This window comes from Euphorbia lathyris, chromosome 9 (genome assembly GCF_963576675.1).
Source record: "Euphorbia lathyris chromosome 9, ddEupLath1.1, whole genome shotgun sequence".
NCBI lineage: Eukaryota > Viridiplantae > Streptophyta > Magnoliopsida > Malpighiales > Euphorbiaceae > Euphorbia > Euphorbia lathyris.
In genome coordinates, this window is record NC_088918.1 from 18,806,819 (window position 1) to 18,878,516 (window position 71,698).

The following is a 71,698-nucleotide window of genomic DNA, read 5'->3' on the forward strand; positions in this document are numbered from 1 at the left end:
ATTTGTGGTACGTGGTTGAACCATTTCCGAGAAGAAGTCTCCGAAAAGGAAAACGACTCGGCTCTGATACCAACTGATGTAGATTGAAGCCAGATGAGAGTTTTAATCGTAAACTCACAAAGATTACTATCTTCTTAAGCTAAAATTGAAGGTTGGAGTTAACCCAAACAAGGATGAACCTTGGCTCCAATGGAGGCTATGGTGTTTGATTTCATAAAAGTTGAAGAACAATACAAAAAGAGGAGTTTATATACTCCAACAAGATTAAAGGGAAAAGACTAAAAGCCCTCAAATAGGGTTTCTAACAAAACATAGTGGGTAGGGGCAAAATAGGGGTAGTATTAGGGAAACAAGATATGGGGGCAACACAGTAAAGTGGTGTGATGTTGGAATGGTCCCCAACAATAAGAACTTGGAGAAGAAGTAGTCTCCAGGTGGGCACGCTCCGTGTGGTCTTCTTCACGCGCCGCGTGTTTGAGCTTCTGAACTTGGAGGCTCTGGCTGGTGAGTTTCACGCGTGGCGTCCCTAGGAGTACGCCCCGCGTATGTGATCTCCTGGACAGACCTCCCTCCGAATGTTGGCTCCACGCTTCGCGCATAAGGAAGCACGCCCCACGTACATGAGCTACTGGACTTTCCTTCGGAAACAGAGCTCTCCACGCTCCGCGCCTTAGGAGGCACGCCCCACGTGCATGAGCTACTGGACTTTCCTCCGGAAACAAAGCTCCCCATGCCCCGCGCACGAGGAGGCACGCCCCGCGTACTCCGCTGGCTGCCTTTACTCTCGCCTTCCTCGAATGACTCTCCCCAGGTCTCGTCTCTTCGCTCCGGACTCATGCTAGAGGAAGGGATGCCCTCATCATTCTCTCATTCTTTGAAAGAGTCGGACTCCACCTCGGGTGTCTTGGTTGGTAACGTCCCATCCGGTTTCCACAAGCTTAGATCCTGCACATTAAAAGAAGAAGACATCTTCCCAAGCCAATTAGGAAGGGTTAGTTGGTATGCGTTGGCACTAATCTTTTTGGTAATCCGGTAGGGGCCATACTTCTTCGGCCTCAACTTGCTACTGTGGCATGCATGAGCTGCTCTTTTCCCAAGTACATCATCACTTCATCCCCAACCTCAAACTGCATGTCTGATGCTCATCAACTTTGGCCTTGATCTTGTTATTTTTCTCCTCAAGCTATGTCGGACTTCTTGGTGCATTTGATGGTAATCGTTGGCCAAATTGTGCGCTGCTATACTCTTTTTCTCTCCCTTTGGGACCTCCCCTAAGTCAAGTGAATGGTTGGGCGCCTTGGTATACACGACCTCGAAAGAGGTCTTTTTGGTAGTAGAACTCACGGCGGAGTTGTAAGAAAACTCGGCTTGGGCGATGATATAATCCCACATCTTGGGCGTGTCCCGGCACTTGCTTCTCAATAGATTCTCCAAGGTCCGATTTACCGCTTCAGTTTGCCCATCCGTTTGTGGGTGAGCCGTGGTACTAAACTTCAAAGTGGTTCCAAGAATAGCCCACAGATTTCGCCAAAAGTGGCTAACGAACTTCTTGTCCCGATCTGACACTATGCTCTTTGGAACCCCATATAACCTCACCACTTCACGGAAGAAAAGCTTAGCAATGGCGGTGGCATCATTAGTCTTCCGACACGGAATGAAATGGGCCATTTTTTAGAATCTGTCCACCACCATGAAAATAGAGTCCATACCACGTTGAGTCCTCGGTAGCCCCAACACCTAATCCATTGAGAGATCCTCCTAAATGATTTTCGGAATCGGTAGGTGCATACGTAATCCGGCATTAGTAGCATATCCCTTGGATGATTGGCAATTCTCACATCGGTCCACAATATACGCCACATCTCTCCTCATCCTAGGCCAAAAGTAACGGGAGCTAACCGCTTCGAAGGTCTTATCCCTACCAAAGTGGCCTCCTAACACCCCTCCATGTAGTTCTCGGATCACTCTTTCTCGTATGGACGTACTCGGAAGGCACAATTGGCTACCCCTCATGAGAAACCCATCAACCAACTGATACTCCCCTCCTTTGGTGCCGCTTCTACACTTCTCCCACTCATTTCCAAAGTCCAGATCATCATAGTACTCCCCCTTGATGTGCTCAAAATCTATTAACTCCAAAGCTACTGTTTTGAGGAGTGCTACCCGTCGGATCAAAGCATCCGCCACTTTGTTTTGCTGACCCACTTTGTGGAGAAGCTTGTAGGGGAACTTGTCCATAAAAGTGGACCATCTAGCATGCATAGAACTTCGGAGTTGCTTTTGACTCCCCAAGTACTTGAGGGCTTGATGGTCGGTGTACAACATGAACTCCTTCCTAATGAGATAGTGCTCCCACGTCTTGAGAGCTCGTACTACCGCATAAAACTCCTTATCATAAGTATCCCACTTTTGTCGTGAACCACATAACTTCTCACTAAAGTAAGCAATAGGCCGCCTCTCTTGCATCAACAGTCCCCCAACTCCTACTCCACTTGCATCACATTCAACTTCGAAAAGCTTGTCAAAATTTGGAAATGCTAAAGCCGGAGTAGTGCTTAGTTTCTCTTTAATCAATGCAAAACTGCTCTCTTGCTCATCTTCCCACTCGAAGCCTCTTCCCTTCTTCAAACACTCAGTCATGGGAGCAACAATAGCGCTGAAATTCTGGATGAATCGCCTATAAAAAGTGGCTAGCCCATGAAAGCTCCTAATGTCCCCAACGGTCTTCGGAGTCGGCCACTCCCGAATAGCTCTAACCTTCTCTTCATCAACCCGGATTCCGTTCCCACTCACCACATACCCGAGGAACACCAAACTCTCCATCACGAAATCACACTTCTTAGTGTTGGCAAATAGTTGATTTTCCCGGAGTAATATAAGACGGACCTCAAGTGCTCTATATGTTCTTCCAATGTCTTGCTATGGATGAGGATATCATCAAAGTAGACCACCACATATTTCCCAATCACCGGTCGTAAAACTTGGTTCCTCAACCTCATAAAGATACTCGGTGCATTAGTCATCTCGAACGGCATCACTAGCCATTCATATAACCCATCACGCGTCTTAAACGCCGCTTCCACTCATCTTCCGCCTTAATTCAGATTTGGTGGTATCCACTCCTCAAGCTAATATTCAAAAAGACTTTAGACCCACTCAATTGGTCAAACATGTCATCAAGTCGGGGAATCGGGAACTTGTACCGTATGGTGATCTATTTGATGGCTCGACTATCCACACACATCCTCCACGAACCATCTTTCTTTGGTGTTAACAATGCCGGAACTGCATATGGGCTCATACTCTCTCTAACATAACCCATTCTTATTAACTCCTCCACCTTCTCCTTCACCACTTCACTCTCCTTGGGACTCATCCAGTAATGAGGGAGACTATGCAAGCTAGCTCCCGCATGAGATCAATATGGTGTTGGAGTCCCGTAAAGGTGGTAGCCCATATGGTAACTCTTGCAGAAATACGTCACGAAACTCATTAAGCAATCTCCCCACATCTTCCGGAACCTCTCCATCTTCACTTCCTACCCCATCCAACGGTGTGCTAGATTTCACCATCACTACATAGACCGTTTGACTTTCCTCACACTTGTTAATAAACGCCTTGTGAGTTGGGCAAACGATCAAGGTAGACTTCCCTTTGGTTTTAGCCTCTCCTACAAGAGGTGTGAGCACATACCGAACCCTATCTTTCACAAACTGATAGGTGTTCTTCCTTCCGGCATGGGTAGCATCTCTATAAAATTACCAAGGACATCCCAAGAGTAGGTGGCAAGCATCCATCTCCATAATATCATAATAGACCTCATCTCGGTACTCGCCAATCTCAAGGGGTACCCTACACCTTTGGGTGACCTTCATCTCTCCCATATTCTTGATCCACCCCACATTATACGGACTAGGGTGCGCCTCAATAGTCAATCCGAACCTCTTGGCCGTGGTGTCGCTAATAATGTTCTATTGACTCCCGCTATCAATGATCACATTGCATTTCACCCCTTGCACTAGACATCGGGTTCGGAACAATTAGTGTCGTTGATCCGATTCTACCTTACTTGAGACCAAAAGTCTCCTCACTACATGTATCGATCGGCCACCATTATACTTTCCATCATCCTCATCATCTACCGGATCACAACACACATCCCCTTCATCCTCATACTCATCCTCGTCATCATACCGCTCAACCACGTTGGCGCTTCTTCTTTTGGGGCACTCATTAGAATGGTGACCCGACTCATTGCATCAGAAACATTTGAATGGAGCCGGTCTTGCATAGGGGTTATTGCACCTAGGGGGTTGTGCCGCCTTAAAAGGCCTTACATCCCCACTAGGTGCCTTTCCCGCACTAGGCGCCTTGGGATCACTCGAGCTAGCAATTCGCTTGCCTTTGTCAACTCCCTTGGGAGCTCCTCTCCCTCAATACATATTCTCAACCCCGGCCCTTCTGTAGCCATCACGTCCCCTCAAACTCAATTGAGACTCGGTCTTCAATGCTAGGTTACGGGTGTCTTGAACCCGAATCACCATTTGTGTTCCAATCTGGTCTTGAATGTTGTACCTTAACCCTTCAAGATACCTTGAAGTTTTTGGCTTTCAGTTTTCGATAAGTTAGCCCTTGCCGAAAGCCGCAAGAACTCTGAGGTGTACTCATGCACACTCCTCGATCCTTGAGAGCAATTCCATTATGAATTATAGATGTATTGCTCGTAGTCGGGTGGTAGAAACCTGTCCCTCAACATCGAATCCATTCTAAGCCAAGATCTAATCGGCTCCCTTCCTCCTCGTCTTCTCCCATCTTTCACGTTATCCCACCAAACCAAAGCTCCTCCCTTCAACCGATAAGCCACTAAATGGACTTTCCGATCCTCCGGTATACCCGCATAGTCAAAGAACCTTTCCACCTCAAGCAACCAATCGAGAAACCCTTTTATGTCGAGTTCTCCCCCGAAAGACGGTAAGTCCACTTTCAACTTGAAGGCATCATCCCTCTTAAAGTTTCCTCCATACCCCATTCTCACATTCGGCTCGCCTCTATATCCGCCTCTTTCATTACCCTGACCCCCATACGGGTCATTCAAATCTAAATTCTCCCTTTCATAACCACCTACAACATCATTATGTACAATATCCACATTCTCGGCACGCACATGCGCGAGACCAACAACATCATTTACGTTTATATCATGCCTAGGTCTATCATTTATAGCATTGTCATCAATTCTAATCCCCATATTCCTAGCAATCCTAGGCATTTCAAAGTCATCAAACAAATCCCCATCACTATCACTATCGGCATTTCTAATGATAACATGATTAGTACGTCTTACCTCATGAACCCGAGGGTCCATTGGTTGGGGTGCATAATTTCTTCTTGGTGGTGGTGTCGGTTGTCGGTCATGTTGGGGGCGGACTTGCTCTTCTTATCGCCGGTGAGGTTCTCCGGTTAGGAGACCTTGAGTGTTTCGGCCTTCGAGCTTTAGTCCTTCACTGGCAAGAAAGATATCTCGGGTACTCGTGTGGTGCTTTTCTTCTAACACCCGTAAGGATTCCGCCAACTGCCTCACGTTGCCTTCTAGCGCATCGACTCGTTGTTCAATGTATCCGGTGGCTTCGTTTGTGGTACGTGGTTGAACCATTTCCGAGAAGAAGTCTCCGAAAAGGAAAACGACTCGACTCTGATACCAACTGATGTAGATTGAAGCCAGGTGAGAGTTTTAATCGTAAACTCACAAAGATTACTATCTTCTTAAGCTAAAATTGAAGGTTGGAGTTAACCCAAACAAGGATGAACCTTGGCTCCAATGGAGGCTATGGTGTTTGATTTCATAAAAGTTGAAGAACAATACAAAAAGAGGAGTTTATGTACTCCAACAAGATTAAAGGGAAAAGACTCAAAGCCCTCAAATAGGGTTTCTAACAAAACATAGTGGGTAGGGGCAAAATAGGAAAGAAGGGTAGTATTAGGGAAACAAGATATGGGGGCAACACAGTAAAGTGGTGTGATGTTGGAATGGTCCCCAACAATAAGAACTTGGAGAAGAAGTAGTCTCCAAGTGGGCACGCTCCGTGTGGTCTTCTTCACGCGCCGCGTGTTTGAGCTTCTGAACTTGGAGGCTCTGGCTGGTGAGTTTCACGCGTGGCGTCCCTAGGAGTACGTCCCGCGTATGTGACCTCCTGGACAGACCTCCCTCCGAATGTTGGCTCCACGCTTCGCGCATAAGGAAGCACGCCCCACGTACATGAGCTACTGGACTTTCCTTCGGAAACAGAGCTCCCCATGCCCCGCGTACTCCGCTGGCTGCCTTTGCTCTCGCCTTCCTCGAATGACTCTCCCCAGGTCTCGTCTCTTCGCTCCGGACTCATGCTAGAGGAAGGGATGCCCTCATCAGTAAACCCTGGGGTTTTTTTTTGTAATAATATTATTGAAATAGGAATAACATTAAAGACAAAATGTATTTTGTGGAAATAAAAGGATAATTTTGTCAATATTAAATAAATGCAAATAGCTATTCATGAAAAGTTCTAGAGACAAGTTTTTTTTTTTTTTGTGAAAAGCTCCAAAATGTTGTTCTTTCTATAAAAAAAATGTTTAAACGTTGTTGTTATATAAACCTAACGAAACACTATATTTCATAGGGTTTGTAGTCAAACACTAAATGTTGCTTCGAAAACCAAACACAAACGCCCCCTTATTTAAGTGAAACGAAGACCATAATTATGGCTGTTAGTTTTTTTTGTAATTATAATGGTTACATGAAAATGTTAAGGTTGTGTATATTTATTTTTTTAAAATGTTAGTTTGATTTTTATATTTAGAATAAGTTCTCAAAAATATTTAAGACGAATCTAATTACGGGATTATGTCCGTAAATGGGATAAATTTTATGTATTTTTTTTAATTTACCTAAAAATAAAAGTTTTAAGACTTAATATAGTGAGATGAGATGAAAAATCAATTACTTATTTCACCAAAATCACAATCAGAGCCTTATGATGTGTGTTTTTTTTCCTCAAATTCAATTAGGGTTTTAATATAGGTAAAAATGATATGGAAAAAACCACTAAATTTAATATTGATGGGTGTTAATCAGCCAAGTTAGTTCATAAATTATTCGAGTTCGGTTCAGTAAAAGTTCAGTTAAAACGAAGGCGTTTTAAACTTTTTGGGGACCTGTGCTAAATTTATTTTTATCAAACTCTCGATATTTAATAGAATTTTGTGTTAAGAAAATATAAAAAGAAATGAATGAATAATAAGATTGTGAATTTTGAATGGTTGAAAATTTAAATCGTACATGCACTCAATGCAGTGAAAAAGAGTAAGTAGATCTTATTACATTATATTATTATTATTTTTCAATTTAACTTAATATCTATATTTGACTAAACACGTCCTAAATTTTGGAGCTCTTACAATTTTGAAGTCCTGTGCGGAAGGGCTCATTGCACATGCTCATCTACCCCTATTAACTAGGCTTGATATATTAACGAACTAAGTTTGAACTTCCTTAAACTCGAGTCAAAATGCTAATAAAGTAGTACATTCAAGTACAAAGTTTAACTCAATATTTTTTTTCAAATCATTCTCGAGCATGTCTCGAGTCAAACCTATCATATGTTTGGTTTTTTTGAGCGGGAAACAAATCCAAATTTTCGAACTTAAGCCAAGTTAGATCTCATCCATATTCGAACTCAAGTCTACTTAGGCTCGGTTAGGCTCGGGTTAGGTTAACACCCTAGCTCAGCCTAGAGGATAAAAAAGCTGAGGGTAAATTACACCAATGGCCACTTAACTTTACCTATTTTCACATTATGACCACTGAACTTCATTTCTTCCCGGTATGACCACTGAACTTTACACTCTCAACCACTAGGCTAAGAGATTCACCACAAAAAAGTAGTATTTTTCCAAAAGCAAACAGCAGGTAAAACAAATGGGCTCAGAGTTTAGCTAACAGCTATTAGTTGATTATCTTTTTATTTATCTGATTTGACTAGCTGTTTATATAAATCTGTTTAGTCAAATTTACGAAATTGTTAATAGTTGTGTAAATAAAGATATTGATATTTTATAGCTATTATTTTCTTTTTTAATAATTTCTATTCTTAGTCACCTTCTAAAAAATGTCATAGATACCTCCTATAACTTAGGTTTTTATAATATATAAAAATATATTTAAATAATAAAATTAATTTAGATTACTAACACCACCGGTGATTCTAAGTGGATCAAGAGCTTTAGACTTAGATTACTAATAGTTTATTGGATATTGCATAATATGTTTTCTAATATATACCACTTAATTTATAATTTAACGTTTTACTAAAACAAAAATCTAATATTTTTATATTGTTTTTAGTATTTTCAATAATATTCATTAGTTTGATGGTTAATTTTAATCAATATAATTTTGAATAGGATTATAATTTCTAAAAACATAATAGTAAATTTAGATTTATTAATTGACATTTACCACTAAAATATAGCGACATGAATATATTTATCATATTATTATCAGTTTGTTTTTAAAGAAATAAAGCAACATTTATTTAGGTGAAAGATAATAAGTAGAGGGAAAAAAATAACAAGGGATAGATGTTGGTACACTTGTGCTTAGTTGCTTTTGCAATAAAGCAGAAGGTAGACCAACAATAATGACCACTCTTATTAGAATCTTAGCGATCATTTAGAGATTGGTTGAGTTTAAGAAAATAAAAATATCCCTTAACTATTTTACCAAAAGTTGGCAGATCATAATATTCTAAGGGCGTTAATAATATATATATATATATATATATATATATATATATATATATATATATATATATGAATAAACCTCAAAATACCATTTGTTCAATTTTAAAAATACTAGTTAAGATTTTTATACTTTCCTCTATTTTATTTTTTATAATAGTAATTCAATTCACAAGTCAAAATTTACAAAATGAGAATTTTGATACACGAATCGGGATTTAACAATTATCACAATGACCGATATCGCCAAACAACTCGGGAGAATTCGTCGATCTTTAAGCACTATATGCTTTAGCTGGTAACATTTAAATGTTTGTTACATCTCTATTTTTTGTTTGGCTACTACAATATATGTTTTGAGGAAAATTTCCTAATCATTGGATGATTAAACTTCTTAGTTGAATATATTATAGCTAGTTAGATCTTCAAGCTTGTGATACACTGAATTCTGAAACGAGATTTTGTTTTGCATAAAGGTTCGGTTAAGATGATGAAATGTTTGAGATTCGATAAGAAAAGAGACCGGAAAGATAAAATATTCTTGAGGAACGGAAGCATGTTGTTAGAACAGATGATTACCTTCTGTAATGGCAAGTGTAGCATTCCAATCAAAAGCTTCTCAGAAAAAGAGCTCCAAAAAGCAACAAACAACTTCAAAGAAAGACAATTGTTACCAGGGTTGTGGTGTAGATACTACAAGTGAATAGAATGGCCATTATATAGGCAAAGAAAAGGGAAAACAATAGGAAAAACTAGCCTGCATTGCATCCTATATTACCTAGTATGAACCTTTATTAAATTCTCAATTCTAACATGATACACTGAATTCTGAAACCGGATTTTGTTTTGCATAAAGGTTCGGTTAAGATGATGAAATGTTTGAGATTGGACAAGAAAAGAGACCTGAAAGATGAAAAAGGTACAATATTCTTGAGGAACGGAAGCATATTGTTAGAAAAGATGATTACCTTCTGTAATGGCAAGTGTAGCATTCCAATCAAAAGCTTCTCAGCAAAAGAGCTCGATAAAGCAACAAACAACTTCGACGCAAAACAAATGGTAAAGATGGATGCATACTTTGTATTGTACAAGGGTTTTCTCCAAGATCGTCCAGTAATTATAAAGAAGTTTACTACCAACCATACCCTAAGTGGGGGTGAACATTCAATCAATGAAATTGTTTATGCATCCGGTATGAGTGTTCACAGAAATGTCTTGAAATTGTTGGGTTGCTGCTTAGAGACTGACTGTTCTACTCTAGTCTTCGAAAACGCAGAGGGAAAAACACTTGCTGATCTAATTATAGATCGGAAAGACGGACATTTTCAGCCTGTACCATGGAATGTGAGGTTGAAGATTGCTGTAGATTTAGCTAATATGGTAGTATATCTGCACACTGCATTTCCCAGGCCTATTGTTCATAGAAATATCAATGCCTGGATCATTTTTCTGGATGGAAATTCTGCAGCCAAACTGTCTGATTTTTCGCTGTGTATGTCTATTCCTGAAGGCGAGACTTATGTGGAGGATGTTGTGGCAGGGACTGCAGGATTTATTGCGCCTGAATCATTGGCTACAGGTTACTACAACGAGAAGAGCGATGTTTATAGCTTCGGAGTGTTACTACTTGTGCTTTTGACCGGGCAAAATTCATTCGATATATCTCGCACTGAATCCGGGGATTAGTTTCTTGGGGATCATATGAAGAAGTATCTTGGAATGAATAGATTCAAGGATATGTTTGATCCTTTTATTTTGGCAGAGGTTACAGAAGAGCAGCAGTTGGAAAGTGTTGGAGCTCTTGCAATTAGTTGCGTTGATCATTCTCTAGAAAAAAGGCCAATAATGATTGAAGTGGCAAAAGAACTTATTTCTATTTATCGATCTGCAATTGATCCTTATTAGCTTTATTAGCTTTATGTTGATTGTGTTTTCTATGTCACACCATATATATATATGATTGAATTTGGCTTAATGCATATCTACACCCTTAAACTTGATAGGAGGTTCGAATGAGCCAAGTTTAGGTGTGGGATAGGTTTTTAAAGGCAACTATAAGTGTGTGATAGGTTATTTAAAAAGTTCAGCGTCCAATAGACAAAACTTGCCAGTTTAAATGTGTAAATATACATTAAGCCATTGAATTTTCTTAACATTGCTGCTCTTAACTTTCTTAACGTATACTAGTCTGGCTTGGTTCATGTGTTTTCAGTTGTCCGAACTTGTGTTTGGTTCTCTCAAGCTCGAACTAAATCCAAATTTTTGAGCTCAAGTCGAACTTGATCTCATCCATTTTTTAGCAGAGCTGAGTCTATTTAGGCTCGGTCTCAGTTCAGCTGGTTGACATGTTCGCTCAGATAAATTTGCTCATTTTGACCATCACCATTGAACAAATTTTGCCCTTTATGGGCTTGGAAAGCAACTGCCAACAAAACGACACCGTATAAGGGTTAGAAATATGAGGTCTCAAATGGAAGTCAGAAAGTCAATTTCTGTTTGTGAAATACATGGGGAGACTTTGTCTATTCCTACACTGCATCCAAATACTCTTTTGTAAGTGAATTCCTTCCTCTCTCTCTTTTTTTTTTCTTTTTTATATATTTTTCTGCTGTTTGATTTTCATGATTTTCTATTTTATGGAATTTTCTAAGTTTCATCATATTCTCATTTATAGCTTATAGATTTGTGTGGATTAACAAAGTTTGATGAAAGGTTAATTAACGAACTCTAAATAAAATTTGGAAAATGACTCACGAGAAAGGTTGTTTGATGAATTTTTCAATGATGAAAAACTCAAAAGTTTGTTTCTGAAATTGATTGAGATCAATAAAAAGTTCCCAAATATGATTTGGAATAGGTGTGTAAACTAAGAATTACTCGAAAATGAGGTTTCGGTGATCTTGGTTTCACGGAAAATGCTTGAAGCTTTGAAGAACTTAACAATGGTGAAATTTGATTTAGACTAAGAAAGCTTGAACCGAGGATTGAGTGATGTTTTTACTGACTTTGTTGGAAAAATTTGAATAAAATTATTTGTTAATTTTAATACCAACAAACACTTCCTTACATGATCAGTCGTGCCCTTCGTGAACAGTCGTGTTTGTACGTAAACAGTCGTGTCTGTCCGTGTACAGTCATGTTTATTCGTGAAATGACATATCCTTCCAAGTTCTATTTATATAGAATGGATTGTCAAATTCAGAGACAGTCATAAATAGTCAGAAAAATTACTGTTCTTGAATTTTTCCTGCTCTTTATCTGTTCATAAAGTTCTTGTTTTCCTACTCCGGTGATAACTAGGCTACACACGGTTTGAGTTCGCTTGCGTAATCTGTTGTATCCTGGGAGACGATTGTCAATAGCGGCAAGATCTGTCTTAAAGAAACTGCTAATACAGGCCTCAGATTTGTCTATCTCCATTCTTTTTGATTTTCTGTTTACTGTTAATATGTTTTTCTGTGTTCGTTTTACCTTTTGGTTAATCACATCCTACAATCTTAAGACAGAATTTGCTGTGTTGTGTGATTTTAAAAAATACACAGAAGAAAACGTAAGGCAATAATACAGAAGAAAGAGACTGCATAGTTGAGATGTTTAAAAGTTACTGCTCCTCATATATTAGTGTGGAACGGATTGGTGAAATAGCAGAACATGGAGAAACTTCCTATTCTTCTGCTGGATAATTTGTTTATTTATTTTGCAATTTTCCAACGTGCAGGTTTGGTTTTATTTTATTAATGCATGCTTAGGTTGAAATTAACGCAGGAATACATGTTAGAGGATGAATATTACCAAGGTTAATATATGTTGAAAGATATAATGGAATTAGAATAGTAAAGTTTTTGATGCAAATGTTTGGCTTATAAATACCATTGCTTTGATGGTGCATGCATTCACCTTATAAATACTATTCTAATAATATTCTTTCAATTGCTTATTCTCTTTTTGAAAAGTTTATGTTTCATTTTAATCTTTGCGATTTTCGTGTTGTTCTTGTGATCAATCTGATGCTAACACTTTACAGACAATATATAGTAGAATGATGCAAGGCAAATGTCAAATTAATCTGTCCGATTTTCAAATTCGACTATTCAGATATATGCGTACATGAATACATTGATGGATTGTCTCGACGAATATAATATAATTCCGAACGTTTGGGTGGAAATTATATTGGGACAGATTGGATGACAACTTTATATATATAGTTTATATTTTGTTGTTAATTGTTGTTGTGTATCTGTTTAAACAGATTATAATTTTCTGATTCTAACTTGGTTTGCTTGGAATTTCAGGAAAAGAAAAGTGTTAATTGTCTGTTTGTTTAAACAGATTAATTGTTGTTTGGCATATGTTGGTACATAAGTTAATTGAAGATAGATCCGGTTTTTAAGAACACGGTCACTTCAAAAGCTTTAGGCATACTTGTACCAATGGCAACGTTTGTAAGTCACAACAAAAGTCTACGAAAATTCATTGATATGAATTTTAAAACTTGTGATAAAAGAAAATATGTTTTCTTTAGAGATGATGATGATATGCGAAAATTCCATGTTTGATATTCTCGCGCGTGTAGGGGTTGATATACATTAGAAATGTGAAATGTCACAAATTGATAAATCTGAGCAATGTTGTTATCTAGCCGAGTTAGTTGCTGGTAGATGAACATTAGTTGGCTAGATTTAATTTGTGAAAGTAACTAAAAATATAGAAATCAAATCGCCTTAAAATAAGTACGTTTCAATGATGGAAGAAAAGAAAAATATCATATCAATCGGTGAATATGCGGTATAAAAAGCTTCTGTATAATGAGTTACAGGTAGAAAAGCTTCCGTGTGATAACACCGTTAGTCAATTGATCTCAACGAGTGTCATCCTTGTTGATTTTGTAGAATCAAAGGATAACACAGCGGATCCGCTAACCTAGAGGTTAAACCGAGATCAAATTGATAAATCATCGAAAGGAATGAGACTAAAGCCCATAGAGAAGAGGCGTTATGTGAAGGAAAACCCTACCTATTTGACTGGAGATCCCAAGAAATAGGTTCAAAGGGACAACCTAATTGCATAAACCTTATGCGTTCACTGTGGGGGTTAAACCCAAGTCCATTCCTAGATGTAAACAGTGACACCAATGGTAAAAGGTTAAGCTATATGCTTTTAATGATACATTGTGCATCAGAAATTCTGAGCAAATAAAATCACCTATGTTAGAGTGAAGTGGGGTCGCTTCGATGGAGACTAGTGGGGCCTAGTTCTCTTAAACTCTCGCAGAACCAGGCGATGTTCATGACCATAACGAACATAACCATGAGAACCATACCGTGTTATGTTGATATCTGTGTGGAGTATATCACTGTTTACACAAACGGCAGAATAGTTCAAAGCATCGCGTCTACTAGTCAGCCAGTAAAGTAAATATACTTTCACAAGGGAAGGTTCAAGGCACATTAGCTACCTATCCTATGCAGATATCTTCTGTAGAAACTTATCACCACATCCTAATCGTCCCGTTTTTTAATTTTATTCATGTGGGGGATTGTTGGAAAAATTTGAATAAAATTATTTGTTAATTTTAATACCAACAAACACCTCCTTACATGATCAGTCGTGCCCTTCGTGAACAATCGTGTTTGTACGTAAACAGTCGTGTCTGTCCGTGTACAGTCATGTTTATTCGTGAAATGACATATCCTTCCAAGTTCTATTTATATAGAATGGATTGTCAAATTCAGAGACAGTCATAAATAGTCAGAAAAATTACTGTTCTTGAATTTTTCCTGCTCTTTATCTGTTCATAAAGTTCTTGTTTTCCTACTCCGGTGATAACTAGGCTACACACGGTTTGAGTTCGCTTGCGTAATCTGTTGTATCCTGGGAGACGATTGTCAATAGCGGCAAGATCTGTCTTAAGGAAACTGCTAATACAGGCCTCAGATTTGTCTATCTCCATTCTTTTTGATTTTCTGTTTACTGTTAATATGTTTTTCTGTGTTCGTTTTACCTTTTGGTTAATCACATCCTACAGACTTAACTAAGAGATTGCAAAAAACGATTTGAGAATTGATTGATTAAACTAAGAGAATTTCGGATTTGAAGTTTCTGAAAATTGAAAGCTTTTCTGAGGAACTAAAGATTAAAAAACTAATTCTGGAAATTGAGACATTGTTTAGACTAATTAGATGCTAAAGAACGATTTCTACGAATCTAATGATTGATAAAGAGGCCGATTTTGGCAGAGAATTTGAGAGAAAAATTTGAGTTGTATGTGTTTGATTGATTTTTGAGTAGGTTTGATTGATTTTTGAGTGGGGATTGGAAGGAAGGATTTGAGCTCTATTTATAGGATTTTGAGCAACAAATTCCAAGTTAGTGGCTCTTAAATTTCTCACTCATGATCCCATTACCTTCCCATTAGTTGAAGAAAGAAAGTGGCTGAGTTGGGAGTTGGAAGAATGGAGATAATGCCGTGAAAAGTTCCTGTAATGGGTTGGACATGTTCAAACCCGTTTTTCAGCACTACTTCCCTTTATCGAAGTTGTTGGACGGGTTACTGAAAAATGATGCAAATTTGCCCCTGATTTTTATTATTTCTTTTTTTTCTTTTCTGTTTTCTTTTTTATAATAATCTTTTGATATTATTTTCTATTTTTTTTATCACATTTTTGTTTTGTTGAGAGATGAATTTAATTAAATAAAAAAAAACTATAGAGTAAAATTATAACATATGCTAAAAATATAAAAATTAGATTAGCCGTCAACAATAAGTTAATCACATTTTTTTCAAATTATCTAAAATATTTACTGTGTTATTAATATAATTACAAAAAAACCAATAAAAAATGTACGAAACTGATTCAATTTATTGACAAACTTGTTTGAAAGGTTCGATGTGACGGCTACATAATAGTCAAACCTGTCATTTCAAATTTTTTTGTAGTGCACGATTAAAAGTGATCTTGTTTGGAAACGTTAGGGTTAAATTTGCACAATTTCATACGTTATGCTAAATCTGTACTTCGTTTGAAACGTTAAGGTTAAATATTTAGTATAATACTAACAAAAATTATGTTAAACTGCTAAAAATCAAATCTATATTGTTAATATAGTTACAAAAAAAAACGTACGAAACTGTTTCAATTTATCAATAAATTGTGACAGTTAAATGACAATTAAACCAGTTTATTCAATTTTCGATATTACATAGTTAAAATTGATCTTGTTTAGAAGCGTCAGGGTTAAATTTGCACATTTTTATATGTTATGATTAAATCTGATCCTTAAACGTTGAGCTTAAATATTTGATCCTTATCACATTACAATGTCTATCTTTTGTTACTATTAACATTTTGATCTTTTTAGATTTTTAATCTTTATATTCGGTATAAACAGACAAACAAAAAATAATAAAGTAACATGGTCAACTTTTCGAGAAAGCTCGACTTTTCGACAACTCTTCCCGCCCGTTGAAGTTCCTTCGGGGATAGAGGATAGTGACCGGTACTGCTACCAAAGGGTGGTGTTAAGTCTTTGGTTTTGTCTCCGATAATGACAAGAAATCAATGTTGTGAAGTTTTTCAAAATAGAGTAACTTAAAAGTGTGTTACGTAAAAAAAACAGAGATTAAATATATATTTAATCACAATACATTTTAATTTATTAAAATAAGAAAAAAACAAATTTCTAATCTTTTAATAAATATTATAATAAAAATATATACATAATAATTTTAATTTATTTAATATATTATATATAAACAAATTGTAATATTTTTTTATAGGACTATTTTCAACCATGAATGGAGAATTATTTTCTTACTTAACCACCCCTTATGGTCATGGGAATGCTTTTCCTTTTACTGCCCATAAAAAACGACACCGCATCAGAAGTAAGAAATATAACCACCCCTTATGTTTGGGAAGATGAATTTGTGTGGGTTAATGATAAACATATATATGTTTAGGATTTATCTATCTTAATGATGGATGATTCTGTATCTGCAGTAGAGAAGATGTTTTCGTGTTTAACAATAGGTAAGAAGGCCCAGGAGGAGACACCATTCATGAAGAATGAAAGAATGTTACTAGAAGAGCTTATCGCCTCCTGCAATGGAAAATGCAATCATATCCGTACATTCTCCAGCCAAGAACTCAATAGGGCAACAAACAACTATCATCATGAACAAATGATTTTTCGAGATTCATCCTTCTGGAAGACTGCCGTCCGATTACAATTAAACGGTACTCATCCTTCTGGGAAAATACTGATGATAGAGAGTTTAGGTATTTGCTATATTTTATTTTTTGTAATATTAATTCAATTCACAAGTCAGAATTTACAAAATGAGAATTTTGATACACGAATCCAATCTCGATGTAACAATTATCACAATGACTGATATCGCCAAACAACTCAGGAGAATAACATCTAAATGTTTGCTACATCTCTATTTTTTGTTTGGCTACTACAATATATGTTTTGAGGCAAATTTCCTAATCATGGATGATTAAACTTCTTAGTTGAATATATTATAGCTAGCTAGTTACATCTTCAAGCTTGTGATATACTGAATTCTGAAACGGGATTTTTTTTTGCATAAAGATTCGGTTAAGATGATGAAATGTTTGAGATTCGATAAGAAAAGAGACCGGAAAGATAAAATATTCTTGAGGAACGGAAGCATGTTGTTAGAACAGATGATTACCTTCTGTAATGGCAAGTGTAGCATTCCAATCAAAAGCTTCTCAGAAAAAGAGCTCCAAAAAGCAACAAACAACTTCAAAGAAAGACAATTGTTACCAGGGTTGTGGTGTAGATACTACAAGGGTTTTCTCCAAGATCGTCCAGTAACTATAAAGAAGATCAGTAACCTTCAACTTTCCATCAACGAAATAGTTTATGCATCCACTGACTGTCCTACTGTAGTCTTCGAATACGTAGAGGGAAAAACACTTTATGATCGAATTATAGATCGGAAAGACGGACACTTTCAGCCTGTAACATGGAATGAGAGGTTGAAAATTGCTATAGATTTAGCTAATGTGGTAGTGTATATGCACACTGCATTTCCAAGGCCTATTGTGCATAGAGATATTAAACCCTCCAACGTTTTTCTGGATGGAAATTCTACAGCCAAACTGTCTGATTTTTCGCTGTGTCTGTCTATTCCTGAAGGGGAGACGTATGTGGAGGATGGTCATGTGAGAGGGACTATAGGATTTATGGCGCCTGAAACATTGTCCAGATGTTGCTTCAACGAGAAGAGCGATGTTTATAGCTTCGGAATGTTGTTACTTGAGCTTTTAACCGGGCAAAGTTTATTCGATTTAGCTGGCATGCTCTCTGGAAATGTTCGGAGTCTTGGAATGAATAGATTCAAGGAGTTGCTTGATCCTTTTATTTTGGGAGAGGCTGTGAAAGAGCATCAATTGGAAAGTGTTGGAGCTCTTAAGTGGCAAAAGAACTTATTCGTATTTATCGATCTGAAATTGATTCTTGTTAGCTTTGTGTTCATTGATGTTGATTCTGTTTTCTATATAATTGAATTTTCTTAACATTGTTAGTCATAATAAAATTTGTTTATAGGAACCCCAATCATAAGGCTTTAACCAATTTCTCTAAGCATGAACTCATGTTCTCTGACAGAATCAAATGGCCAAAAGGAACAATCAGGTTACAAAAATGAATCCAACAACCAGGGATTCCTGCTTTCAAAAAAACCAAACATCGCTTGAATTTTTTGGTTTGAAGTCATTTAGGTGATATTTGATTATTAGAGAGGAAATGGTTATGTAGAGATAAAGGTTCAGAAATAGTGATTTGAAAAGTCGAAAATAAACATTTCAATTATTAGACTTTTCTATTTTGAGATGTTATACATTATTTCGAAATTTTCATTTTAAGGTCGTTAAAGGTTATTTTTTGAATGTCAAACTAAAAGATTTTCGTTTTTAGCAAATCGAAAAAACTTAATCCCCTCCTGATGGCAAAAATAACCACATGCATCTAATTGACAAAAAAATATAACCACACGGTGGTTTTTTAATTTACCCTATTAATAAAATGCAAAGTTCTAATGTTATAGTATCGGGTTTTAAAGTTTAAGAGCGATACGAAGGTAAATGTAAGTTGAAGGGTCATGGGTGTAATTTACCCCTCTTTTTTCTCACACAAGAATATACCTGGCAATTATTGGGTTTGAGTCGTGCTCTTATCGTGTCATTTCCAGGTTCGTGTTGAAAAATAGTAAACCCCTAACCAACCTAAAAACTTTCATGTCACAATCGTGTTAACCTGTTGGTGTTAATATCGAGTTTTTGGATTATATGTAATTTTGTCATTCATATATATTAATGATAACTTTAAAAAATATAAGAAGATATGGAGTTCTCAATTAATCATCGCCTTACTGGGACACTCACCTAGTTTTATATGGTGAAATATATGGAGTTCCCAATTGATCATTAGAGAGGAGTCAGATGGGAAACGATTAGCGTCAGGAAGGATATATGGTTAAGGGATGAGGCAAATGGGTTTATACGATAATTGAGGGGTTGGAACAGTTAAAAGTGTGTGATCTGTTTATTCCAAACTCCAGGGAATGGGACAGTGAACTCCTTGCAGAAGTTTTCCATGGCAGAAACATCAGGGAAATGAATAAGTTGCATGCACAAACGCTAGAGGTGGTGGACAAAATGATGTGGCAGGCCCATCCATCAGGTCATTATACGTTAAAAGTGCCTATAGAGTGGCAACAGATCTCGGAGGGAGAGAATGGTACCATGTCACGGGAATGTGGAACAAATTAGGGAAGGTAGAGGTCCCGCATAAAGTAAGGTATTTTAATTGGCAATGGGCTCGAAATTGCTTGCCAGTCAGGGTGAATTTACAAAGGCGTGGCCAGCAACTAAATAATTGTTGTGTGACATGTAATGGACAATGGGAGGATGAATGACACGTATTTATCGCATGTGCGAGTGCGGTACAGGTCTGGCAGTAATTGGGTTTGTGGAGGATGATTCAGGAGCAGGCTGACCGAGCGGAGAACATTACAGACTGGTTCAGTAAGGTGTTCGGTTACGTGAGTGGATATTTTCCTGATGCATATTTGGAGTATATGGAAAGGCCGCAGTGATCGACTATGGAATTATGTTGTGTCGACTCTGGAGCAGATTCTCTTCTGTGCGCAGAAGACGTTGGGAGATTGGAACCAAGCTAAAATGATGCAGATGACAGCAACTGCTTAAGATATGAATCGTAACTGCAGGAACTGTCACACTTTTAACAAAAAAGAAAAAAAAAATTCTGTTAAAATGTTAAAACTAAATCTGTTACATATAAGTTAATCACATTTTTTTCAAATTATCTAAAACATTTACTGTGTTATTAATATAGTTATAAAAAACCAATAAAAAAATGTCCAAAACTGATTCAATTTATTGACAAACTTGTTTGGAAGGTTTTTGGAAGGTTTGATGTGACGGCTACATAATAGTCAAACCGGTCATTTCAAATTTTTTTTGTAGCACACGATTAAAATTGATCTTGCTTGGAAACGTTAGGGTTAAATTTGCACAATTTCATACGTTATGTTAAATCTGCACTTCGTTTGAAACGTTAAGGTTAACTATTTAGTATAATACTAATAAAAATTATATTAACTGCTAAAAATCAAATCTGTATTATTAATATAGTTACAAAAAAAACCCGTAAGAAACTGTTTCAATTTATCGATAAATTTGTTTGGAATGTCCTATGTGACAGTTAGATAACAATTAAACCAGTTTTTCCAATTTTCGATATCACATAGCTAAAATTGATCTTGTATAGAAGCGCCACGGTTAATTTTGCACAATTTTATATGTTATGATTAAATCTGTCATTCATTTGAAACGTTGAGCTTAAATATTTGACCCTTATCACATTACAATGTCTATCTTTTGTTACTGTTAACATTTTGATCTTTTGATCTCCTTTTTTTGTTAGATATTTAATCTTTATATTCGGTATAAACAAACAAACAGAAAATAATAGAGTAACATGGTTAACTTTTCGAGAAAGCTCAACTTTTCGGCAACTCTTCCCATCCCGTTGAAGTTCCTCCAAGGATAGAGGATAGTGACCGGTTCTGCTACCGAAGGGTGGTGTTAAGTCTTTGGTTTTGTCTCCGAGAATGACAAGAAATCAATGTTGTGAGGTTTTTCAAAATAGAGTAACTTAAAATGTGCTACGTAATTTCTCACTTAACCACCCCTCATGGTCATGGGAAGCTTTTCCTTTTACTGCCCACAAAAAACGACACCGCATCAGAATTAAGAAATATAAGGTCTCCGATTCAAGTCAGAAAGTCAACTTATTTTTTTCCCAGTTTGTGAACTACATGGTGAGACTTCTGACTTCTCTATTCCTAGATCTAGATCCAAAGGCAAATTATAATCTTTTGGTAAGTGAATTCCTTCCTCTCTTTCCTCTGTAATTTTTTTTTGTATTTATTAATGAATTATGTGATTAATCACTTTCTGAGCATATCTTTCTGCTGCTATTGTTGTTGTTGTTCATGATTTCCTATTTGATGGAATTTTGATTCCGTGACTATTTTTCATCATATTCTGATTTCTAGCTTGTGTTCTTGACATACTGTGACTCGTGCTAACTCGTTAAGTACAACTCATCAATTCCTGGGTTAAATTGGCTGGGAGAGAGAGAGGTTTGAGAGTGTTAATAAAGTAGCGTTTATGTTTGGGAAGATGAATTTGTGTGGGTTAATGATAAACATATATATGTTTTGTTTAGGATTTATCTATCTTAATGATGGATGATTCTGTCTGCAGTAGAGAAGATGTTTTCGTGTTTAACAATGGGTAAGAAGGCCCAGGAGGAGACACCATTCATGAAGAATGGAAGGATGTTACTAGAAGAGCTTATCGCCTCCTGCAATGGAAAATGCAATCATATCCGTACATTCTCCAGCCAAGAACTCAATAGAGCAACAAACAACTATCATCATGAACAAATGATTTTTCGAGATTCTGGCTATACAGTCTACAAAGGCTTTCTGGAAGACCGTCGTCCAATTACAATTAAACGGTACTCATCCTTCTGGGAAAATACTGATTATAGAGAGTTTAGGTATTTGCTTGAATCAGCTATGACAGACATTGTGATTGGTACCCAAATGAGTGTCCACAAAAATGTCTTAAAGCTTATAGGATGCTGCCTTGACTTTGAATTTCCAATTCTGGTCTATGAATTTGTGGGTAATTGCACTCTTTCCAACCGAATTGGCAAGTACTGCTCGAAGCCATTATCATGGAAATGTAGGATAAGGATAGCAGCAGATATTGCTTATGCAGTTGCTTATTTACACACTGCACTTTCAAGGCTTGTTGTACTTCGAGATATAAGGCCTTCAACTGTTATACTTGATCAAGATAATGTTGCTAAGCTTACGGATTTTTCTTTATCGGTATCAATTCCTGATGGTGAATCTCATGTTATAACAGGAGTTTTTGCGAAAACAGGTTACCTACCCCTTGAATATTTGAATTCAGGCTATGTAACTGAAAAGCTTGATGTTTTTTATTTTGGTCTGCTTCTCTTACACCTTTTGACTGGAAATTCTACCTTTTTCAAGGTAAATGATTTAGATTATGTTTCACCGTATGAACATCTGAAACAATGTGTAGAGAATCAGGAACTGATTAAGATTGTTGATCCTGATATTCTGAAAGATGTAGAGCAGCAACAAATAGTAGATGTTGGTACACTTGCTCTTAGTTGCATTTGCAATGAAGCAGAAGGTAGACCAACAATGACTGATATCACCAAACAACTCTGGCGAATTCATCGATCTTTATGCACTATGCTTTAGCTGATAACATCTAAATTTTGGTCCGTGTTTGCTACATCTTTATTTCTATTATGATGACTGGAAAATTTCTATTCATGGATGATTGGAAAATAGTTTTTTTGTTATTGGATTAAACTTATTTGCATGCAAGTTGAATATATTATAGCTAGTTATGTCTTCAAGCTTATGATATTGATATACTGAATTCTGAAACCAGATTTTGTTTTGCATAAAGGGTTCCGTAGATAGAAGTTTAAGATGATGAAATGTTTGAGAGTAGACAAGGACAGAGACATGAAAGATGAAAAGAGTACAATGTTCTTGATGAATGGAAGCAGATTGTTGGAAAAGATGATTACCTTCTGTAATGGCAAGTGTTGCATTCCAATCAAAAGCTTCACCGTAGAAGAGCTCGAAAAAGCAACAAACAACTTCGACAAAAAACAATTGCTAAAGATAGATGGATACTTTGAATTGTACAAGGGTTTTCTCCAAGATCGTCCAGTTATTGTAAAGAAGTTTATTATAAAGCAAGCGGATCAATTTTCCATCAACGAAATACTTTATGCAGCCGGTATGAGTGTTCACAAAAATGTCCTGAAATTGTTGGGTTGCTGCTTAGAAACTCACTGTCCTACTCTCGTTTTCGAATGCGCAGAGGAAAAAACACTTGCTGATCGAATTATAGATCGGGACGACATGCATTTTCAGCCTGTGCCTTGGAATGTGAGGTTGAAGACTGCTATAGATATAGCTAATGTGGTAGTGTATATGCACACTGCATTTCCAAGGCCTATTGTGCATAGAAATATTAAAGCTTCGAATGTTTTACTGGACGGAAATTCTGCAGCCAAACTGTCTGATTTTTCGCTGTGTGTGTCTATTCCTGAAGGCGAGACGTATGTCGAGGATATTGTGGCAGGGACTGTAGGAGTTATTGCACCTGAATCATTGGCCACGGGTTACTTCAATGAGAAGAACGATGTTTATAGCTTCGGAGTGTTACTGCTTGTGCTTTTAACCGGGCAAAGATCGTTCGATAACTCTCGCATTGAAACTGGAGATGAGTTTCTTCTTGTGAATCATGTGAAGAAGTATCTTGGAATGAATAGATTCAAGGAGATGTTTGATCCTTTTATTTTGGGGGAGGCTGTGAAAGAGCAGCAATTGGAAAGTGTTGGAGCTCTTGCAATTAAATGTATTGATGATGCTGCTGAAAAAAGGCCAGAAATGATTGAAGTGGCAAAAGAACTTATTCCTATTTATCGATCTGCAATTGATCCTAGCTGATACGCGTTGTTTCAGTCAGCGGTGAACGTTGATTATTGTTGATGTGGCGGCCGCGTCACTTCTCTATTGTCTTTTTGCTCTTAAAGTCACAAGGGAGACCTATAAAATTCAAAGTTTATTAATTTTATTAAGACAAATTGAAGATAACTATAAAAATATAATGACCAACTGTGTATTTAACCCGAGCTTAAGAGGGTAGTTACTGAGCCTTGTGCATTTCTTATCTCTGTTTATCATGTATGGACTTGGATGACTTACCTTGATCTTTTGGTTTTAGATCCTTGATAAGTAGGGATGACAACGGTTAAGGTATTCGCTTGTAATGTTAATCTCAAATCCTTATCTGTTTGTATTTTAATTACTCATACTCGTTTCATTACCTTAACATGTATACTTCTTAAATTCCATACTCGTTCCATTTAAATCAAAGGTACCCGCGGATACCTTTATCCATTATGAAGCAACACATAAAATAAATACATTATCAATCCAACAAAATATAAATTTAATAAACCATCCACAAATTTAATAAACAGTTGAATTCAATATTGGTACTTGCTCAAATTATCAAGAAATTAAAACACACTAAAAATAATAATAATAAGTTCATTTTGATTAGGGCTGTAATCAAGCCGAGCCGAGTTTTGGCCTATTCAAACTCTGCTCGCTATAAAATTAACGAGCTCGAGCCCGAGCAGAGCTTTGGCTTGTTCAAGCTCGGCTCAGCTCATTAGAAAATAAACGAGCTCGAGCCGAGCTTCGAGCCCAAAATCCTCTTTGAACTTGGTTCATTAAGAAAATTATCTAACAATGAATTGTTTGTAAGTAAATCGTTAATTATATTTATGAAGTTTGCTCGCAAATAGCTCTTTAATTGTGAACATAAACAAGCTCACAAGCGAAGTACATGAATCAATAAACAAGATGTTTACAAATAGTCCGTAGATATTTGTGAATTAACATAAAGCTCTGTAAAACTAAAATTTATTCATAAATGTTGTAATCGAACCTGCTCACGAGCTTTCGAGCCGAGCTTTGGCATGCTCAAACTCAACTCGTTTATGAACTAAGCTAGTAAATCATGCTCACGAGCGGCTCGTTTACAAATTGAGCCGAATCGAGCCAAGCTTTTATTGAACCGAACACCGAACGGCTCATGAGCGGCTCGACTCATTTACAGCCCTAATTTTGATACAATGATAATATTCACTTTTTTTTTTTTCATTTGGTGTCTACTTTCATCAACTTTCAAAAGAATAGAATTTATATGCTCAAATACATGACGTGTATCGGGTACTCTAGAAGTAATCATATGCCAGCGTCATATCCATCACAAGTAAAATTTTTTTTGGATCTCAAAACCCTTTTATACAAAGTTTTGATACTTCCATTAGGGTCAGGTAATTTTTTAGCTGATCTGAATTTATCTAGGCTCGGTCTCAGTTGAGCCGGTTAACATCGTAGCTCAATCTTTATTTAATTAAATTTCATAAAATATATTTAAGACGATTTTAACAAGAGATAAATTTACATTTCACAAAAAAAAAAAAAAAAAAAAAAAAACAAAACCTAACCTTTAGGGCCAACCCTTATCCCATTTTGACCATCACCCTTGAAAAGTCGGTAGCTTTTATGGGCGTGGGAAGCTTTTCTGTTTACTTCCCTCAAAACGACACCGTATAGGAGTTAGAAATATGAGGTCTCAAATCCAAGTTCGTGAAATAAATGGGGAGACTGGTCTATTCCTACACTACATCCAAGTAATCTTTTGTGTAAGTGAATTCCTTCCTCTCTTCCTCTATTTATTTTTTTTTTTTTATTTTTCTGCTGTTTGATGTTCATCATTTTCTATTTGTTATGGAATTTTCTAATTTTCATCATATTCTAATTTATAGCTTGTGTTCTTCATATATTGTGACTCGTGCTAACTCCTTGCATACAACTCAACATTTCTGGGTTAAATTTGAATTATTTACACTTTGTTTGGAATGGAGATCTGAGAGTGTTAATGGAGTAATTAATGTTGATTATAAACATATGTGTTGGAAGATAGATTTGTGTGGGTAAGTAAGGGTTGATGAATGGTTAATTTTGTTCTAATTTCCTGTTTGGCAAATAGAGTTTAGTTTAGCTGTTTTTATAATTCATTTTGCTTCAAATATCTCTTTACCTGACAAAGCCTAAATCTTAATATTCCAAATTGGGGTTTAAGGAAGGCGAAACGATTTTGATATCTGAAACAATTTGTATAGAGAATCAGGAACTGATTAAGATTGTTGATCCTGCAATTCTGAAAGATGTAGAGCAGAGCAGCAACAATTGGTAGATGTTGCTACCAATTCACGAGTCACGATTTACTGAAAGAGAATTTCGAATCTCGATTTAACAACTATCACAATGACTGGTATCGACAAACAACTCAGGCGAATTCATCGAACTTTAAGCACTATGCTTTAGCTGGTAACATCTAAATGTTTGCTACAGCTCTATTTATACTTGTTTGGCTACTATAATGTATGTTCTGAGGAAAATTTCTATTCATGGATCATTAAACTTGAAAATTGCACGCAAGTTGAATATATTATAGCTAGTTAGGTCTTCAAGCCTGAAACGGATTTTTTTGTTTTGTATAAAGGATCGGTTAAGATGATGAAATGTTTGAGATTCGACAAGAAAAGAGATCTGAAAGATGAAAAAGGTAAAATATTCTTGAGGAACGGAAGTAGATTGTTGGAAAAGATGATTACCTTCTGTAATGGCAAGTGTAGCATTCCAATCAAAAGCTTCTCAGCAAAAGAGCTCCAAAAAGCAACAAAGATTGTTGGAAATAGTTTATGCATCCGGTATGAGTGTTCACAGAAATGTCCTGAAATTGTTGGGTTGCTGCTTAGAAACTCACCGTCCTACTCTAGTCTTCGAATACGCAGAGGGAGAAACACTTTCTGCTCGAATTTTTTACCCCCCACACTTGAAGCCTGTACCATGGAACGTGAGGTTGAAGATTGCTATAGATTTAGCTAATGTGGTAGTGTATATGCACACTGCATTTCCCAGGCCTATTGTGCATAGACATATTAACCTCTCCAACGTTTTTCTGGATGGAAATTCTACAGCCAAAATGTTTAATTTTTCGCTGTGTGTGTCTATTCCTGAAGGCGAGACGCATGTGGCGGATGCTGTGAGAGGGACTATAGGATATATTGCGCCTGAAACATTTGCCACAGGTTACTACAACGAGAAGTGTGATGTTTATAGCTTCGGAATGTTGTTACTTGAGCTTTTAACCGGGCAAAGATCATTTGATTTAGCTGGCATGCCCTCTGGAAATGATCGGCTTCTTCTTGTGAATAGTGTGAAGGAGTATCTTGGAATGAATAGATTCAAGGAGTTGCTTGATCCTTTTATTTTGGGAGAGGCTACGGAAGAGCAGCAGTTGGAAAGTGTTGGAGCTCTTGCAATTAGTTGCCTTGATGCTTCTGCTGAAACAAGGCCAGAAATGATTGAAGTGGCAAAACAACTTATTCGTATTCATCGATCTGCAATTGCTCTTTGTTAGCTTTCTGTTCGTATTTATCGATCTCACCAATTATGATAGTTCATGAGCCAAATGTAACTAAATAATAGGTTAGAGCCCAAATGACAATTTTGTATAAGCGAGTGGCTTAAATAACACTTTAAGAAATCCTGTTCCACTAAGTTGTTTCAGGAGTTTTTTACAATGGTACTGGACTATTCAGATGGTAACAAGACATCAATACTATTTTTGACATGTGATTTCTTGTGTGATTTACGAGCTGATATCTGATAATTACGGGTTAAATGGATCATTGTTTGTCTCAAAATAGTCATTCAACTTCAATTTGTTTTAATAAAATCACTTACTTTGAGTTTGTCTTCTTGACTATGTTTATGACCGAAACAACATGACATCCACGTATGCGCCACCTGGCAGTAACGTGTCGATTATTTTTATGAAAAAAAAAACAAAATGAATTTTTTTCATAAAATAACCAATATGTGGCTGTCACGTGTTGTTTCGGTTGGAAACCTGAGTTAACTTATACTCACGTGTGCATCATTTTGATGCATTTTGAACAACAAAATCGCCAGAGTGATCTAATTGAGAAAAAAAAAAAAACTCAAAGTTGAGTAATTTTATTGAGACAAATTGAAATCGAATGACCATTTTAAGACAACCATATAAATTCAGTGATCAACGATACATTTAACCCGATTATTACAATAGAAATTTTCTTTACTTAATGAAGTACACATTTTTAATGTTAAGACTGTTGTTGGTAATTTTTGCTTATGGTTTTTTTAGCATAGATAGTCCTTAATGAAGTCTGTGTTTTATTGTAATGCAATTACGTTATTAGATTAATTTAAACTGGAAATAAAAACATGAATTAAGCTTAAAACTTGAAACATTTTTATTTTTCTATTTCACTTTTATCCCATCTCAAATAGATAAATCTTATACATAAAAAAAAAAATTAACTAAATGAATTGTGGAATATCATCAATTTTCATCGATTTAACGGAAAAGTACAAAAATAAACTTCGTGCTTTGAGTCATTTTCAAACATAATTTACGTGGTTTGAGTCATTTTCAAACATAAACTAGCATAGTATTTTCAAATTAACTTAATATCTATATTTGATTAAAAAGGTCCTAAGCTTTGGGGCCCTTATAATTTTGAGGCCCTATGCGGAAAGGCTTCTTGCACATCCTATTAAAACTAGGCTTGATATATTAATAAACTAAGTTTGAGCTTCTTTAAGCTCGGGTCAAAATCCTGCGAATAGAGTTGATGTTTCATTCATTAGAAGATTAACATTAAATTACAAAATGCTGATAAAGTAGTACATTCAAGTACAAAGTTGAAATCAATATTTTGTTTTCAAATCATTCTTGAGCACGTCTGAGTCAAACCCATGTTTCGTTTTCTGGAGCTGGAAACAAATCCTAATTTTCGAACTTAAGCCAAGTTTGATCTGATCCATATTCGAGCTCAAGTCTACTTAGGCTCGGGTTAGGCTCGGGCTCGGTTAACACCCTAGCTCAGCCTGGAGGATAAAAAAAAAGGCTTAATACATACGCAGCCCCCTTAAGTTGTCCATTTTATTCATTTAACCCCCTCAACTTAAGGGACATCCTTTTAGCCCCCTGAACTAAAAAAAAAACGCTATCATTGGCCACAATAATCGAAACTATGAGTTGATCCCCTAGGATTGAACGACACGCGATGGACACCTGGCAAACGTTTTTTCCACGCCAGCATGGGAACTGAAAAGTCTAAAATACCTCGTCCATTTAGGGTGAAAAGACGATTCAACCTGTATAAGTCGAAAGTCTCTTCATTTCCCACCAACAAACTCTTCAGTTCGTTGCTCTTCTCCATATTCAGTCGAATGATTCACAAATTCTTCATCTCCTCAACTTCTTTCTCTCGATCGGCTTCTGTGGAAAACGAATTAGGGTTCATATAGAGTTCATCGCGAATTTCAGAATCAACTCATCCCGTGCAGAACTTACGACATTGAGGTTGGTTTTTTTCCTGTTTTTGATACGTTATCTCTTAGTTGCTTGATTTTTGGTGATAAAATGTGTTTCACTCACTTTATCAGTTGGTTGGTTGATGAAAGTTAGGGTTTTTTATGGAATTTCTCTGTTGGAATGATTGAGGTCGGTTACCATTTATGTATGATGACACGTTAGCTCTGCATGCTTGATGTTTGCTGATATAATGTGTTTGATTCACTTTATTAGTTGGTTGGCTGATAGAATTTAGGGTCTGTTTATTCCCTTTCTGAGTTTGAATTTGTGTAGCTATGGAATAATAACATGTGCATTACTTGTATAGCTGTTACTACTTGTATAGTTGTTACTTTATTGCCTTTTCAGAAATGAGAATCTTACTGTGATGCCTGTTTCTTTGTGTACTTTTCAGATGGTATATCTTTATATAAGATTGCATCATGGTGGGAGGGTTGTGAAAGAAGGAAGTTGTCTGAAATACGTAGGTGGGAGTATTTCGGATGAAGATGTAGATGAAGATAAATTTAGTAGGCTTGAAATATTGTGGAGTGTGAGATATCTGGGTTATGAGAATTGTGGTTCTATCTACGTTAAGAATGGGTTGTCTAGGGAGTTAGTTGTTGTGAGTAATGACTTAGAGTTGATGAAATTGGTTAATTGTAAGGGGGAAAGTGATGAAATCGAGATATTTGTGGATAAAACTGTGGATGCAAAAGAGGGTGGGACCCAGGAGCAAAGTGAGATGGGTGGGATTGATAGTGTGGCAAACATGTGTATTAACACAACACCTATATCTATTGAAGACTTAAATGAGGAAATAAAAGCAAAACAGAGCAACGCAGACCCAGGGAAGGGGGAAAGTACAGATTCAAACCGAGAAGATCTAGATGACTCGAGTTCAAGCTTTGAAGGAGAGTCAAATGAGGATGAGGATGAAAACTACATTGAGCCAAATGAGGATTCTAATGCGAGTGATTTCGATGAAGAACTAGCACAGGTCAGGGCCAAGATCTTAGTTGAGAAGAGGGACATATCTAAAAGGAAAAGGCCTGAACCTCCAGCAGAAGTTCAACTAGGTCCTCTAAGAACTGACAAAGGAGCTGATGGGAGGGATTATGTCCCTGTGCAAAATAGGGAAGGTCTATTGGGAGGTGATAAGGAATATACTGGCTCGTCAGACGTAGATAGTTTTGATTCTGATAGTGAAAATGAAGATGGTCCACAAAGGAGAAGAGGGAGAAGAGTTCACTATGATCCTAACACGGAGATGCCAGTTTTTGAGATTGGGATGGTTTTTAAGGATGTTTACGAGTTTAGGGAAGCACTAGCAAAGTATTCAGTTAAGAGGGGAGCAATTTTGAAGACTAAGCCCAATGATTTCCACAGGGTTTGGGCTAGATGCACAAGATGTAAATGGCATTTGTTTGGTAGTTTAGATAGTGAATCCCATGATTTTGTAGTGAGGACCTACAACCCAACACACAGCTGCTTCAAGACAAACAGGAATAGGCAGTGTGACTCTAAATTCATTGCCAAGTATTTGAGGGACAAGGTAGTTGATAATCCTAGCATACGAATTTGGAGACTGCAAGAAATGGTTAAAGAGAAGTATGAAGTTTATGCTGGGAAGTCAGTGTGTAGAAGAGCCAAATTGAAGGTTTTAGACGAACTGGTGGGTGACTACAAGGAGGAGTTCAAGAAGATTTATGACTATAGGGATGAGATATTGAGGTCAAACCCGGGATCAACATGCGTTGTGCTTGTTGATACAGTTGATATACCCATTAGACACATATTTAGAGGTTTCTACGTCTGTTTGAAGACGATGAAATAGGGTTTTAAGCTTGGGTGCATGAAGTTCATGGGTATGGATGGGTGTTTTTTGAAAGGAGTTAACAAAGGAGAGCTACTTTCTGTGACTGCGAAGGATGGAAATTCCCAAATGTATCCTATTGCCTAGGCAGTTGTTGATGTGGAATCTAAGCACACTTGGAAGTGGTTCCTTAATTTGGTTAAGGAAGATTTGGATCTAGATGAAGGGCAAGGCTATGTACTTGTCAGTGACATGCAAAAGGTATTACCATGTTTTGAAGTTTTATATAGAGATTGCTTTCATGTTTGCTTTTAATGCTTGCTAATGCTTAAATGCTTAAATGCTTGGTAATACTCTTAGTTGATTATGAAGTTGCTTGCTAATGTTCTATGTGGTTGCTTGCTAATTATGAAGTTGCTTGAGTTGTTCTATGAAGTTGCTTGCTAATGCTTTTAGTAAGTTGCTTGCTTAAATGGTCTATGAAGTTGCTTGTTAATGCTCTTAGTTGATTATGAAGTTGCTTGCTAATGTTCTATGTGGTTGCTTGCTAATTATGAAGTTGCTTGAGTTGTTCTATGAAGTTGCTTTGCTTGCTTAAATGGTCTATGATTATGTTTGCTTAAATGGTCTATGAAGTTGCTTGCTAATGGTCTATGAAGTTGGTTGTTTCTTATCAAGTTGGTTGTTTGCTTATGAAGTTGGTTGTTGCTTATCAATTTGGCTGTTTGCTTGCATTATGTGTATTCATTAGGGGTTAGATGCTGCAATAAAAGAAGTATTGCCAGTGGTAGAACACAGGATGTGCGCGAGACACATATTGGCATCATGGGCCAAGACACACAGAGGGGTTGACAAAAGAATATCATTTTGGAAGATTTGCAAGTCCAGTTTTGAAGCACAATTGAGGGATAATCTGAATGAGTTGAATTTGATAGGAGGGTCAATCATTAGGTGTTCCCAATGTAAACAACAAGGGCACAACAAGAAAGGCTGTAAGGTGCAGGGTGGTTCAATTCAATCCTCAGGGGCAAGTACTAGTGGAACAAAACATGTCGTAGAGGTTTGTTAAACGTTTAGATTTTTTTTTAAGTACATTATCCATTGTTACTAATTTAGATGTTTCTTTGTAGAGACCACAACCATGCAGGAAACAGAGGCTACAAAAGGATCCCAAGAACATAGCTGAGAAGACAGTAAAAATCTCTAACAAAAAGCAGTCTCCCAAAAAACAAAAAGTTTCAGGAGTTGGTGTCTTCATTTCAGAGAGAACTGGCTGGACATGTGCTCAGGTAATTGCTTATATATGTTATGTTTTAAGTTGTTTTCAGTTTTGGTTGTTTGAATGATTTGGGATTCCATATTCATGTAGAACTTCCGAGGTCAACAAACTGTCATCTCTACTGGTGCAAAGAAGCTGAAAAACTCTGCTGAAGTGACAGGGGACCTTGGTTTTGAAGCACCAAAAATGAAATGGAAAGAAACAATGCAGTTCAGGGAAAAACATGTATACTTAAGGAACAGAGGGCTCAAACCACACACCACTACTTCTCAACCAGCAGCAACATCTACTCAAACAGCAGCAACATCTACTCAAACACAAGCAAATGCTTCTCAACAAGCAACAATATCAGCTTCTCAACCCAATGTTGTTAGATGGATGCCTTAGGTTTTATGTCTGTTTTGTAATGCTTGTTTTTTGTAATGCTTGTTTTTTGGAATGCTTGTCTCCTATGAATATGCCTTTTTTTGGACATTATGGCATATTTCTGGCTTGTTGCATATTTTGTGTTTGTTTTTTGGGACAAATTATAGCTTAGTGCTATATGGATTGTAGGAGAGTGCCTTACTTTTGGACAACTATGTATTGACACAGTTTCAGCTGGTTTAATGCATATTTCTAGTCTTTTTTTAGACCATTTATGGCTTAATGATTTGTGTTCTTTGAATTGGCTTCTATGGAGTTTTTATGGTCTGGTTTTTGGATCATTTCATATGGCTAAATGTATATATGGTCTGTTTTATATCAGTACATAATCACTAACAACATTTGCCTTTACACCAAAACATCATAATCAATTGATACAAAATCAATCCACCAATTGCCATTACATAATCAAAACCATTTCATTACACCATAACAATGCATTACAACTTCATCCTACTAATTCAGTACACAATCAACAACATTACATTACTTAACCAGTTCAGGAACTAAACAACAGTCCTAAAACAAATCCCAACAACAAAATCCCTATCAATTTAAGCCATTGTCTACACTCTCCACTCTCATCCATCTTCACCGAATTGCTTCTTGAATTACTCTCTTCTTTCTCTTTCAACCTTTTGAACCGTCCCATGTTCTTAGTCTGTAAATTAGAGGTTTGATCATACCACCTGAAATAACCACAAAACATTTCACTGCCATAATTAGGACATCCAAAGAAACGCCTACCATGATTTGGAGGTTTCCGACACACTCTCATGTAAGCAACTTCACCACAGAAGCACACATGGTCTCTCTCCATCGTCCGATGTTAGAATGGCCGGTTTAACAGATTTCGAGTTCGAATTCACTAAGCCCAATGACCGAATGAGAAGATTTCTCTTTCAGTTTGCTTGAGCGGATGAAAATCGATCGAACACAAACAAAAAACAAAAAAATGGAATCCGTGAAGAAGCAAAGAAACGATGGAGACGAAGATAAGAATCCGTGAAACTCGACTTCGATTAGGGAAGGTATGTTGAAGAAGAGCTGTTGAAGAAGATCTGCTGAAGTGAAATGCGAACAGTTCGTGAAGAAGAAGAAGAAACCTCTGTGCAATTCGTCCACAGGGTGAAGAAGAAGAAGAAGACGGTGAAGAAGAAGAACGATTTAGGGATATATATGGGTGTGTTTTCTTTTTGTTACCATTGCAAGCAGAATTTCAGGGAGTTCACGCGCCTCCAAGTCGTGAAACTCAATCATGGTCCAGGTCACTGCCACGTAGGATTATTGTGGCCAATGATAGCGTTTTTATTGAGTTCAGGAGGCTAAAAGGATGTCCCTTAAGTTGAGGGGGTTAAATGAATAAAATGGACAACTTAAGGGGGCTGCGTATGTATTAAGCCTAAAAAAAAATTATAAGATAAAAAAAGCTGAATTTAAATTAAATGTCTCAAAATGTATTTAAGACAATTTTGACCATCACGTAGCCTTTTTATGTTATGGCCTTGGGAAGCTTTTGTCTTTACTGCCCATGAAAAACGACACCGTATAAGAATTTAGAAATACGAAGTCTCAAATCCAAGTCAGAAAGTAAAATTCTTGTTTTGGCCAGTTCGTCAAACACATGGCGAGGGGAGACTTCTCTATTCCTATTTCCTACATCCATATAATCTTTGGTAAGTGAATTCCTTCATCTCTTTATCAATCTTTTGTATATGAATTATGTGATTAATCATTTTCTGAGCATATTTTTCTACTGTTTGATGTTCATGATTTGCTATTTTACGCGAATTTTCATCGTATTCTGATTTCTAGCTTGTGTTCTTCATATATTGAGACTCGTGCTACCTCGACAGATACAACTCATCAATTTCTGGGTTAAATTGTCTAAAAAAAATTGAATTATTTAAACTTTGTTTGGAATGGAGATTTGAGAGTGTTAATAAAGTAAGTGTTGATGATAAACCTATGTTTTGGAAGATGGATTTGTGTGGGTAAGTAAGGGTTAATGGATTTGAATTTGAGAGTGTAAATAGACTTTGAATTTCCAATTCTGGTCTATGAATTTGTGGCCAGTTCTGGTAGATATTGGTACACTTGCTCTTAGTTGCTTTTGGAATGAACCAGAAGGTAGAACAACAATGACCATTGTTATTCGAATTTTGGGATTCGCTATTCGAATAGTTCCATTCGATTCGATTCAGCTGGATCTATAAGACTTAATCTAAATTATAACAAAATCTTACTATTCGTGATATGAATCAAACAATTTGATTAGATTCAATTCAGCTCTGTTTCGAGCTGGATCTTCGTGTTCTTCATCAAAAACTTCCAACAACACTGACTATAATAATGACTGATATCACCAAACAACTCAGGTGAATTCATCGATCTTTAAGCACTATGCTACAGCTCTGTTTATACTTGTTTGGCTACTATAATATATGTTTTAATTTCTATTCATGGATGATTGAACTTCTTAGTTGAATATATTATAGCTAGCTAGTTACGTCTTCAAGCTTGTGATACACTGAATTCTGAAACTGGATTTTGTTTTGCATAAAGGTTCGGTTAAGATGATGAAATGTTTGAAATTCGACAAGAAAAGAGACCTCAAAGATGAAAAAGATACAATATTCTTGAGGAATGGAAGCATGTTTACAGCAGATGATTACCTTCTGTAATGGTAAGTGTAGCATTCCAATCAAAAGCTTCTCAGTAAAAGAGCTCCAAAAAGCAACAAACAACTTCGACGTAATTATAAAAAAGGATTGTTACTTTGAATACTATAAGGGTTTTCTCCAAGATCGTCCAGTAATTATAAAGAAGTTTACTAGCAACCGTCGATATTCCATCAACGAAATAGTTTATGCATCCGGTATGAGTGTTCACAGAAATGTCCTGAAATTGTTGGGTTGCTGCTTAGAAACTCAAAGTCCTACTCTAGTCTTCGAATGCGCAGAGGGAAAAACACTTGATGATCGAATTATAGATTGGAAAAGGGACGGACATTTTCAGCCTGTGCCATGGCATGTGAGGTTGAAGATTGCAATAGATTTATTTAGCTAATGTGGTAGTGTATATGCACACTGCATTTCCAAGGCCTATTGTGCATAGAGATATTAAACCCTCCAACGTTTTTCTGGATGGAAATTCTACAGCCAAACTGTCTGATTTTTCGCTGTGTCGGTCTATTCCTGAAGGCGAGACGTATGTGGAGGATGTTATAGAAGGGACGAGAGGATTTGTTGCGCCTGAATCATTTGCCACAGGTTACTTCAACGAGAAGAATGATGTCTATAGCTTCGGAATGTTACTACTTGTGCTTTTCACCGGGCAAAGATCAATCGATTACTCTTGCGCTGGAACTAGAGATGAGTATTTTCTTGGGGATCATGCAAAGAAGTATCTTGGAATGAATAGATTCAAGGAGATGTTTGATCCTTTTATTTTGGCAGAGGCTGTGGAAGAGCAACAATTGGAAAGTGTTGGAGCTCTTACAATTAGTTGCATTGATGATTCTCCAGGAAAAAGGCCAGAAAGGATTGAAGTGGCAAAAGAACTTATTCGTATTTATCGATCTGCCATTCATCCTTGTTAGCTTTCTGTTCATTGATGTTGATTCTGTTTTCTATGTCACACTGTATATGAATATGATTGAATTTTCTTAACATTGTTAGTCATAACTTTAAATTAAACTTCTCAAAATATATTTAAGACAATGTTGACCTTCACTCTTAACAATTTTGGGGTTGGGAAGCTTTTCTGTTTACTGCCCATAAAACGACACCGTATATAAGAAGTTAGAAATATGAGGTCTGAAATCCAAGTCAGAAAGTCAATTTCTCCTTCTGCCCAGTTAGTGAAATACATGGGGAGACTTCTCTATTCCTAATTCCTACATCCAAATAAACTTTTGTAAGTGATCCTCTCTTTCTCTCTTTTTTTGTTCTTAATATATATTTTTCTGCTGTTTGATTTTCATGATTTTCTATTTTATGGAATTTTCTTAGTTTCATCACATTCTCATTTATAGCGTGTGGATTAATAAAGTTCGATGAAAGGTTAATTTTGTTTTAAGTTCGTGTAAAATGACAAATGAAGAGATTGATATGACATTAGTACTCATTAGTTTGATTGTTAATTTTAATCCATGTAATTTTGAATAGAATTATAATTTCTAAAAATATAATAGTAATTTTAAATTTATTATTGATATTTATCGCTAAAATATAGTAAGATGAATATGTTTATCATATTATTAGTTTGTTTTTAAAGAAAGAAGCAACATTTATTTAGATAAAATTTAATAAAAAAAATATAGCAGCAAAAACTCGTAAAAAACATAGAGCAACAAGTGTTAGATGAGTACGATTTGATTCAATTTTATTTCGAGTTGGATCTTAATCTAAATTATAATAAAATCTTATGATATGTGATACAAAGAGATGGGTGAAGATGTCATTTAGAGATTTGTTGAGTTTATAAAAAAAAAATAATAATAAATGGAATGATAAAAACATTCCTTAAATATTTTACGAAAAGATGGCACATCATAATTTTCTAAGGGCGTTAATAGTATAGACTGTTTTTGCTAATAGAATAAAACTCAAAGTACCGTTTGTCAAGTTTTAAAATACGAGTTAAGATTTTTTACTTTCCTCTATTTTATTTTTTATAATATTAATTCAATTCACAAGTCAAAATTAAAAAAAAGAGAATTTTGATACACAAATACAATCTCGATTTAACAATAATCTCACGAAAAAGAGAATTCATCGATCTTTAAGCACTATGCTTTAGCTGGTAACTTCTAAATGTTTGCTACAGCTCTATTTATACTTGTTTGGCTACTATAATATATATGTTTTGAGGAAAATTTCTATTCATGGATGATTAAACTTCTTAGTTGAATACATTATAGCTAGTTAGGTCTTGAAGCTTGAGATACACTGAATTCTGAAAGGGGATTTTTTTTTTTTTTTTTTTTTTGCATAAATGTTCAGTTAATATGATGAAATGTTTGAGATTCGACAAGAAAAGAGACCTGAAAGATGAAAAAGATAAAATATTTTTGAGGAACGGAATCATGTTGTTAGAACTAGGGGTGCACACAAAAATCTGTAAAACCGAAAAACCAAACCGAAACCAAACCGAAAATAAGGTTAACCGAAACCGATGGACTAGTGTACGGTTTTTAATTTTAAAAATAGTGGTTAATGGTTACGGTTACGGTTTTCATATTCTAAAAACCGCGGTTAACCGAAACCGATCGAATTCAATTAAATATATAAAAATATATTTATTTATATTTGTATTTATACATATAATTATACTTTATCCCACTTAAAATAAATATAGGGATCAATAGAAAATTTAATAAGAAACACTAATTATTTTCGGTAATTAAGAGTCAATGATGAAATATTTCATCCCAAATGTTGTGTACTATCAAATTTGTCATAAAGTAGATAATTAGTGAAATTAATATAAATGGATAGGGCTTAGTTGGTAAAACACGGATGATAAGAATTCTAGTCCAAAAAACATAGTAATTTAATGCCTTAAAGAGTTGTTGTAAGGGAAAAATCTAGTGTCCAATCCATAGTCCACACGTACATAATGCACACATATCTCTCTATGTTGTTAGTCTCTTCAACTCGCCATTAACCCGTCGTTCCACTCACAATAAAAATTAAAAGTTTTATGATTATTATTATTTTATTTACTAATGGTTAGAAACCGAAATAAAAGGTTAACCGACCGAAATAATTGGTTAACCGATTAGTGGTTAACCGAATTTAGTGGACTAGTGTATGGTTAGTGTTTTCAAAAAACCGATAAAATGGTTAACCGGCCGAATTAACCTTAATGGACTGGTTAACCGACTACGTGCACCCCTAGTTAGAACAGATGATTACCTTCTGTAATAGCAAGTGTAGCATTCCAATCAAAAGCTTCTCAGCAAAAGAGCTCCAAAAAGCAACAAACAACTTCGATGAAAAACAATTGCTAGGGGGGTGTAGCGAGTGGTGTGGGGGGAGAGGGGGTTGGGGGAATTACTACAAGGGTTTTCTCCAAGATCGTCCAGTACTTATAAAGAAGTGCATCTACGACCTAATGGATAACCCTATTGCCATCAATAATTCCATCAACGAAATTGTTTATACATCCGGTACGAGTGTTCACAGGAATGTCCTGAAATTGTTGGGTTGCTGCTTAGAAACTGACTGTCCTACTCTAGTCTTCGAATACGCAGAGGGACAAGCACTTGCTGATCGAATTATAGATCAGAAAGACGTACCATGGAATGTGAGGTTGAAGATTGCTATAGATTTAGCTAATGCGGTAGCATATCTGCACACTGCATTTCCCAGGCCTATTGTTCATAGAAATATTAATGTCTGGATCGTTTTTCTAGATGGAAATTCTGCAGCCAAACTGTCTGATTTTTCGCTGTGCGTGTCTATTCCTGAAGGCGAGATGTATGTGGAGGATGTTAGGGCAGGGAGTGTAGGAGTTGTTGCACCTGAATCATATGCTTCAGGTTACTTCAACGAGAAGAGCGATGTCTATAGCTTCGGAGTGTTACTACTTGTGCTTTTAACCGGGCAAAGATCAATTGATAACACTCGCGTTGAGTTTCTTCTTGTGAATCATGTGAAGAAGTATCTTGGAATGAATAGATTCAAGGAGATCTTTGATCCTTTTATTTTGGCAGAGGCTGCGAAAGAGCAGCAATTTGAAAGTGTCGGAGCTCTTGCAATTAAATGTATTGATGATTCTGCTAAAACAAGGCCAACAATGATTGAAGTGGCAAAAGAACTTATTCGTATTTATCAATCTGCAATTGCTGCTTGTTAGCTTTCTGTTCATTGATGTTAATTCTGTTTTCTATGTCACACCATATATGAATATGAATATGAATATGATTGAACTTTCTTAACATTGCTATTCATAACTTTCATCCAAATCAAGTGATTCTGGATGCAAAATTCTGTGTTTTGGTACGATTAAAGTGTTTTTATTGTTATTTAGGAGTCTTTTGTTTCAGATCTATACCGGAAGGTGAAACTCACATAAGAGATGAAACTGCCAACACCATATGGATATCTTGCTTCTGAATATGCATATTCAGGTCGATGTTTATAGTTTTGGTGTACTGCTTCTTGTGCTTTAAAGATGAATATTTTGATTGCACTAACCTAAGCAAACAAAACCCTATATTTTGATCGGTGTTGATTAAGTATTTTGGTTGATTTTTTCCACTATGCTAGAACTAAAATAGATTTAATACATAATTACCTCTAAACTTATCAATTTCGTCCGGTACCCTTCTGATATGAAATTTTGCTGATATGCTGATATAAAATTTAGGTACGTAATTATGTATTAAGTCACTAAAGTACTTAACTTGACTCTTCAAAGCTTAAGCCTTAGCCCAAATATTAGTTTTTTTTCTTTTTACTGAATTGAATCTGCAGCTATATCATATATATTGATGGACTGCAATCTACCAAGGACTCCCAAAATTTATAGCAAAACAAGAAAGAAATTACCAGCAAGAGGCTCATAGTTAGAGAAAATGTACAAATATAGTTATTCCCATTAAGTAACTTGTGTGTCATTTACAATCTGTGTTGCACAAGAAACTGCTCTTCAGCAGCGTTTCTGTGTTTCGTATCCATTTCCATTTCCCGGCTATGTTCTAAAAATAACTTTTTCCGGTGTTCATTCCCATTCCTATTCCTGTTTCCATGCAACAAAGTTTACAAATTACAACTAATGTTCATCAATTTGAAATTAGGGATTGATACATCTCCCTAAGTTGCTTGCCTACATCAGTGATTTCTGGCCTATCTTCTGGATCTTTGCTACTACAATGAAGGGCAAGCATTACAAAAGCTCTTATTTGCTGCTCTTTCTCAGACCATGTTCCATCTTCAAATATAGTGTGATCAATAATCTCTTCCAATCTATTATCCTCAATATGTTTACTCATACCATCAACCAAACCATAATACTCATCTTCGATATCAGGAAAAGGATTAAATGGATCTCGTCTAGTCAAAAGCACAAGAAGAACAATACCAAAACTATAAACATCAATCTTCTCATTAAATCTTCCTTTTCTAGCATATTCAGGAGCTATATATCCTGCTGTTCCTTTAACATCATCATTTAAATGTGTTTCACCTTCAGGCATAGATATAGACAGCGAAAAATCACTCAATTTAGCTCCATAATCTTCATCTAATAAAATCATTTTGGTTTCGATGCCTCTATGAACAATAGGCCTTGAAAATGCAGTGTGAAGATAAGCAATCACATTAGCTACATCAACAGCAATCTTCACCCTAATTTTCCATGATAAAGGTCGAAAATCGGATCTGTTTTTCACATTATAAATGTAATCATCAAGGCTTCTCTTTTCTGCAACTTCAAAAACTAAAATCGGAATGGAAGAATCTAAGCAACAACCTAATAGTTTGAGGATGTGATTATGCATTTTTGTTTGTGACGAAAACACAATATCACTGATACAATCTTCAAGATACTTTCATATTTAATAGCAGAATCCATGAGATAGGTTTCATCTTTATATTTCTTAACAATTACTTTGCGATTTTGCAGAAAACCGTTGTATAATATATACAATCCTTCTGATAAAATCACTTGATTTGAATCATAGTTATGAGTCGCAATCTTAAGTTCATTAAGAGAAAAGGATCGGCCAACAGAATTACCTCTGCCATTACTAGAAGCAATCAATTTCTCCAGCAGCATTCCTCCATTTCTTGTTAGGTTTTCCATTGCCTGATCCTTCTCTGCCTTCTTGTTGATTCGAAAGCATGAGATCATGTTCTCTGCCACCATATCCCCCAAAATTCAACAAATTTTATCAATAACTAACGGAAATTAAATTTGACTTGCAGTCTCAAATCAAACGATACATACGCATGGTTTTGCTGGATAGTGATGAAGACGAGAAGAAAGAAGTAGTTGTGCTTAGCGAATTGAGATCTGAAGAAGTAGGAGATGAAGAGAGTTGAAACGAGATTCAATTTCGTTCGAATCTTATCTTTATTGATGGAAGAATATTACTAAATCAAATCAAAATACTTCAAAGTCAAAGCTCCTGTCCTACTCCCTCTATTCACTTGTATGTAATTCTAGCAAATTAGTTTCTTAGAAAATTCTAACAACTTTTAGTTTAATATTTTCCGGCGGTAACGTGAGAGAATTATTTTTAATTAAATAATATATTTTTAATTTATGTGAAATATTTTAAAAAAATCTGTATAAAAGAATAAAGGGAGTACGGTAAATGTTATAGTTACTTTGTTTTTGACAAAGTAATCTTTACTTTGTGTGTTTTTACCATAGGATGAATTTTAGATTCAATCATCTAATGGTGAAAATAATCAAGTAAGGTTTACTTTGTTAAAAACAAAGTAACCATAGAAGACACCAGTACAAGGGAGTACTAAAAATAAATTACATCTATATCCATTTAATATTATTCATTTTCTTACCGCCAAACTTCAAAATATAATATAAAAATCACTTAACTTTAGATTTTTTTTAATATTAAAACTACTAAATTTTAACTAACATCTAAGAATGACAGTGAAAGACCTAAAAATTGAAACATTCAAGAATCAAAATTATTTAAAACTACATTTATTATGAAACCACACTTTTTATTTTCGAAAATCACTATTTCTCTCTCCTAACCAAATAACATCTAAATGACTTTAAACGAAAGTATTGAAGAATTAAAGCTCCTTACAATATCAACAATTTCTTGGAATTTTTTATTTTAAAATCACCAACGGTCATTTTGAGGCATTGATTGAAATTTAGTGATTATAATATTAAAAAGTGTAAAAAAATTGAGTTGCTTTTACATTACATTTTGAAGTTTAGTAACTATACCGTGAAAATGAATAAAATCCAGTAGATATTGGTGTGATTTACCCTATTTTACTAAATATGACCATGTATTTTATTTTTATGGAAAAGTATGTTTCATAATATTAAAGAAAAAGGTATAACAAGAAACTAAGCACGAATAAAACAAGAAACTAAGTAGAAATAAAACTTCATATAAATATAGGTCACAATTAATATAAGATCTACAGAGAAAAAAAACTACATAGGGTAATAAAAACCATAAAAAAATACAACTAAAATAAAAAGATAGCTCCTCATAAATCCAAATTCGCAAGCAAATCTTCATCATTTAGTTTCTTTTGGACAACCGAATCTGGGTTCCTTCTACTGGTACAGCCTCATAGATCTAGTGATTTACGTATAAAATGATATGCTTCTGCTCCTGTTAAACCCGAAAAATGTATAAATGAAAGAGTTATAGCTAATCAATGCAAATCAAACAGAAAAAATATGATAAGATGTATGGATTTCAACTGAAATGAAAACACTGACAAAAATACTAAAGTGTGGGGATAAACACATAGATGAGGTAGGAGGAGGAGGAAAAAGCAAGACCAAGTAGATCTAGTTATTTTTATTCAGATAAAATGGCAAATATGTCGTTGTTGCGGGAAGGAATAATACAATAGATTTTAAGAAGCAAGTCCTCTGTCATTTGGTGAAGAGGCGATTAATGTTGATGGAATGCTTGCCACCACCGCGTAGGAAGACGTTTTCTCCATCCAAAAGAGCATCGCAGTCGGTGGTGAAAGATGAGACGATGGTAGTTTAGGTTTCAATTTAGAAGGTTAGAAAGAAAAAAAAGATGGAAAATATGAGAGAGAGAAAATAAAAGAGAATTTATTTATTTCTTACTGTAAAGGACCGTGCTAAATGATAGATGAGATATAAGATTGGCAAAATTCTCTAAACTTATTGTTACAGCAGTAAAGGAAAAGCACAAGTATTGAACCAAACAATTTGAAATGAGTCAAAGACAAGATCGTGCTCTTTGAAAAATTTGAGATACTGCTTCAAAAATGTGCAAGCATAATTTTGAGTTCGTCAACGGTCATTTTGAAGTTTGGCAATCATAATATTATAAAGTGTAAAAATTGAGTTGTTTTTACATTACATTTTGAAGTTTAGTAACCATACCATGAAAATGAATAAAATCTGGTAGTCATGGGTGTAATTTAACTCCGCCTGTGAGGGTCACTTGGTGGCCTTTACAACCGGTCCCAAGCCCGGACAAAGGAGGAGGGTTGCGGTAGGTTTGTGGCGGCCAGCGTAAAACTTAGCCACATCTTATGACATGAACCATACTATAAATATCGTTGGGGCATTCCCTACTCAGCGACGCGATGCACTTCCTAGACCCGGGTGTAGTGATAAATGTGCAAGGGTTGCTAGGTCGTTGATGATCCGCGAAGCCAACCGGGCCGAATCATAAACGCGGGCCCAACCTATACTTAGGCCCATGGTTCAAGATCAAATGGGCTCATAATAAAGGAAGCGGGTAACCGCCCCGAAATCCTAACAGGGCATTAAACCACCCACTCAAACAAACGGGACCACGTTTGTGGCCACGTAAAGGACGTGGCATGGAAAGAGTAACCGCCCTCGGCGGTTACCTAGAAATACTTATAAAAGAGACATGAAAGCAAAGGGGGAGGTAAGTCACATTTTTTCCTTCAATACGATTATCAATCTACTAGCCTTCCACATAAAATTGACTTGATTGTCGGAGAGTTTTCCCGGAGATCCTGTCTCCGGTTTTGTTTTGCAGGTAATTACGACGAAGATCATCAAATCAAATCCGGCAAGTTATCATTGGTGCGGTGAACGTGGACCTTTCTTACCAACATCTGGTTAAAGGTACACCAAGAACATGTCAGAACCATCACGAACGACCGGAGTTACAACCAGATCAACTAGTATGAACTCAAGAGGTCCACGGACTGTGAATTCGCAGCCTGCGAGTACACAGCCTGTGGTACCCAGCTCGTCCAATCCTCCAGGACAGTTGAGTCTATTATTGGAGGTCCAAGTGCAAACTGAGATGGAGATGTCTAATAGCGATTTCGTACAGATGGCAGGACAGGTCTTGGCTTCGAATATGAGCCAAGCGGCTGGAGATCGAATGATTAGTTTGTTAACTGCAATCGCTGATCACAATACCGCCGTAGCAGCTGCCCCTCAAGAACCCGTTGTCATCTCGACACAACCACCAACTATTCCTGCCATATCTACGCTTCCGTAGCCATCTCGAGAGACAAATCGGATGGGTCAGAGTAGTCGCATGACACCACATAGCCATCCAGGCAACTACTCGCACCAAGATCCTATTATGACGATCCATCCGACCTGGCAAACATCCCAACCGATGTCGGGGATGCAAGGAATTCTTCCGCTACAACAAACGGAGCCCTTCGTCCACAGACATTCAGAGTTGATGACGTCTAGAGCGAATATGTCTGGGTGGGAGCACACTTGGAACTTTGATCCTATAACTGGACAGCGGTTAGACCCACAGCGAGAACAAATGTCGACACAGTATGGCGGGTGGATGTCACCCCGAATTCACCAGCAGCGGATGGGAGAAGTTCGACGGGAACCCAATACTGAATTGGAAGATCAACTGCGAAGTATGATGGAGCGAATGGGGTACACACCTAGGGCGAGAGCAGTGGTGCAGAGTGATTCGCCTTTTGCCCCGTCGTTGCGGGAATTTATTCCAGATCATAGAATAAAAGCGCCGGCGATACCTAAATACTATGGGGATCCAAATTCTGACCCTGAAGCGCATGTCAGAAACTATAGAGAGTTTATGGATGTTGCAGGAGCAAGCGAAAGCATAATTTGTCGATTGTTCTCGACCACTTTGGGCGGAGCAGCATCCGATTGGTTTCGGTCTCTACCTACTGAATCTATTCACAACTGGACTCAATACAGTCGTGATTTCTGTGCAAAGTTCGTGGGCTGTAAAGCAGCAGATGTGACGGATAGGCAGCTGAAAGAGATCAAACAGAGAAATTACAATTCCCTAAGGGAATTTGTTGTAGCCTTCAATGATATTCTGGTGCGGCTGCAGAACCCAGATATCGTGAGCATTCGCAACATAATGGCGGATGGAACCACAGATTGGAGCATGCGGGAGGAAATCATCCATAACAAGCCACGCACAGTGGCCGAACTCATGAAGATAGCAAAGGAATTCATGGAGGTGGATGATGTCAACAGGGAACATAGAGCTCAAACCCGGCGAGAAAGAGATGCCGCTAGATCCACTTCGGACAATCGGCGCCATCAAACCCAAACCCAGTCTAAGGGTAATTTTGTTCGAAAAGGCGATCGCTCCTTCCAAGGGGGGGGGATATCAAACGCCGTTGAATACGACTCGCCATGAGGTGTTACTTTGGATTGAAAAGAACCCCCTGAAGAAGGATGTGCAGTTTCCTGAGGCGAAAGGTCGAACTAGTTTGGGGCGATATCCTAATAAATATTGCAGGTTCCACAGATTGAACGGCCATGACACGAACGATTGCTATGAACTGAAGAGGGAAATTGAAAAGCTGATTGAAAGAGGCAAACTGACTCAATTCGTTAGAAAAGAAACGATTGATGAAAAAGTAACACTCCCGCGTGAGATAGAAGTAAGACCAGAAAAGAAGCAGAAAAAATGAGTGATTAACGTGATAGCAGGCGGGATCTATGAGCCTCCAACAAAAAGGGCTCGCCGTGAACAGCGAAAAAGCAACACGAGTAGGGGGGATGCCCTCAATTATTCATTTGCGCGAATCACGGAGCCGCATGCAGATGCATTGGTGATTACGGTGGCCATTGAAGGATGGGACGTCAAGCGGGTCCTTATTGATACAGGCAGTTCTTGCAATGTTATTACTCGAACTGCATTCAATAAGTTGGGAATTAATGACGAGCGAGTAGAACATACGTTCATGGATGTAACTGGTTTTGGAGGTCAATCATCTCAAACAAGTGGACAAGTGGTGTTGGAGACGGAAATGGGCGATAAGAATCTAAAATGGCGAGGTGATCTAGAATTTGCAATTGTTGATCTCCCACTGGCCTACAATATAATTCTGGGGCGTCCGTTCCTTTCGGAAACGGAGTCGCTCATCTCAATGAAGCATTTGACATTGCATTTGCCAACACACCAAGGGCGAGTCATTGTTGAAGGTGATCAACTTATATCTCAACAAGCTTATACATTGTCACTTGAAACAAAGCCAGATGAAGAAGATAAAGTTGATGAAAAGTTGCCGGCTGAAGCGTTGGGGGAAACAGAACTATTCGCCATTTCAAATGACAAGAAAGTAGGAATAGCGGTAGGACTTCCAGAGGAAACGAAAAAAGCCATTACCGAGGTGTTGATCCAATGCGAGTCGGCATTCGCCGCTCCAGATGAAGTGTTGAAGGGGATAAGTCCAGAAATAGCAACACATCGTTTGAATGTGGACAAGAGTGCAACCCCAGTGCGACAGAAAAAGAGAGGACATGCTCCAGAGCGATAGAAGGCGATTGAAAAAGCAGTGGCGGATTGGCTAAAATCAGATGCAATTCGAGAGGTCACTTATCCGAAGTGGCTAGCCAATGTGGTGCTAGTCAAAAAGCCGAATGGAACGTACAGAATGTGCATAGACTTCAAAGATTTGAATAAAGCGTGTCCGAAGGATATGTATCCACTACCTAACATTGATATATTGGTAGATGAAACTGCGGGATTTGAAGCTTTATCATTCACCGATGTGAAATCCAACTTTTTTAGTTAAGGATCGTAATAAGGACAGTTATTCCATGTATTTTGATATTGAAAAGAAAGTTTTTGAGATTGAGACTTATTATTCTTTTCTGGATGAACTAGAAAGTTCTTTTTATAGTTATTGGTTACCACCAAATACCAATGGAGAAGGCGGATGAGATCAAGACGTCATTCATAACTCATCAGGCAACTTATTGCTTCAAGGTGATGCCCTTTGGACTGAAAAATGCGAGAGCAACCTATCAACGGATGATGAACAAAATATTTTCAGACAAATCAGGCGAGAACTTCTCGATCTATGTAGATGACATGATCATTAAAAGCAAGAAGATGCAAGACCACCCGCATGATATTAAAGAAATCCTGGAAGTGCTGATCAAATATGGCCTCAAATTGAACCCAGAGAAATGCACGTTTGGAGCAAGAGCAGGGAAGTTCCTGGGTTTCATTGTTAGCGGCAAGGGAGTTGAGGCGAATCCTGAGAAGGTTAAAGCAGTGATGGAGATGAAGACACCAAGGAACATAAGAGAAGTACAGCGACTTAATGGGCGGTTGGTGGCATTGGGGCGGTTCATATCATGCTCGGCTAGAAGATGTCTACCTTTCTACAATGCTATCAAGAAATCTAAGTCCTTTGAGTGGACGCCGGAGTGCCAAGAGGCATTCGAAGGAATAAAGCGATTACTATGTTATCCGCCCTTAATGAGCAGGCCAGCGGATGGAGAAGATTTATTTCTTTATGTATCCGTCACCAGCACGGCGATATGCACTGTAATGGTGCGGGAAGAAGAAGGACAACAATATCCAGTGTACTATGTGAGCAAAGTCTTGAAGGACGCAGAACTTCGATATTCGAGGTTAGACAAAATGGCCCTCGCGGTGATAACCACGGCGGCTAGGTTAAAGCCATACTTTCAGGCGCATACTATCATTGTGAGAACTGGAATTCCAATGCGAAAGGTACTGCAGAAACCTGACGCATTCGGCCGATTAATGGAATGGTCAATTCACTTGGGAGAGTTCGATATTCGCTACGAAGGAAGACCAGCTCTAAAAAGTCAAGTACTTGCCGATTTCGTGAATGAGTTCACATGGGATGAAGACGAATATCCGAAAGCACAAAAAGAAGAATGGAGTATGTTCACAGATGGGGCATTATCCACAGATGGAGCTGGGCTGGGAGTAGTCATCAAGGGTCCGGATGTTATTCGCCTGTACTATGCGGCAAAGTTAACATTCACAACTACTAACAATGCTGCGGAGTATGAAGCAATGATCTGCGGATTGAAGTTGCTTAATGAACTCATGCCAGAAAGAGTGGTAATCTACAGCGACTCTAAACTCATGATAAATCAGATCACAAAAAATTATCTGGTGAAACAGGAAGATCTGGTCAAATACCATCAAGTTGTCGGTAGATTGACGCAGGAGTTAACACATAAAGGAATCGTCTGGGAGATGGTGCATGTTCCAAGAGGCCCGAACACAAAGGCTGACGAGTTGGCAAAAGCAGCGGCGAGTAGAGAACCATGGAGTCAAAAAGCATGCAATTTGGAAATAAGGTCGGCACCAGCATTCGAAGTCGATCAAATTATGGTCATCGAAGAGCTGGAAGATGATGAAGATTGGCGGATGCCCATCCGCCAATATCTGGAACATGGAGATTTGCCGGTTGATAAAAGTTTATGCAGAAAGCTAATCGGGCAGTCAGCGAGATACTCAATTCGAGATGGAACTTTATACCGGAAATCATATACATGTCCATGGTTGAAATGTATTAGCCGCAATGAAGGAGACTACGTGTTGCGAGAACTCCATGAAGGAACTTGTGGCGCACATGAAGCATCCGCGGCGTTGGCAAGAAAAGTCAAGTTGATGGGATATTATTGGCCAAAGGTGGTGGAGGATTCCCAGAAGATGGTAGCGGAATGTCACAGCTGTCAAATCCATGCGAATGAAAAGCATGTTCCCGGAGCCGAACAAGTCACTATAATGACGGCGTGGCCATTCGCGACATGGGGGATCGATATAGTGGGTCCGTTCCCAGAAACAACAAAGAAAAGGAAGTACTTGATAGTCGCAGTTGACCACTTCAGCAAATGGGTAGAAGCGGAGGCAGTAACCGCTCAAACACCTGAGCGAATGATCGAGTTCTTACGAGAGAACATTATCATGCGGTTTGGAATCCCACAAACGCTTATAACCGACAATGGCACCCAGTTCAACTGTGTCAAATTCAAAGCATATTGCGAAAGCAAGGGGATCAAGAATCATTTTTCTTCCGTAAATCATCCCCAGTCGAATGGTATGACAGAGGTTACCAACAGGGCCATGATTCAGGGAATCAAGAAGCGACTAGGTGATAAGAAAACAGGTTGGGCGGATGAGATACCTCATATGTTATAGGCATACAGAACTTCTGTAAAGGCAGCAACAGGCGAAACACCTTTCTCGCTGGTTTATGGAGCCGAAGCAGTCCTACCTGTTGAAATCAAGTCGCCTATAGATCGGGTAGTTTATTACTGCGACACCTAAAATCCTATCAACATTAGAGATGCGTTGGATTCTGTTGAAGAACGAAGAGAAAAAGCTTACATGCGAATGGCAGTGTACCGCAACAGAATTAAGAAGTATCATGACAGAAGGGTGCGAAAGGTGATAATCAACGAGAGCGACTTGGTCTTGAAAAAAGCAGATAAAATACAATCCAGAGAAGGCAAAGGCAAATTAGGCGTCAACTGGATCGGACCATATAGGATATCCAAGAAATTGGGACCATCAACTTTTGAAATAGAAGAAATGAGCGGTAAAAAGCTCCCGCGCACCTGGAATCTACGCCTATATAAACAGGCCGAGTAGTTCAGGGAAATGACGAGTACTCTTTTTCCTTTTATGAGTTTTTTCCCACTGGGTTTTCTGATAAAAGGTTTTAATGAGGCTTTGATCCCGCACAGTTTATATACCCATGTAACAAGAAGTCTTTTTTCTTTATCAATAAAGATATTCAATGGTTCCAATTATTCAGTGCGCTATAGTTGAATGCGGATACTTTTCAAAGTGATAATACAAACACATAAATGTGTTGTCTACAACAAAAGGGCGGATGCATTATGCATCATTCGCAAAACCCTATGGTTAATCTTAAAAACACATAAATGTGTTGCCTATTAAAGAAAGGCGGATGCATGATTACGCATCATTCGCAAAATCTTATGATTAACCTTATGATTATTTTTGAAAGAAAAATTATAAGGCATAAAATTAAGCGAATAGCGAGTACTCAAAAAATTGCAAAAAGGGTCTGGCCACCCTAATGAAAACAAAACCAAACTATGAAAAATTACAAATATGAAGTCGGCAAAAGGCAAGGGTCGCATATGAAAATAACAGGCATTAAGGCAACAAAACGGCAAAGCGGCAAGTGAAGAAAGTAAATTGATATATACTGGCAGTTTGTTACATACAACAGTTCAGATATAGATAAAACTACACTACGGTTTCCCCCCCTTCACCTCTATTGCCCCCTTCGCCTTCAGCGGATCCTTCATCTCCTCCAGTGGGGTGATCGGCTTCAAGCGAATCCCCAACAATCAGATCAGTAACCGCATCAGAGCGAGGTACCTCTTGCTCAGCGTGAGAAACATCTTGTGGTGCCCCTTCTTCTGCGTTCTGATTTGGGATCTCACAGCTAATTGGAGAGTCCTGAAAACTCTGCCAATCTAAGAGGAGTACCTCATCCATATCGGCATCCTCAGCCTCCAGCTTGCCCCATTTCTCAGCTAAATCCCTTTCAGGGATGGGAACCTTGGGGCGATTAAGTACTCGATCTGGATGTCCATGCTCATAAGCTGCATGAATTCGCTCTCCATACCAATAGATGCGAGCACTATCTTCAGCTATGATCTCCTCGGCCCTCCTCCTTTGCGTCTCCAAAGCTTCCTTGGACGAGTTCAGATCATCAATGGCCTTCTGAAGCTCATCGGACTTAGCCTGGAGGGATTTGAGAGCTTCCTCCTTCTCGCTGAGGGCCTTCTGACAAGCACCTTCAAGGACCTTTACTTTGCCTTGGACATCATCAAAAAGCGACTTCTGAGTCGCCAATTCAGTACCAAGGCTTTCCAACTCTCTAGCTCGTTCGGCATCCCTGCAGAGAGCACCCTCCGCGAAATTGATAATCTGCATAAAGGGCGGCACGTGAATAAAAAGAGCGAATGGAAACATGCATTTGAGGGATGAAACATGAATGGAAAGCAATATACCTCTATAGCACGCTTCTCAATTCCCTCCATGGCAGTTGGAAGCGGCACTTGTTCGCGCACGCGGGAAGCAGAGGGGAGTCGCCCAAGGACATTGCATATGGAAGAAACAATGTCCTTACAGGAAAAGCTCACGGCCATACCAAAGGTCCTAGTCCACCACCCGCTAATATCAGGAATTGGCTGCGAATACATGAGGAGAGAGATCAGGAGAACAGCAGATAACTGAGAAGAGAAAATAAACAACACAAAAAGAGCGAGTAAATCAGGATACCTCGTGAAATGGAGTATTGCCCTTTCCTTTGGATGAGGCGGATACGGGTGTACCACCAACAGTCAAGGATACGGAGGTATTTTTCTTCCTGGGGCGAGAAGACTCTGTATCCGCATTATTCTTCCGCTTCCTAGTTAAGGGAAGGTCCTCAGAAGCAGAAGCAGGGCCTTGTGAAACAGAAGCAATTATGGGAGAAGCCGCCTCAATAGAAGGAGTCGCCCCCACAGGAGAATTCGCCCCTGCGACAGAAGTTGCTCCCGCCAATCGCCTCTTCCTCCTTGCCAAAGCTTTCGCCTCCCGATCTGCAGCGAGTTGGGATAAAGGGTCACCCTTGCAAAGGGTTAAGAAAAATCATCAACTAAGAAATAAGCTAATAGTACCTTGTACAAAAACGCGATAAGGGATATAGACAACGCGATCTCCCTCGCGGTAGGCAATCGCTACTCGGCTTCTTAGCATATGGAATGCCTGATCATATGTCCATACAAAAGGAGGTGTACTCTTCAAGAACTTTATAATAGCGGATTCTTCCTTGCTTGGATAACCAAAGTTCAAACTCTTTACATTGGGTCGGCCCCAGCGGCGAAGAAAGTTTGGATTCCCCTCATTAAACTTGATGAAGAAATAGGACCGGTCCCACTCGCGGATCTTGTTCGACTTCTCATCAAAGCCGTAGTAACCGCTCTGTCGGATGAAAGTAAAGTACTCCCCCGAACTCTTGAAATGATGAAGCTTAGAGAAAATCTTGAGCGAGAGGGGAACCTCCAGACAATCCGCCAGAAACTTATCCAGGGTTAAGTCGGCCCATCCATTGGGATGCAGTTGTCCAGGTGCGATTCCATAACCACCAAGGATGGAAGCAATCTCATCCGCCAGCGGATACGTGAAACCGCAGATAATCTGGGCGATAAAAATGGTAAAATACCCCTTTGGGTAGTCGCCAGGCCCTCTATTTTCCCCGGGAATGCTTGTCTCCAGGCCTTGAAGCCAAGGATACTGCTCCCGCAAGTCGTCAATCGTCTCGCGGCAAACTAGGCTTCCGGACCTATCCTTCTTCGGTAATAAACGGGGAGTTGGGACAAGTGGTGGAATCAACTTCTTGGGGTCGAAACCTGGGTCCTCATCAGTTGTATTCGCCAGATGGAGAAAATCGGCGGGATGAGAATCCGACCTAGGAGAGCTAGTTGAAACTTCATCAACCATCTCCTCGACCTCGTGAGACACCTCGCGATCGTAATTTTCGTCGAAAGGTGCGAAATCAAGTTCAGGGTTCGACATATCGGGGAAGGGAACGAACAGAAATAAGAAAATGGTTGAACAAGTTACAAGCTACAGAAAGGGAAACTTACATGTGAGAAAGAATGCAGAGAAGAACGAACGCAAAGGGGTTGACGCCGGAGAGGAAATGACGGAGAACGAAAGAACCACTTTCGAATTTTGAATATCCAGAGAAAGACGAAGAGTTGCCTATAACATATGAAAAGACCCTAAAGGGCTCTTGCCAAACTAGGGGGGAGGCATGTGATGATCCGCGAAGCCAACCGGGCCGAATCATAAACGCGGGCCCAACCTATACTTAGGCCCATGGTTCAAGATCAAATGGGCTCCTAATAAAGGAAGCGGGTAACCGCCCCGAAATCCTAACAGGGCATTAAACCACCCACTCAAACAAACGGGACCACGTTTGTGGCCACGTAAAGGACGTGGCATGGAAAGAGTTACCGCCCTCGGCGGTTACCTAGAAATACTTATAAAAGAGACATGAAAGCAAAGAGGGAGGTAAGTTCACATTTTTCCCTTCAATACGATTATCAATCTACTAGCCTTCCACATAAAATTGACTTGATCGTCGGAGAGTTTTCCCGGAGATCCTGTCTCCGGTTTTGTTTTGCAGGTAATTACGACGAAGATCATCAAATCCGACAAGTTATCAGTCGTCGCCCCGAAGCGGCGCGCCACCCCAGGACCCGGGGGTGGTGTCAAATATGCAAGGGTTGCGGGTAAATAAGCTAGTCCACGGTAATGGTAGGGGTAGGGGTAAGGGTAGTAGGTTACGCTTTGGGACATGGAACATAGGTTCTTTGACAGGAAGATTAGCTGAAATTGTAGATGTTATGAAGAGGAGGAGAATAAATATATTGTGCCTACAAGAAACCAAGTGGGTTGGAGCCAAGGCTAGAGAGATATCTCCTTAGGGTTATAAGCTTTGGTACTCAGGAAAGGACAAGGGTAGAAATGGAGTAGGTATTCTTATTGATAGGGAGTATATTGATGATGTAGTAGCGGTGTCTAGGAAGAGCGATAGAATTATGAGTGTTAAGCTAGTGATAGGGGATGAGGTTGTGAATGTCATTAGTGCATATGCGCCACAAATAGGATTAGATGTGTCTATAAGACAAGCTTTTTGGGATGACTTAGAGGAAGTGGTGCAACAGGTTCCTAGGGATGAAAAAATGGTACTGGGGGTGATCAATGGACATGTGGGTTCTAGGCGAGATGGGTTTGAGAGTGTTCATGGAGGGTATGGTTTTGGAGATAAGAATGAAGCAGGAAATGATATTTTGGAATTCGCATCAGCCTATGACTTGAGTATCATGAACACATGGTTTATGAAGAGAACATCCCACTTAGTGACTTATCGGAGTGGTGGTAATGCGAGCCAAATTGACTTCTTCTTAGTAAGGAGTGCTTGGAGAAAGAGTTATATTGATTGTAAGGTGATCCCTAGTGAGAGTACGACAACCCAACATAGAGTAGTGGTGCTAGATTTTCGAAGTAGGAAATGTATAAGAAAACAAACGCCACAAGTAGAGACTAAGATTAAGTGGTGGAAATTGCAAGGGGAGAATCAACAAAAATTTGTGGATGAGATGACCAAAAAAGATATTTGGACTTGCAATATGGATTCAGATATAGATTCGATATGGAATAAGATGGAACATAGTATGAGGGAAGTAGCGAAGGAAGTTCTAGGGGAATCTAAAGGTAGCATGCCACCGGGTAAGGACACATCTTGGTGGACAGAAGAAGTACGACAAGCAGTAAAGAGTAATAGAGAATCCTATAAACTATTGGGGAAATATAGGAGTGACGAGAACTACGAAAAATACAAAGAGGCTAAAAGGGAAGTAAAGAAGGTCATACGAGATGCTAGAGCAAAGGTGAATCGGGATCTGTATACAAGATTGGATACGAAAGAAGGGGAAAGAGACATATATAGAATTGCTCGGATGAGAGATAGGAAGACGCGAGATCTCGGAAAAGTTAAATGTGTGAAGGACGTGGACCAGAAAGTCCTAGTTGGAGATAAGGATATCAAAGGAACGATGGAGGTCATATTTTGATGACTTATTTAATAGAGATCGCCAACAAGATGTTGGAGATATAAGTATCCATCACGATATGATAAATCATGAATGCCTGTGGAGAATTCAAAAGGGTGAAGTCAAAATGGCAGTAAGTAAGATGAAGTTAAAGAAAGCAGTAGGACCTGATGGCATCCCTATTGAGATTTGGAGATGTTTGGGAGAAAGAGGAATCGAATGGTTGACGACGTTCTTCAACAAAATTTGGAGAAACAATAAGATGCCATCAGAATGGAGGAAAAGTACCTTAATCCTATTGTATAAGAGCAAAGGCGATGTCCAAGATTGTGCCAACTATCGAGGAATCAAATTAATGAGTCACACTATAAAACTTTGGGAGCGAGTGATCGAACAAAGGCTAAGGAGGACGGTGAAGATCTCGGAAAACCAGTTTGGCTTTATGCCGGGAAGATCAACTATGGAAGCCATCCATCTAATGAGACAATTAATGGAGCACTATCGAAATAAGAAGAAAGACTTGCATATGGTTTTCATTGACTTGGAGAAAGCATATGATAAGGTACCAAGGGAAGTACTTTGGTGGGCCTTGATAAGGAAAGGCATTTCGCGGAAATATATTGACATCATAAAGGACATGTATGAGGGAGTATGCACGAGTGTACGTACTAGTGTTGGGAAGACTGAAGAGTTTCCTATTACGATTGGAGTGCATCAAGGTTCCGCACTAAGCCCATTTCTTTTTTCCATCGTTATGGATGAACTAACAAGTTCACTTCAAGATGGTATACCATGGTGCATGCTGTTTGCAGATGATATTGTGTTGGTTGATGAGACGAAAGAAGGAGTGGAGAGGAAGTTGGAACTATGAAGACAAACTCTAGAATCTAGAGGCTTTAAGTTGAGTCGAAGTAAGACAGAATATTTGGAGTGTAAGTTTAGCGGCCGTAGGGGTAGGGAGGCAGGGACAATCACCCTAGATGGGAGAGTTGTTCAGGCCTCGGATTGCTTCCGGTATTTAGGATCTATTATCCAAACGGATGGAGAAGTAGATGGAGATGTTGCTCATAGGATTAAAGTTGGTTGGTCGAAGTGGAAGATGTTGGTCCTTTGTAAGGTTGCAAATATAGTTCCAAGGGGGGGGGGGTTAGGAACTATTTGACCTTTTTTTAAAAGATTAGGGCAAACTTCTTTTACTTAAGAAAAGAGTATATGACAGCGGCGCTGAGTAATCAGCAAGACACTGGCTTAGTCAACTGGTGACTAGGTCAGTTTCGTTGCTTAAGTCAGGAAATAGCACTTAGAGTCTATTCCTGAACTAAGTCGTTTGCAGCGCACAACTCAGCTTGACCTCTTTACTTGGTCAGTTTTTAGTTTATATTAAGCAAGCAATATATTAAGGAGTTAAGGGTTAGAAATACTTCACTCAGCGGAGTTATCCAAGTTCGGCTTCTTCTAAGCCTACGTCTTGTCCCCGGAACACGTTCCGAGATTTCCGATTCACTACTGAGCTCTTTAAAGGTAGAGACTCAAAAACCCTTTACAAATCAGAAGCTGAGTATAACAAGAGTACCTTCCTCTATACCTCAACTCACTTCTGTTCTAATTCACTAAGTACTAAAACCGAGTACTTGGCTTCTCCTTTCTAATTCTAGAAATGATTAAGATTTGTCCTAAACAACAATTGCTAGAACACCTTAGATGATTGAAGATCAATCACTCTAGACTTTTACACATATATGAAATTGTAGTGTAAGATTTGCTTTGCTTTTGGATGCAGAACTTTTGTATGCTTTTGGTCAGCGTAACGGCTTTTGCTCAAAGTTCTGTATAGAATGAGGATTCTGAAAGCTCTATTTATAGAGAGCTGTGAGAGCATCTGGTTATTTTGAATTTCGAAATAACCGTTGGAGGGAAACGGCTTCATGTCGTTTTCACTCAGTCTGTTCAGCAGTTCTCTTAGCCAATCAGATTCCAGCATCTTCTGTTCTTCGGTCAGTGTGGCAGTATGTTCCTCCAAATCAGGTAATGTCAAACAGACAGCTTCCTGCGTCTTCTGTTCTTTACTGAAAGAGGAAATACTTGGTCTAGAAGTTGCCTTATGCTCAGCAACTGTCTTGGACGTTTTGTCGAGACAGCTCAGCAGCTTCTTAACGAAGTTGTCTACGTGGATCTTCTGGATCCTTCTTTGCTCAGCTGCGTTTCAACACTCAACGGCAGCGTTTTGTAATACGCGGGCTGAGTGGTCTTGGCCTTGTTTGACTTGGGCTTTGACTTTCATATAGGGCTTGGGCCTTATGATCTTTATGTCTTATAACAATTATAAGCTCAACATTGAACAAACACATTAGTAACAATAAATCAAAGCATTTAAACTTAGTGTGTTATAGAATATTTAATTGTACTTAAATAATTTTGTCAAATCAAAATCCTGCGGAAAGGTGTTTCAACAAGCTCCCCCATTTTGATGTTGGCAAAACTATTCAGCAAGGAACTCAGCATTGAGCTCCCTCATGATAGTTGACCTATTTGACTAAGTAAACTCCCCCGTCAGGGCTGAGCTACTGACTTAGTTTTATTCTAAATATTTTAAGGTTTAATTGAATAAGTCTAAGGTCAGTTTTCAAGTATAGGTCAGCTTATGGGATATATTCTATTTTACTCAGTCTTCAGCGGAAGTGATGTATAGTAAAAGAGCGTTGAGTAATTAATTTGTTCAATGATCCATTTTAGACAAGTTCAAACATTAATTTTTACGCAGCATGCAATCAACAAGTATTTTACGCATTTACTGAGTTTAATTTGTATTTAGAAGATGCATTCATAATACTTAGCATTGAAGGATAAATGACACAGGTTAAGTTAATAATGCCAGTATTATATTAATAACATAGAACAGTCAGCATACATAATACATGTTACAAGAAGAGAGAAATAAGCTAAGTGTAGACTAAGTTTTAATGACTATCTATTTCTTCTTCTTTTGCTGACTGTTGCCTTCAGCTTGAGTTCTTTGCTGATCTTTCTTCTCCCCCGTTTTGCCAGCACCGGGTGGAGGCAGCTTGAAGGAATCCAAAAGAACAGCTCTGGTGAGCTCAGCAGAGAAGGTCTTCAAACGATCAGCACTTTCATCTAACCCATCAAAAATTGGAGCACCGTTGCTGAGGACATCAGGATGAATACCAATGTCAGCAGCGCTAAGCATACTGAGCACATAGGCTTGGCCTTTTCCCAGTCATGTGATTGTGTTTGTCAGCGCAGCAAAGGAGTTGTGGAAGGTTTTGAGAAGTGAAGTATCATAATGCTCGCGCTGAAGATTAGTGTGTCTAACATGGTCAAATATCTTCTGGGAAGTGGTCAGTATTTGATCCTGTTTGAGCTGGTCGATGTCCATTTCTTCTTTATGCAGATTGAGTAGACGAACTGCCTCACTGAGTTGCTCCATGGAGCATTGAGATGTGTTTGCGAGCTGTGCATTGGTCTTGTTCTGTTCAGTATGAAGCTGAGCAAACAGCATCTTTAACTCAGAGGAGGTGGCGAGATTTGGGTTCGCAGCTGACAGATTCTGGATTTGGGAAGATAGAGAAGTGAGGCACTGTACTGTTGTCAGCTGGATCTCAGCCAGCTTAGCAATTGAATCCTGCCTAGCTTGCTGTGCTTGTGAAGTTAGTAAAGTACTCAGCAGATCCTTAAGTTCCTTAACTTCATTGAGAAGTTGAGTTACTTGAGAAGGCTGAGTAGTTTCGATGTGTGAAATGGCAGCAGCAAGAGGAGTGGAGTGCTGAATATCTCTAATCAGAGCCTGTACTGAGTCAATGATTCGCTGACTGGACTCAGTGACATTTATTGTGGCCTGAGAGATTGGATGGATAGCAGTTTGACCAGATAGAGAAGAAGTTATTGGGTCAGTGACTGGAGTTATTATTGTGTTTTGCACATGTGTTGATTGTGTGGTTGTTGGGTCAGCAGACACAGTTTCAGTGGTCCAGTCAGGTTGGATGGGTTCAGAACTGACTGGTACTGAATTTTCTTCGAGATTTTGCTCGGTTTGGATTGGTGGGTTTGCAGAGATAGTTTGTTCGGCTTGTTCCTGAGTAGAAACAGAGGCTTGTTTTTCTGCTGCTGGTGAAGGCTGAGTAGATGGTGCAGAAGGATTTGGCTTTCGGAAGAAAGTCATTTTGACCTTTGAAGGATCATGTACTGGGGCGCTGACTGGTTGGTCTAGAATGGTTGCCTTTACCAGTCTTCTTCGTCTCTTCTGCACAAGAGTAGGATCAGCTTGAGTGTTCTCAGCTGGAGATGGAGAGACATCTGCATTCTGATCAGTAGTGTGCTGGTCAGTTTGCACTTCGTGTTGTTCAGCTTCATCAGCTGACTCAGAGTGAGGTTGATCAGCTTGATCATCTTCACTAACTGTTTTCTCAGAGTCAGCTCCTTCCTCTTATTCTCCTTCGGCTACTTCATCCTCAGAATTATCATTCTCAAGCTCTTCCTCGAGCTGAGAGATGAACTGTTCGTTCAGTTCCACTTTATCTTCCCATTGCTCAGTTTCTTCAGCATGATGCTGAGCATAATGCGAGTCCGTGGTGACAATGAAGTCAAGTGGAAGGACATTGATGGGAGAAAGGGTAGAAGTCTTCTGCTTCTTCTGAGGAGGATCAGTTGTATCCTCAGTTGCAGGCTCATCTTGCCTGCTGTGCTTTTCAGCTGACTGAGTATTGTCTTGGTTTGACTCAGTAGCTAATTTGGATTTCTTGGACTTAGGCTCAGCTTCCTTGGATGGGGTACTAGTAGGTTTCCTTTTTCTGATAGCTGGAGCTTTTGTCCGTTTTCCTTTGGTTGGAACGATTACCTCAGCAGGTAGCTCTTCTTCAGCTTGCTCTTTTGGCTGCTCAATGAATTTTCCCTTCTTTAGAGGCTGATTGAACTTGAGAGCACGCAGTGATGCTGCTGTGATCTCAGATCCCTTTACACAAGTTTCTCCTTGTAGGTCAACCTTATGGTCAACTAAGATCTTAGTGATCAGTGAGCCCAGCCTAAGATTGTTTGTGCTGCGCAGGAATCCAGCTACTAGAAACACTGGCATGTTGATCGGTTTGTAGGTCAGCATGTGCCAGATGAAGCACATCTCGAAGTGGGACGCTGAGCTGGTGCAGTTGACCTTCTGGTAGATTAGTTGGACCAGCAGGAAGTGGGCCATCTTTTGATGCTGACCCATAGACGAGCTGGATACTTCTCCAATGTACCCAGCAGGCTTACAAAAGGTTTCATCATAATAGATGTCCTCCTGGTCACCATTCCTTCTCAGCTCAGCACCCTCAGTTTTGAGGCTGAGTAGAGATCCCAGATAAGTTGGGTTGATGAAGATGGTCTTTCCCCTTACTTCAGTGACTAGATAGTCATGGTCTTTTGCGTCAGCTTTGAGGTGATGGTAGAATTCCATAACCAAGTCAGGGTAGGTTGGGAACCGTAGGGAGAATAACTCAGTCCAGTCGTTGTTCTTAATCCAATCACAGAACGGTTGTTCTGAGTCGATGAAGGTATGGGATACCCAGCGAGAAGGTTCCACTTTCCATTCTCGTACATTTTTGAATACTCGAATGTATTGTCTGGGTTTAGCTGGTTTCCCTTGAGCTTGAATGGCTTTTTCTTTGCCATGTCCAGCAGCTTTGGATGGTGAAAGCTGAGTTGAGGGATTGTTGGTTGTTTGTTCATCGGTGGTGGTCTTGGAACGACCAGCACCGGAGATGTTGAAGGAGGCTTTAGTCATTTTGAAAGAAGTGTGTGAATTTAGGACTTAAGTTCTTAAGGAATTCTGAAGCTTTTGAAAGTTCAGTACGCGTAAAGAGAAAGTAGTGGGGAAATACCCACTATTTATAGACTTTACAATTAGGGTTCCGTTTGAATTTAGGTCGGTTTTACCCTTTGGTTGTCCAATAGGCAGAAATCCTGACATTTATGACACTTTATGACATATTCGGCGCATGCGTTGTACAGGTGTCATTACGCGGGCGCTTGCATTGAATTGCTAATGATTACTTTTACTCAGCGTTTGTTGGTACAAACGTTCCATATTCTGAGTAGTCAGTTTTGTGCAACGGATAGTGAGAGTAATTAGTTACTCGGTCTGAGATAACTTACTCAGTGTGCATTAGTTACTTGGCATGTGATTTTGACAGATAATCTTTAAACACTCAGCATGTTAACATTCAGCATGCATTATATCACATTTGTACTTAGGAATTTAAGACAGTGGATTAAACATACCAATGGCTTCTCTCAGTATGCTGAATTGCTCTCGTGCTAGAGGCTTTGTGAAGATATCAGCAAGCTGCTCATCTGTTGGCACATAGGTCAGCTTGATTTCTTCCTTGAGTACATGATCTCTGATGAAGTGATGTCTTATGCTGACATGCTTCATCCTGCTGTGCTGGATTGGGTTCTTTGAGAGGTCAATTGCACTTTTGTTGTCGCATTTAACTTCAATTGTTTTTGTTTGAACACCATAATCTTCAAGCTGTTGCTTAATCCATAGGACTTGAGCAACACAGCTTCCAGCAGCAATGTACTCAGCTTCAGTGGTAGATAGGGCTACTGACGCCTGCTTCTTGCTGAACCAAGATACAAGACAGCTTCCTAGGAAATGGCATCCTCCAGAGGTGCTTTTTCTTTCCAGCTTGTCCCGTCCATAGTCAGCGTCAGTGTATCCGATGAGTGTAAAGTCATGAGTATTTGGATACCACAAGCCTGCATTTACTGAGCTTTGCAAATATCTAAGGATCCTTTTTACAGCTATGTGATGGGATTCCTTAGGGTTAGCCTGATATCTAGCACAATAACATATTGAGAACTGAATATCCGGCCTACTTGCTGTTAAGTAAAGTAAAGAGCCAATCATACCTTGGTACAACTTGCTGTCTACTGACTTACCATTTTCGTCAGCGCAGAGGACAGTATCAGTGCCCATAGGAGTGGATATTGGCTTGCAGTGTTCTAGTTCATATTTCTTCAATATCTCCTTGGCATATTTGGTTTGACTGATGAAGATGCCATTTTTTCCTTGTTTGATTTGAAGTCCAAGGAAGAAGTTGAGTTCTCCCATCATTGACATTTCGAACTCAGTCTGCATTTGCTTACTAAATTCCTTGCACATAGATTCATTAGTAGCACCAAATATAATGTCATCTACATATATTTGAGCCAGCAGGGTATCTTTACCCTTCCTCTTAATGAATAAGGTTGTATCAGCTTGACCCCTGACATAGTTTCTAGTCAGTAAGAAGTTGGTCAGCCTCTCATACCAAGCACGTGGTGCTTGCTTGAGGCCATGCAGAGCCTTTTTGAGTTTATAAACGTGGTTTGGGAACTTAGGATCCTCAAACCCTAGAGGCTGATTGACATAGACTTCCTCGTTTATCACTCCATTAAGAAATGCACTCTTAACATCCATTTTAAATAGTTTAAAATTCATATAAGATGCATATGCACATAAAATCCTAATTGCTTCTAGTCTTGCCACTGGGGCAAAGGTCTCACCGTAGTCAATACCTTCTTGCTGACTGTAGCCCTGAGCTACAAGTCTTGCTTTGTTTCTGACCACGTTTCCTTGTTCATCCAGCTTGTTCCTGAAGACCCATCTTGTTCCAATGGTCTTTTGGCTCCTTGGATGTGGCACTAGCTCCCATACATTATTCCTCCTGAATTGGTCGAGTTCCTCTTGCATGGCATTCATCCAGAATTCGTCATGCTCAGCTTCAGCAAAGTTCTTCGGCTCCTGAACTGAGACAAAGGCTACATTGCCGAGATACTTCCTGAGTTGATTCCTTGTCATCAGGGTATTTCCAGCTGAGTCAAGAATTGCATTTTCTGAATGCCCTCTTGGGACTCTTATCTCCTTGGGTAGATTCGTGTCTTGTTCTATTCGTGTTTCAACATTCTCTGCAGAAGTAGATTGGTCAGTGAAAACAATTTTAGGTTCACTCTTACTCTTGGTCAGCCGTTTTATGAAGGACTCAGTAGCTGGTTCTTGATCAGCAGGTGTTGAGTTTGGTTCATCTTCTATCAGCGGCTGGTATCTTCCTGTAGGGTCAGTTTCATCGAATTGCACATGTATAGACTCTTCTAATACTTGGGTTCTCTTATTAAAAACTCTGTATGCTTTGCTGTTTGTTGAGTAGCCTAGAAAGATAGCCTCATCAGCTTTTGAATCAAATTTGGCTAAGCTATCTTTGGTATTTAAAATGAAACATCTACAGCCAAAGGCACGAAAGTATCCAATATTGGGCTTTCGTCCTTTCCAAAGTTCATAAGGGGTTTTCTTAAGTATAGGTCTAACTAGAGCCCTATTGAGAATATAGCATGTTGTGTTAACAGCTTCTCCCCAAAAATACTTTGGAAGCCTATGCTCATCCAGCATTGTCCTGGCTATTTCAACCAGAGTTCTGTTCTTCCTTTCTACAACCCCATTTTGCTGAGGTGTTCTAGGAGCAGAAAAATTGTGGTCAATGCCGCCGGCTTCACAGAATTCAACAAACTTTTGGTTTTTGAATTCTCCACCATTATCACTACGGATATGAGCTAACTTTAGGTCTTTTTCATTTTCAATTTTTCTAACCAAATTTGAAAATGTCTCAAAGGTCTCATCCTTGCTGGTCAGCAAGATAACCCACGTATACCGAGAGAAGTCATCTACAATGACCAAGGAAAATCTTCTTCCACCCAGACTCAGCGGCTGGACTGGACCAAAGAGATCCAAGTGTAGTAACTCTAACGGACATTTAGTTGAGACAATGTTCTTACTATGAAAAGATTGTTTGGTTTGTTTTCCAGCTTGGCAAGCGTGGCATAGTTGATCTTTTTGAAATTTAAGTTCAGGCAGTCCCTCAACTAATTGCTTTCTTGCTAATTTGGCCAGGAGGTCCATGCTTACATGACCAAGTCTCCTGTGACATAGCCAGGAATTTTCTTCCTTTGTGACTAAGCATACAGTTTTTGAAAACTTCTTTTCTAGGTTCAGCATAAAGACGTTGTCTATCCGAGGGGCAGTTAAAATCAACTCATTTGTTTTCCCCTCATAAATTTTACATCCAGTATCATCAAATATAACTTTTCTCCCATTGTCACATAGCTGAGCTACGCTGAGTAAGTTATATTTGAGTCCGCTGACTAGGGAGACAGATTCAATAGTGGGATTACCTCCAACGGTGCCTGATCCTACTATCTTACCCTTTCTGTTGTCTCCAAAACTTACGCTTCCTCCTCGTTTACGTTCAAACGTGATGAACTGAGTTTCATCACCCGTCATATGCCTTGAGCATGCGCTGTCAATATACCACATTTTTTACTTCTCGGCACATCTCAGGCTTACCTGCATTGTGATCAGTTTCCTTTAGGTACCCAATTCTTTTTGGGTCCTTGCTTGTTAGGTTCAACAGGTAAAGCATCATATTTTAATTTGTGGCGGCATATATTGGCAGTATGGCCACTTTTTCCACAGAAGTCACAACTGACCTTCTGTTTAGGATTCTTTACTGACTTGTCAGCACCCCAGTGCTGAGCGTGCCAGCACACCTTAATGGTGTGTCCTAACTTCCCACAAAAGTCACACTGGACTCTTCGCTGGGGATTTCGTCTCTACTGAATACCTTGGTACTGAGTACCTTGATACTGAGTTCTCAGAGGAAAATTGTTTTTGTTTGGAACCTTTAATTGGTTCTGGATGGTTGTGACGTCCTTCCTCAGTTTCTTTGAAGCTGACTAGACTTCAGAGACAGACTCATGAATGGTTTTCATATTTTCATGCAAAACTGAGTTGTCCTGAAGAAGGTATCTGAGGTCACTTAGTTTGACTACTTCATCACAACGCCGGCTGAGTCCTTTAATCTTCTTGTTACACTTTTTGACAAGTGTATAGAGATCACTCAGGGCATTACCCATTTCATTTCTGAGTTGAGAGAGTGAGATTACCTCATTAGATTGCTCTTCATTATCTGATTCATCAGATTGGTCAGCATGCTCAAAAATGCATGGTTCAGCAAGTTCGTCAGCCATGAAACATATCTTCGCTGACTCTGTGGCCTCAGCTTCAGTTGATGAAGAATCATCACTGTCACTCCATGTTGCCACCATTGCCTTCTTGCCATTCTTTTTGTCTTTCCTCAGCGTTGAGCAGCTTGACTTGATGTGGCCAGTTTGATGGCACTCAAAGCATGTAATGGGCTTTGAGCTGTCCTTTTTGTATTTGCTGTCGCTTGAGTCAGCCTTATACTTATCAAACTTTCTATAAGGCTTTTTGGAGTATTTATCATTTCTTTTGAACAGCCTCTTCATTTTTCTTGTGAACATAGCCATCTCCTCATCGTTAGTTGAGCCATCATCAGTTGAGTCAGCTCTCATGACAAGTGACTTTTGCTTCTTGTCTTCGGATTTTTCCTTTACCTCGAAATTCTTCATAGATATCTCATGGGTCAGCAGTGAGCCTATGAGTTCATCATATTTGTAGGTGGTTAAATCCTGAGCTTCTTCAACGGCTGTCTTCTTGGCTTGCCAGTCTTTAGGAAGACTCCTGAGTATCTTTTTGACTTGTTCTTCCTTAGTGAAGATTTTTCCAAGCCTTTTGAGCTCATTTATGATGTTGGTGAATCTTGCATTCATTTCAAAAATCCCCTCATCATTGTTCATTTCGAACAGCTCATACAATCTCATTTGCTGGTTCACCTTGGACTCCTTCACCTTGTTGGTTCCTTCGTAGGTGACCTCCAGCTTCTTTCAGATCTCCTGTGCTGACTCACAGCCTGATATTTTGTTGTATTCTGCAGCATCCAGCGCACAGTGAAGCATATTTATAGCCGAAGCATGATTTTGTAGCTTCTTGAGATCATCCTCTGTCCATTCAGGCTCAGCTTTTAAAACTGTTTGGCCAGCCACAACTTTTACAGGTACAAACGGACCTTGGACTATAGATAGCCAGGCACTCATGTTTGTAGCCTGAATGAAGTTCTTCATCCTATTCTTTCAAAAGGTATAATTTGACCCGAAGAATAGGGGAGGCCTAGTAATGGACAGCCCCTCAGGTAATATCTGAGTTGTCTGGTTTCCAGGGAGAAACCGAGTGCTGTTTTCGCCCATGGTATGGATCAACTCAAGGTTATTAGACCTTTAGCAATAAGCTTTTAAGCTCTGATACCACTTGTTGGTCCCTTGTAAGGTTGCAAATATAGTTCCAAGGGGGGGTTAGGAACTATTTGACCTTTTTTTAAAAGATTAGGGCAAACTTCTTTTACTTAAGAAAAGAGTATATGACAGCGGCGCTGAGTAATCAGCAAGACACTGGCTTAGTCAACTGGTGACTAGGTCAGTTTCGTTGCTTAAGTCAGGAAATAGCACTTATAGTCTATTCCTGAACTAAGTCGTTTGCAGCGCACAACTCAGTTTGACCTCTTTACTTGGTCAGTTTTTAGTTTATATTAAGCAAGCAATATATTAAGGAGTTAAGGGTTAGAAATACTTCACTCAGCGGAGTTATCCAGGTTCGGCTTCTTCTAAGCCTACGTCCTGTCCCCGGAACACGTTCCGAGATTTCCAATTCACTACTGAGCTCTTTAAAGGTAGAGACTCAAAAACCCTTTACAAATCAGAAGCTGAGTATAATAAGAGTACCTTCCTCTATACCTCTACTCACTTCTGTTCTAATTCATTAAGTACTAAAACTGAGTACTTGGCTTCTCCTTTCAAATTCTAGAAATGATTAAGATTTGTCCTAAACAACAATTGCTAGAACACCTTAGATGATTGAAGATCAATCACTCTAGACTTTTACACAGATATGAAATTGTAGTGTAAGATTTGCTTTGCTTTTGGATGCAGAACTTTTGTATGCTTTTGGTCAGCGTAACGGCTTTTGCTCAAAGTTCTGTATAGAATGAGGATTCTGAAAGCTCTATTTATAGAGAGATGTGAGAGCATCTGGTTATTTCGAATTTCGAAATAACCATTGGAGGGAAATGGCTTCATGTCGTTTTCACTCATCTGTTCAGCAGTTCTCTTAGCCAATCAGATTCCAGCATCTTCTGTTCTCCGGTCAGTGTGGCAGTATGTTCCTCCAAATCAGGTAATGTCAAACAGACAGCTTCCTGCGTCTTCTGTTCTTTACTGAAAGAGGAAATACTTGGTCTGGAAGTTGCCTTGTGCTCAGCAACTGTCTTGTACGTTTTGTCGAGACAGCTCAGCAGCTTCTTAACGAAGTTGTCTACGTGGATCTTCTGGATCCTTCTTTGCTCAGCTGCGTTTCAACACTCAACGGCAGCGTTTTGTAATACGCGGGCTGAGTGGTCTTGGCCTTGTTTGACTTGGGCTTTGACTTTCATATAGGGCTTGGGCCTTATGATCTTTATGTCTTATAACAATTATAAACTCAACATTGAACAAACACATTAGTAACAATAAATCAAAGCATTTAAACTTAGTGTGTTATAGAATATTTAATTGTACTTAAATAATTTTGTCAAATCAAAATCCTGCGGAAAGGTGTTTCAACAAAAGAGTGCTACGGGTTTCCTTTGTGATCCCGGCATGCCTAATAGATTGAAGGGAAAATTCTACCGGACGGTAATTAGACCAGCATTGTTATATGGTACGGAGTGTTGGGCAGTGAAACACTGCCACATCCATAAGATGTCGGTGGCGGAGATGCGTATGTTGAGATGGATGTGTGGTCATACGAGAAAGGAGCGGGTGCGTAATGAAATAATTAGGACAAAAGTAGGGGTCACATCTATTGAGAATAAAATGAGAGAAACCCGACTAAGGTGGTTTGACCATGTGAGACGTAGAGCGCGTGATGCGCCGGTTAGGAGAACCGAAGAGTGGCAAAGGGATGTAGTGGTGAGGGGTAGGGGAAGACCTAAGCAAACTTGGAGGAGGGCGATTGAGAGTGATATGAGTTTACTGGGAATTGAGGAAAATATGGTAGTGGATAGGACGGAGTGGAGGGAGCGAATCTGTGTCGCTGACACAACTTGATTTTCACGGTTTTATATGATGGTTCATGTTAGCCGACCCTGAATCATTTCGGGACTAAGGCTTTGTTGCTGTTGTTGTTGTTGTAGTCATGGGTGTAATTTACCCTATTTTACTAAACAGTACCATGTATTTTATTTTTATGGAAAAACATATTTCAGAATATTAAAAGAAAAAGATATAACAAGAAACTAAGCATGAATGCACCTCTGGAGTTTATGGCAGGCTAGGAATACCCGTCTTTGACAGTATGAGTTCTGCACAACAGATCAAATAGTAGCTCAAGCTTGCACAGTACTTAATGATTGGTCAGAAGCAATTGCCTTGAGGAATCAGACTGGTACAGAAGAACAGTGAATTGGAAATACAGTAGCAGGAAATAATTCATTAGCTGGTTGCACATCTTGGCACCCGCCATCAGAAGGATTTCTCTCGTGTTGTGTTGATGCCGCATGCTTTTAACGATGATGGTCGTGCAGGGATGGGAGTAGTAGTAAGAGATGCAAATGGACATTTTGTTATAGGGAGATGTGCAGATCTGTTATGTTGTCCGACAAGTCGAGAATGTGAGGCTGAAGCTCTATTACAGGCTATGCAATGGCTAGAAGCTGTTGGAATAAGGAATGTGGTTTTCGAATCGGATGCTAAACAAGTGATTGATGCAATAAATTCTAGTTCTGTTGATGATTCGGGGATAGAATTATTCAAATACAATCGATTCTAACATCAAATGACTCTTACTTAGCGATTCTAACCTGTGACGAAAACCTCAAAACAAGACGGTTGAAGCGATTGATTTCGGAAGCTTTGAAAAATAAAAAATATAAAGAATAATTAGTGTATAATAAGGAATGAAAGGTTACGACGGGTCGCTGTTGCCGGTAAGGTGGCTCGCGTATGCTTAACGGCATGGCGCGGGTGCTTATCGGCATCCGGCAGCGCGGTACGCGCTCTCATTGGCCACTGGGCATGAGGGCCCGGCAAGCGCGCATTCGGCGGCCGCGACGCGTAGGCGCCCGACGGCGCGGAACGAGCGCTCGGCGGCCGCGGGGCGTGCATGCCCGACAGCGCAAGGCACGCCTCGGGGGTCGTCGGGCGGACGCCCAACCACGTCGGGCGAACGCCCAACGAACGTTGGGCAAACGCCCGACGAACGTTGGGCGAGCGCCCAACGGTGGTTGGGCGCGGGCGCCCAACCTTGCGTTGGGCGCGCGCCCAACTTCGCGTTGGGCGATCGCCCAACAATTGTTGGGCGACGCCCGATTTTGCTCGGACGTCGCCCAAAGTTTCCGGGACCCGTTTCCCTATATAAGGGGCACGGATCCCAATGCAATATGGATATGGAGGGGATTTTTTTGGAGCCTTTCTCACTCTAAACATTTTTAGAGAGAGAAAGTGAACTTTTTTGAGAAAAATATTTTTTTTTCTCAAAAATTCCGAATTTCCTAAAGTTAAATTTTTACTAAAAAAATATAAAAAAACAGAAGATCGCAACTCGTGGAATCAATCGACTTCGACTGTCAGATACCGAATTTAAGGTATTATCCGAGGACTAGACTCTTTTATTTTATTTTATTTATTCTCTTCTTCTATTTATTTTTATGTAATAGTTTTTATTTAATTAGTTATTTATTTTATCACGTTTTATTTAATTAGTGTATTTATTTAATTTTCGTTTCGTGTTGAATAAAATTCGGTTTTGTTTTAAAATAAAAAACCTCGTTTTGATATCCCAATACGAACCGTGATCCAATAAAAAGGTAGTTCGGGTATCGAAGAACGTTGTAATTATAAGTTTTTTTAACTTAAAAGACATTTCCAAATAACGTTTTAAAATAAAAACATCGTTTTAGGAACTTCCGTTATTGACTATGATCCATTTTTGGTAGTTCGGAAATCCAAAATGATTGAATTAGATTTAATTTAAAGCTTTTGAATAAATCTGGAAATAATTGGAGTGCTGCTGTAATTGGCCATTTCTGTCACTGATTGCTGTTTACCGACGGATTTTCCGTCGGTAAATCTGCCAAAACGTAAAAGATGCCATTTCAGTCCCTTTTTGTTAACTTTTAAGCTTTCAATCCCTTATATATATATATATATATATATATATATATATATATATATATGTATAATTATGTAATATATGTTTTTCAAACCGTTTTAGATATTTAGTGTATATAATTATTTAGGATGTTTGTATATCATTCTTCATTCAATTTTTAAACATAAGTATATGTATATATATGTTCCTTTTTATTCATTTGAGTTATATTAGATTATATTTTAAAGGTTATTTACTTGGGCATTTTGGGAGATAATTAGTAGATATTAGTATATGTTATTTTTGGTATTTAAAACCATGTTAGTTATGTATATATGTAGTTTTGGGATATTTGGGGTTATTTTATTGATTATTAAATAAAATTATTTTGGATAAATGTTATTTTCTTATTTATGAGATTTATTTACTATCTTTACATCTTTAAAGTATAAATATATTATATCTAGTACTTTCATATATGTATAGTTTCCTTTTTATTAACTCTTATTTTCACATTCCCCTTTTTTTATTTAAATATATATACTTATGCTTGAATTACTTTCTTTATTCTTTTGGACCATTCATGGGTCCATGTTCTAATGGGCTTTATTTGAGTATGAATCTTGATTTAAATAGGTTTATCATGGTAATTATAATAGGTAAAGAGTCCATTAAATAAGAGGGGAAAATAAATCACAAAAAAGAGAGTTTTCAATTTGATTATTTAAACTAATGAATTTTTAGAGGTTCCCAATGTAAATAAATGGAGTTGTTTTTTGTTAATATTTCAAATCGTTTTCAAAACACCACGTTTTAAAACCTTAATCCGTTCCAAAGGCGGATTAAGCGAACATTGTAATTAAAATCGTTTTCTTTGTGAATAATAGAGTTTTGAATCATTTTCTTAAAGGATTTGTACAAAATAGAATTGACTTGTATGTTTAACCATGTTTTCTTACTAAAGGTTTCTACCTCGAACGCTTTCAAACACTTGAGTCGTTCCAACGGCGATTCGAGTAAACTTCACCAATCGGGATTTTAAAACGCACATAAATCGTTCCAACGGCGATTAAGGTGCGAACCATGTAAATAAA

General features: G+C 38.4%; 5 protein-coding genes and 3 pseudogenes across 9 annotated transcripts; 7 read left to right on the forward strand and 1 right to left on the reverse strand.

Moving 5' to 3' along the window:
- The first annotated feature begins 9,359 nt into the window (after window positions 1–9,359).
- Window positions 9,360–10,677, forward strand: LOC136207276 (non-functional pseudokinase ZED1-like; annotated as a pseudogene).
- Window positions 10,678–16,683: 6,006 nt separating this feature from the next.
- LOC136206788 (serine/threonine-protein kinase ZRK1-like) lies at window positions 16,684–18,417 on the forward strand. Its single transcript, XM_065997962.1, has 2 exons — window positions 16,684–17,012; window positions 17,374–18,417. Exons 1-2 carry the CDS (start codon window positions 16,751–16,753, stop codon window positions 18,324–18,326), a joined length of 1,215 nt encoding a protein of 404 aa, XP_065854034.1. The 5' UTR covers window positions 16,684–16,750; the 3' UTR covers window positions 18,327–18,417.
- Window positions 18,418–21,105: 2,688 nt separating this feature from the next.
- LOC136206731 (serine/threonine-protein kinase ZRK1-like) lies at window positions 21,106–24,276 on the forward strand. 2 transcript variants are annotated; one of them, XM_065997873.1, is made up of 2 exons: window positions 21,106–21,214; window positions 22,857–24,276. In XM_065997873.1, the coding sequence occupies exon 2, from the start codon at window positions 22,880–22,882 to the stop codon at window positions 23,909–23,911; it is 1,032 nt and encodes a 343-aa protein (XP_065853945.1). In that variant the 5' UTR covers window positions 21,106–21,214; window positions 22,857–22,879; the 3' UTR covers window positions 23,912–24,276. The 2 variants fall into 2 exon arrangements, with proteins under 2 accessions (XP_065853945.1, XP_065853946.1); XM_065997874.1 differs by lacking the exon at window positions 21,106–21,214 and having other exon boundaries at window positions 22,880–23,195; window positions 23,280–24,276.
- Window positions 21,225–22,945, forward strand: LOC136206730 (serine/threonine-protein kinase ZRK1-like). Its single transcript, XM_065997872.1, has 2 exons — window positions 21,225–22,662; window positions 22,839–22,945. Exon 1 carries the CDS (start codon window positions 21,587–21,589, stop codon window positions 22,640–22,642), a length of 1,056 nt encoding a protein of 351 aa, XP_065853944.1. The 5' UTR covers window positions 21,225–21,586; the 3' UTR covers window positions 22,643–22,662; window positions 22,839–22,945.
- A 1,373-nt stretch (window positions 24,277–25,649) lies between the features above and the next one.
- LOC136206923 (non-functional pseudokinase ZRK2-like) lies at window positions 25,650–27,680 on the forward strand (annotated as a pseudogene).
- Window positions 27,681–33,332: 5,652 nt separating this feature from the next.
- On the reverse strand, window positions 33,333–42,137 carry LOC136205907 (serine/threonine-protein kinase ZRK1-like). Of its 4 annotated transcripts, none has more exons than XR_010676125.1 (3): window positions 41,930–42,133; window positions 41,719–41,838; window positions 33,333–33,660 (listed from the first exon to the last, which is right to left on the reverse strand). XR_010676125.1 is itself a non-coding variant. In XM_065996757.1 (3 exons), the coding sequence occupies exons 1-3, from the start codon at window positions 41,931–41,933 to the stop codon at window positions 40,764–40,766; spliced, it is 528 nt and encodes a 175-aa protein (XP_065852829.1). In that variant the 5' UTR covers window positions 41,934–42,137; the 3' UTR covers window positions 40,560–40,763. The 4 variants fall into 4 exon arrangements, 2 of the variants coding, with proteins under 2 accessions (XP_065852829.1, XP_065852828.1); XM_065996757.1 differs by lacking the exon at window positions 33,333–33,660 and adding an exon at window positions 40,560–41,167 and having other exon boundaries at window positions 41,930–42,137; XR_010676126.1 differs by lacking the exon at window positions 33,333–33,660 and adding an exon at window positions 41,226–41,361 and having other exon boundaries at window positions 41,930–42,137.
- LOC136205905 (serine/threonine-protein kinase ZRK1-like) lies at window positions 34,562–36,998 on the forward strand (annotated as a pseudogene).
- LOC136205906 (non-functional pseudokinase ZED1-like) lies at window positions 38,313–39,917 on the forward strand. Its single transcript, XM_065996754.1, has one exon. It carries the CDS (start codon window positions 38,885–38,887, stop codon window positions 39,833–39,835), a length of 951 nt encoding a protein of 316 aa, XP_065852826.1. The 5' UTR covers window positions 38,313–38,884; the 3' UTR covers window positions 39,836–39,917.
- Window positions 42,138–71,698: the final 29,561 nt, after the last annotated feature.

Excerpts from the sequence above, each read along its gene's own strand:
- LOC136205906 (XM_065996754.1), top strand. The coding sequence starts at position 38,885 with ATGATTACCTTCTGTAATAGCAAGTGTAGCATTCCAATCAAAAGCTTC.
- LOC136206730 (XM_065997872.1), top strand. The coding sequence starts at position 21,587 with ATGATTCTGTCTGCAGTAGAGAAGATGTTTTCGTGTTTAACAATGGGT.
- LOC136205907 (XM_065996756.1), bottom strand. The coding sequence starts at position 41,480 with ATGCATAATCACATCCTCAAACTATTAGGTTGTTGCTTAGATTCTTCC.
- LOC136206788 (XM_065997962.1), top strand. The coding sequence starts at position 16,751 with ATGATGGATGATTCTGTATCTGCAGTAGAGAAGATGTTTTCGTGTTTA. Across the intron at positions 17,013-17,373 it reads CGTCCGATTACAATTAAACG|ATTCGGTTAAGATGATGAAA; the intron begins GTACTCATCCTT and ends TTTTGCATAAAG.
- LOC136206731 (XM_065997873.1), top strand. The coding sequence starts at position 22,880 with ATGATGAAATGTTTGAGAGTAGACAAGGACAGAGACATGAAAGATGAA.